The sequence below is a fragment of the Salmo salar genome, chromosome 23, assembly GCF_965601325.2.
Source record: "Salmo salar chromosome 23, fSalSal1, whole genome shotgun sequence".
NCBI lineage: Eukaryota > Metazoa > Chordata > Actinopteri > Salmoniformes > Salmonidae > Salmo > Salmo salar.
Genome location: NC_138313.1, coordinates 25,485,065 through 25,557,153, shown reverse-complemented (window position 1 = coordinate 25,557,153; position 72,089 = coordinate 25,485,065). Strand labels below are relative to the sequence as shown.

At 41.0% G+C, this 72,089-nt stretch overlaps 1 protein-coding gene across 5 annotated transcripts; it reads right to left on the bottom strand.

The window, feature by feature from the left end:
* Positions 1-11,706: 11,706 nt before the first annotated feature.
* Positions 11,707-63,169, bottom strand: LOC106584305 (F-box-like/WD repeat-containing protein TBL1XR1). Of its 5 annotated transcripts, none has more exons than XM_045706026.2 (18): positions 62,889-63,169; positions 53,314-53,361; positions 50,897-50,962; positions 47,992-48,169; positions 21,360-21,462; positions 20,950-21,095; positions 20,336-20,555; positions 20,052-20,226; positions 18,565-18,706; positions 18,221-18,284; positions 18,032-18,129; positions 17,808-17,868; positions 17,486-17,607; positions 17,282-17,356; positions 16,818-16,945; positions 16,363-16,528; positions 15,829-15,930; positions 11,707-15,684 (listed from the first exon to the last, which is right to left on the bottom strand). In XM_045706026.2, the coding sequence occupies exons 5-18, from the start codon at positions 21,415-21,417 to the stop codon at positions 15,658-15,660; spliced, it is 1,584 nt and encodes a 527-aa protein (XP_045561982.2). In that variant the 5' UTR covers positions 21,418-21,462; positions 47,992-48,169; positions 50,897-50,962; positions 53,314-53,361; positions 62,889-63,169; the 3' UTR covers positions 11,707-15,657. The 5 variants fall into 5 exon arrangements, with proteins under 5 accessions (XP_045561982.2, XP_082824130.1, XP_014024865.3 ...); XM_082968004.1 differs by lacking the exon at positions 62,889-63,169 and adding an exon at positions 62,630-62,648; XM_014169390.3 differs by lacking the exon at positions 47,992-48,169.
* Between the last annotated feature and the right edge of the window lie 8,920 nt (positions 63,170-72,089).

Genomic DNA, 72,089 nt, shown 5'->3' with positions numbered 1-72,089 from the left:
GCACAAACATTCAAATTCCCATTACACTAATGTAACAGTTTTTATTCAAACTTAAAACTCATCCATGGCCACATTTTGAGGATACTGTAACTATACAAGTCGTATTATGTAATCATAGAAAGAGTGCATGTTCAAGATAGCTTGCAAAGGTTGCAGATCTGTGGATATCTTCACAATACAAATATATGTGCAGAATCTCAAACAGTATTGATCACCTGCACCATGTACTTTTAATGTAATCTCAACTGTGATCAAGGTAATTTGGTTGTGCTATTAGATGAAGCACAGTGATAACACATTAAATACAAAATATCTGACATTGTATTCCCATTTGAACTTTGTTGTGCTTTTAAACTGTGCTTTTAAATGGATGAAAGTGCAGTGATAATTAAACCAAAAATCAGACATTGTTTTTCTATTGGAATTTGGTTGTTCTTTTAAAGATGGTTGAAAGCATAGTGATAACACTTTGGGAATTCAACAAACTTCTGGCTGTCTTTTTGAGTGAGTGAATAAATGTTGAAATCTCATTGATCAACGTCTCAACCAAAAATTACCCACATTTCCACATTGAAATTACGTGGTATGCCCAGTGGGCTGTCTTTGAACTCAGTCTGCTCAGTGTCTGGATGGCTGCTTCTAAAGATCAGTGCTGTTCCTCATTGCCCAAATACGCTTGGTGTTTAAGCATGTAATGGCATAACACAGTGTATCCCTGGAGCGAAAAGTGGCCTTTCAAATGCCACCTTCAAGTAGATGTGACCCATGAGGAAGAGTAGCTCATCTTGGCCTGCAGCCCTCTGCTCTGGCCAGGAAGCATACTACCCTGCATCCCACTGCTGGCATGCCTCTGAAGCTATGCAGGGTCAGTCCCTAGGAGACCAGATGCTGCTGGAAGTGGTGTTGGAGGGCCAGTAGGGGGAACACTTCCTTCTGCCCCAGGGCAGTGAAGGGGACATTTCCCTGCGTATTTTGCCATCTTTTGAATGGGACGTTAAATGGGTGTCCTGACTCTCTGTGGTCAATAAAAATCCCATGGCACTTGTCGCAAGATTCCCAACCTGGCCCCTATTCCAACGTGGCCACCTAATCACCCCCCTCATTACTAATTGGCTTATATCTCTCCACCCTGATAGCTGATGATGTAAAGCTGTGATGTAAAGCGCTTTTGGGGTTTTTACATTACAGGACTAGTGTGTCGCCAGTGATTATGTTAATGTGAGCTCTAGTGTTATTTTAGATAACTGTGTTTCCATAATAGCTAGACCTAACAATGAGAACTTGTGAAGAGCACAATCAACAACCTCTGCATCACCAAGACAGGTTTTTGTGAGGTGTTAACCGTAGAGGGTGTTAACTCACGTTCACAGTTAGTTATCTAAATTCCAGCTGAAAAGTACAAGTGGCCAGGGCCTTGGCTCCAAGTCAGAGCAGTTCAATTGAGGCCATGGCCCAAAAAGACACTAGGGCCAGACCGTGGAGGTGAAAACACAAAAGTCTGACGCTTTTGAGTAAAAAACTGTGGTAAGTCCTCAGTGGAAATACAGAAAAAAGGCACTATATAAATCCAATTAATTATTTGTATTGGCCCTGCATTACCCAGGGCAGGGTGAAGGAAGAGCAGACTGGCTTCAAATATTAACCTGATTCTTACTCCAGTCCATGTACCTATTGCCATGTTAAAGATAGCAGTAAGAGCTGGGAGATGTGGAGACCATCAAGCCAGATCAGAGTATAGGACAGGTAGAGGTTGAGGCCTGCACTGTAAGGTTCTTATCATAGCTCCACTTTTGAGGGTTTTGGATTAGGGTAGTATTGTCTGTGGAATCAACTTGTGATTTTGGCAATAATGAACTTACAATTTATTATTTTCAGATGTCATTTACATATCTACTCATACAGTATGTACAGTATAATAGATTTCTTCATGAAGATCTTTAGTGTCATCTAGTGGCATTTGGTTCAAATTGCATGTTGTTTTTTTCAAGTATCTTCCACGTCACAAGACTATATGCATGAGAACAAATTATACTGGTAATATATAAAGTTTAATAAACAAGGTTGAGTAAACAGAATCCTCGCCTCATCCATCTCCCCCTATTAACTGTGCATAATGTGTAACTTGACTTATGCAATATGGAAATCAAATGGATTTGCAAGGGTTGGATTTCAGGAGGTAGAATTATACTCCAGAGCCCTCTTGGTGTTAACAACATTTTGTGGATCATTGAATAGTGCTTGCTGAACAACAAATGTGTACATCACTTGTCAGGTCTAAAAATGGAAATTTGTTGTTTCTAGTCTTCCACGTACATAATTCAAAGTCTGAACTAGACTCCATTCCAGACGACAAACTCCTATGATGTTGATACATTGTGTAATAATGACAGATCATAGTTTAATTCCCTTTTTATTCTCTTTGTGTCAATAACCATCATCTGGGAAATCTGTCTTTTAGAATGGGTGATTTACTGTAGATAGATGCCTATAGGTTACAGAACACTAACCACATGTCATGTTGTCACTCTACAGATAATCAGTTTGAAGCACCATCACTTCTTGTGGGTTGCAGAGCTGATCCAAATGATTGCTGCCAGTATAACAGTGTCCTTTCTGGTGATGGGACCTGCTATGAAGCACACAAGTACAGTATGTTCCCTCTCAATAACTCCTGTTCTCTATGCATGGCAACATTCTCGGAAGAGGGGGAATGTATTTTTGAAAGTATTGGTTAGAGACGTTGATAATATACATGCAAACCTCTGGCCTAAGTCAATGGCTAACCTCATAAGATGTACTAATGTGACCAAACTCTGTTAGTCGGTTTTATCTGTTTAAAGAGGGTCATGCGTCATGGTTATAAAACTATATTTATGCATATTCATGTTAATATATATGTATCTGTTTTGATGTTTGGAGGCCTGAAAATAAGCTGACAATTTAATCTTCAGAGAGGGGGGAGTAGATAGAAGAGATAAAAATATAATTTTCCTAAATGTTAAGTTGCCTCAGGCTGAGAAACTCATTGAAATGCTTCAGCCTAACATTTATATATATATATATATGCAATAAATCATGTTTCACAGTAGCACAATTTTGCCTTTCATTGATGTGGCATCATTATCTCTCCTTTCTACAGTTAAGAGTTATCAAAATACCGGAATGATATGAATCAGGAAAAATACCAATGGCGTGTATTTACATTTACAAAAAACCCAGGGCTTTCTGAAACTGTAGATTTTGTGCATTGTAGATACTGTATATTGACTGTGTTTGTTGTTTTGTTTCAGTTGATAGCCTTGTGAACTCACACTGGAACACCAAGTTGGAATGGATGTCTAAGGTCTGGGAGAGGACATTGCCACAGAGCTTCCACAGACGCAATTCAAGAAGGCTATAAAGGCCTTCTTCTCCATCTGGTTTTGAATTTCTCCCATCACAAGATGATTTCACAGGCCATTTGCTTTCTCACTCTCTGACCATTACCACAACCATAAAAATGGAATATTTCTCTGCCCCGTAATAGAAAATGTTCTGATGCATTCAGGATGCTTACTTTGACTAATTAAGTTGATTTCATGGTATTAACCAAACAATCCATTTTGTCTTTCCTCTTTGACAGCTTTGCCAATGGGCTCATGTCTCTGCTTGAATTTGGAATCATTTGTATTGTCTCGTCCTGTGATCCAACGTGCCTCATTATTCATCCTGCTACAGCAAAAATAAAATGAGTCACCCGGTCCTATCACTTCATTTCTAACTGTATATTGGCTATGAATTTGAGCTTGATTGCAGTTTCAAACTATTCGCATGAACTATGTTAATCAAGGGTTCTATTCACTCCCTATTGCGGACGTTCAGCATTACAGTGTGATTGAAATATAAAGGCAATGTTCTCGCATTAAAGGAGACTGCTTTCAGAATAAACACTGCAAATGTCGGCTCAATCGGAAATTACCTTTACATTTCTATCGCACAATCCATAACGCTTCAGCGATACTGATTGAATAGAGCCCTAAGTATACAAACAAGATATTATGGTATGTAGAAACAAAGATAATACAGAAAGCTATATTTATGTGTACCATTTACCTAGGGATTTGTGGTGATGATGGACAGAGTGGTGTCTTGCTCCTTGAACACTGCAGTTGAGTTGTTGTTCATCTTTGTGATGCTGCGAGCCTCCGGATCAGAGGGATTTTAGTAGCTTTCTGTTTTATCAATGATACAGATAACTAGTTCCTACAGGTTCTCATTTCTTCCTCTCCTCCCAGACACCTCACTGTGCCTCTGTCCATGGGCCAGCGGGTCTTCCAACTCCACTGGATCCTGCCTATTTACTTCCTGTTTGCTGTGACCTACGATGTCATCCAGAGCATCGTGGAGATAGCTGAGAACAATTTACAGCACTCCTCCCAACCTCATGATAAGCTGTAGACCATACTATTTACCAAGAGTTTCCATCTATATTTTGCTGGCATTAACCTCTTGGGGCTATGTGGGATGCTAGCGTGCCACCTGTGGTGCACCCTATCAACAGCAGGTGCATTTCAAGAGCGGCAAATTTGAAACCAAATAAATGTCAAAATTCAAATTTTTCAAACATACAACTATCTTACACCCTTTGAAAGATAAACATCTCCTTAATCTAACCACGTTGTCCGATTTCAAAAAGGTTTTACGGCGAAAGCATAAAGTTAGATTATGTTAGGAGAGTACATTGACAATAGCTGTGTGTAATGTTTTGTCAATTCAAAGACAGGCGTCACCAAAACCATAAAACCAGCTAAAATGATGCACTAACCTTTGACAATCTCCATCAGATGACACTCCTAGGACATTATGTTAGACAATGCATGCATTTTTAGTTCTATCAAGTTCATATTTATATCCCAAAACAGCGTTTTACTATGGCGTTGATGTTCAGGAAATCGTTTCCCTTCAATAACCGGCAGTCAAGTCAGCACCACAAATTAAATAATTAAAATTAGAAAACATTGGTAAAATATTATATTGTCATTTAAAGAATTATAGATTTACATCTCTTGAACGCAATCGACTTGCCAGATTTAAAAATAACCTTACTGGGAAATCACACTTTGCAATAATCTGAGCACTGCGCCCAGAAAAATACGCTTTGCGATACAGACAAACGGCCATGTTGGAGAGATCTAAAATCGAAAATACTATGTAAATAATCCATTACCTTTGATTCTCTTCATCAGATGTCACTTCCAGGAATCCCAGGTCCATAACGAATGTAGTTTTGTTCAAAAAAGCTCATCATTTATGTCCAAAAAGCTCCGTGTTGTTAGCACATGATCTAAGCCCGCCGGACTTCACTTCATGAACGAGGGGAAAAAATATATTTACGTTCGTTCAAACATGTCAAACGTTGTATAGCATAAATCATTAGTGCCTTTTTTAACCAGAACATGAATAATATTCAAGGTGGACGAATGCATTCTCTTTTAAAACGTATTGGAACGAGGGTACCCAACATGACCTCGCGCGCCAGAGTCTAATCGGCCATCACCGTTCCAAGGCTCTTGTTCGGTCAGATCTCATAGTAGAAGACTCAAAACACTTTGTAAAGGCTGGTGACATCTAGTGGAAGCAATAGGAAGTGCCAAAACATTAATCAGCCCCTGTGTGTTTCAATGGCATAGGCTTAAAGGTAATTCAACACATCAGGTATCCACTTCCTGTCAGAAAATGTCTCAGGGTTTTGCCTGCCAAATGAGTTCTGTTATACTCACAGACACCATTCAAACAGTTTTAGAAACTTTAGGGTGTTTTCTATCCATATATAATAAGTATATGCATATTCTAGTTACTGGGTAGGATTAGTAACCAGATTAAATCGGGTACGTTTTTTTATCCAGCCGTGAAAATACTGCCCCCTAGCCCCAACAGGTTAAGAGCGCCCTCAACAAGCAGTATAGGGCCATAACAAACAAGAAAATGCTCATCCAGAGGCAGCGCTCCTAGTGACCAGTGATATTAACCTCTTACATCTAGACGTTCCGCTAGTGGAACACCTGCTCCAGTATCCAATGATAGGCGTGGCGCGAATTACAAATTCCTCAAAAATCCCAAAACTTCAATTTTTCAAACATATGACTATTTTACACCATTTTAAAGACAAGACTCTCCTTTATCTAACCATACTGTCTGATTTCAAAAAGGCTTTACAGCAAAAGCAAAACATTAGATTATGTCAGCAGAGTACCCAGCCAGAAATAATCAGACACCCATTTTTCAAGCTAGCATATAATGTCACAAAAAACAAAACCACAGCTAAACGCAGCACTAACCTTTGATGATCTTCATCAGATGACAATCCTAGGACATTATGTTATACAATACATGCATGTTTTGTTCAATCAAGTTCATATTTATATCAAAAAACAGCTTTTAACATTAGCATGTGACGTTCAGAACTAGCATTCCCACCGAACACTTCCGGTGAATTTACTAAATTACTCACGATAAACGTTCACAAAAAACATAATTATTTTAAGAATTATAGATACAGACCTCCTTTATGCAATCGAGGTGTCCGATTTTAAAATAGCTTTTCGGTGAAAGCACATTTTGCAATATTCTGAGTAGATAGCTCGCCATCACAGGCTAGCTATTTTGACACCCACCAAGGTTGACCCTCACCAAACTCAGATTTACTATAAGAAAAATGTTATTACCTTTGCTGTTCTTCGTCAGAATGCACTCCCAGGACTTCTACTTCAATAACAAATGTTGGTTTGGTTCAAAATAATCCATAGTTATATCCAAATAGCGGCGTTTTGTTCGTGCGTTCAAGACACTATCCGAAAGGGTAAAGAAGGGTGACGCGCCCGACGCGTTTCGTGACAATTTTTTTTTAAATATTCCATTACCGTACTTCGAAGCATGTCAACCGCTGTTTAAAATCCATTTTTATGCTATTTTTCTCATAAAAAAAGCGATAATATTCCGACCGGGAGTCGTTGTTTTCGTTCAAAGACGAAAGAATAAAAACATGGTGTCGCCTCGTGCACGTGCCTCCAGTCTCTGTTCTCTGATCGATCTAAATGCGCTAGTGTTTTTCAGCCAGGGCCTGCAAAGACATCATTCAGCTTTTTGCCGCCTTCTGAGAGCCTATGGGAGCCGTAGGAAGTGTCACGTTACAGCAGAGATCCTCTGTTTTGGATAGAGATGATCAAGAAGGCCAAGAAATGGTCAGAGAGGGCGCTTCCTGTTTGGAATCTTCTCAGGTTTTGGCCTGCCAAATGAGTTCTGTTATACTCACAGACACCATTCAAACAGTTTTAGAAACTTTGGAGTGTTTTCTATCCAAAGCTAATAATTATATGCATATTCTAGTTTCTGGGCAGGAGTAATAATCAGATTAAATCGGGTACGTTTTTTATCCGGCCGTGAAAATACTGCCCACTATCCATAACAGGTTAATGCAGGGAAACTGAAATCCTTCTTACCTAATTTATACCTGCATGTCACCAGTGCAACTAATTTATTTTTACCTTTATTTAACCTGTTGGTGACCCCTTCTCATTCTCATCCCGTTAACGGGATTGATTTTGACAACAGCCAGTGGAAAATCAGAGCGCCAAATTTAAAACAGCTAAAATCTCATAATTCCATTTTCTCAAACAATAAACTATTTTACACCATTTTAAAGACAAACTTCTCGTTAATCTAACCACATTGTCCGATTTCAAAAAGGCTTTACGGGAAAAGCATAAAATTAGATTATGTTAGGACATAAACTTCACAAGAAACACCACACAGCCATTTTCCAAGCAACTAGATGCATCACAAAAACCCAAAACACAGCTAAATGAAGCACTAACCTTTGACGATCTTCATCAGATGACACTCCTAGGACATTATGTTACACAATACATGTATGTTTTGCTCGATAAAGTTCATATTTATATCCAAAAACAGCATTTTACATTGGCGCGTAATGTTGAGAAATGTTTTCCCTCCAATCCTCCCGGTGAATGAGCACAATGAGCACACATAGTACGTAAATTCTCATCGTAAACATTGATCAATATAGAAGTGTTATGCACAGAATTATAGATACACTTCTAAATGCTACCGCTTTGTCAGATTTCAAAAAAGGTTCACGGCGAAAGCACAATTTGCAATAATCTGAGTACAGCCCAGATGACACTAACAACTAGCAAACAGAAACCCGCCATCTTGGAGTCAGTAAAACTAAGAAATTACATTATAAATATTCACTTACCTTTGATTATCTTCATCAGAAGGCACGTCCAGGAATCCCAGCTCCACAATAAATGTTCGATAAAGTTCATATTTATTTCCAAATAATCCATTTTGTTTGCGCGTTAGGTTCACTATCCAAATCCACTACGCGCGTGCTTACTTAGTCCAGACGAAAAGTCAAAAAAGTTATACTACAGTTTGTAGAAACATGTCAAACGATGTATAGAATGAATATTTAGGTTGTTTTTATCATATACCTTGAATAAAATTCCAACCGGACCTATCCGTTCTCTTTAGGAGTGAATATGAACTCAGCTCGCTCCCAAGTCATTGCGCTTGACTTGAGCCCATGCCTTATAACGGGACACCAGTTTACCACAGCTGGTATTCCCTTCAAATTCACCATAGAATCTTCAAACACAATTCTAAAGACTGCTGACATCTAGTGGAAGCTTTAGGACGTGCAAAATGAACCCTAAATCACTGTATACAGTCAAGGCAATCACTTGAAAAAACTACAGCAACTTTTTCTCAGGTTTTTGCCTGCCATATGAGTTCTGTTATACTCACAGACACCATTCAAACAGTTTTAGAAACTTCAGAGTGTTTTCTATCCAAATCACGACCACCCCGTGAGAGCCCTCTTTTGCCAGGAAATGGTGGGGTTATGACGAGCCAACCAGAGAAGGCCTAGTACCACGGGAAACGCAGGAGAGTCAATGAGAAAGAAACTGATTCTCTCCTCGTGACCCCCCTGCGTCTCCATGGCCAGGGAGATGGTGGCATCCCTGATTAGCCCGGACCCTAATGGTCGACTATCCAGAGCGTGAACCGGGAAAGGTCTATCCACAGGAATAATGGGGATCCCTAAACTAAGAGCTAAGGCTCTGTCGATAAAATTCCCAGCGGCACCTGAATCGACGAGCGCCTTATGCTGGGAATGCGGGGAGAACTCAGGGAAACAAACAGGTACAAACAGGTGGACAACAAAGGACTCTGGATGAGAGTGGTGCAGACTCACCTGGGGTGATGCCAGAGTGCCCTGCCTGCTGCCTCGACTCCCAGAGGGACCAACCCGGCACCGACCGGCAGTGTGCCCTCTGCGGCCACAGATGGTGCACGTGAAGGCCCCTCCTCCAGCCTCCCTACTTGCAGCCCCTCCCAACTCCATGGGCACCGGAGCGGGAGTGCTGGGAGATGGAACCGACAGAGCCCCATCAGGACGTCCACGGATGACCAGCAGGTTATCCAACCGGATGGACAGATCCACCAGTAGGTCAAAGGTGATGGTGGCATCCCTGCAGGCCAACTCCCATCGGACGTCCTCACGCAGGCTGCATCGATAGTGGTCGATGAGGGCCCTGTCGTTCCAGCCTGCTCCGGCGGCCAAGGTCCGGAACTCCAGCGCGCTCCTCGTCCCCTGCCACAAATGGAAGAGTCGTTCCCCTGCCGCTCTACCTTCGGGCGGATGGTCAAAGACGGCCCGGAAGCGGCGGGTGAACTCCTTGAAGTGGTCCAATGCTGCGTCTTCCTCTCCCCACACAGCATTTTCCCACTCCAGAGCTCTCCCCGAGAGGCATGAGACGAAGGCAGATATTCTCTCCCTTCCTGAGGGAGCTGGGTGAATGGTGGCCAGGTATAGGTCCAGTTGTAAAAGGAACCCCTGGCACTGTGCGGCCGTCCCATCATACTCCCTGGGAAGGGAGAGACGTATCCCACTGGAGCTGGATCCGGACGGGACGGGTAGAGGTAACCCCGGTTGCGCTGGTCGAGGCGCTGGAGACTGTCTCTCCCAGCGGTCCATGGTCTGGACAACGCGATCCATCATGGCACTGAGATGATGTACCTTTACCGCATGTTCCCGGACTCGCTCCTCGACTCCTCTGACCGGGGTACCTGCTCCTGCTGACTCCATGGTTGGTGTAAGATTCTGTCAGGTGTGTGCGTACTGGTAGCAAAGTCAGGTGCAGGAGAGCAGAGATTTGTGAACAGGCGCACACTTTATTTAGACAAAAGTGCAAAACGCGCAAAACAGTCACAAGAATTATGTTTAACAATAAACATCTTTGTGAAAATAACACCGAAAAAACAAGCCAGTCTTGGCGCGTCAACAATTCACACGTAACACAAACAGTCTTACACAAAGACATGATGGGGAACAAAGGAATAAATACATGTAGATTGTTTGGGGAATGAAAACCAGGTGTGCAGGGAACAAGACAAAACAAATGGATACATGAAAAATGGAGGGGCGATGGCTAGAAAGCCGGTGACGTCGACCGCCGAACGCCGCCCGAACAAGGAGAGGAGCCGACTTCGGCGAAAGTCGTGACACAGAAATACTCCTCAGTTTCATCAGCTCTCGGGGTGGCTGGTCTCAGACGATCCCAAAGGTGAAGAAGCCGGATGTGGAGGTCCTGGGCTGGCACGTTTACACGTGGTCTGCGGTTGAGGCCGGTTGGACATACTGCCAAATTCTCTAAAACAATGTTGCAGGGGGCTTATGTCACAGAAATTAACATTCAATTCTCTGTCACCAGCTCTAATGGACATTCCTGCAGTCAGCATGCCAATTGCACACTCCCTCAAAACAACTGTGGTGTTGTGTGATAAAACTGCACATTTTAGTGGCCTTTCATTGTCCCGAGCACAAGGTTCACCGGTGTAATGATCATGCTGTTTAATCAGCTTCTTGATATGCCACATCTGTCAGGTGGATGGATTATCGTGGCAAATGAGAAATGCTCACTGAAAGGGATGTAAACAAATATGTGCACAAAATTGGAGAAATAAGCATATTTATCTTCTTTTTGGGGGGTCTTTTATTTCAGCTCATGAAACATGGGACCAACCCTTTACATGTTGCATTTTTATTTTTGTTCAGTATATATAGCAAAGTTACCATTAGTCATTTTGTATTTATTACTACTTTGATTATAAAGTGTTATTACTTTTCCATTATTTCTATAGTTCCTTTCTCTCTGCATTGTTGGGAAGGGCACGTAAGTAATAATTTCACTGTTAGTCTACACCTGTCGTTTACAAAGCATGTGACAAATAAAATTTGCATCAGGGTTATTTCCTACGGCCAACCATTTCATGTACTGTTTGGTTTTCATTTAATTGTTTTCCAAGGGCTTTATTGAATTAACAGTAGTCCTGCTGTTAGGGAGTCTTTACAACTATATATTTACATTGTTTAACAGCATAACCAGAGCAGATACAATTATTTTAGTCTATACATCAAATGTAGACTGGTGCATCACCAAATCTGAAAATAACTGGTATGATGCCACAGCATGTCTGGGATCTCACTATGGAAAAGTTGCCTACGCCTTCTTTCCCTACTAAGAATGATTTCATATTTATGCATCTCACTAGCTTACACATTTGACTTTGGGTTTATAAAGAACGTTTAGAATAAACAGATAAACAACCACGGGAAAATGAAATAAAAAATTATATATATTAATATCAAAATATATTTTATTCTGGACTTTTTTCAGATCTGGTTAAAATTACAACAGATCAATGCAATGCAAGGAGAATCTGCAAAAACAAAAACAAAACTTGACTTGAGAAAACCAAGGGTGGGGTGTGGGCACTCATGATGCAATGTGGAACCAAAAAAATCATTAAACTGGAACACACAGTACTTGAGTATCCCCAATAATCAAACATTTTACTCCTTTAGGCTACAAAGAAATATGAATTACAAAAGTTTTAAAAGAGTACAAAATGTCCAGGGGACATACACATCATAAAAATATGATTAGAATTCAGGTAGTGAAAATGAAGGGCAAAGCAGACACTAAGACAGCAGATTTTTCATATAAGAAAACCTCAAATACCTTTCCTCTGTCATGGACTGTATAATAAATAGTGTCCAGATGGTGCAATCTACTTAGAGTAGACGGTTTATACAGATTTAAAAGGTCTACACTTTGTATAAAATGCAAATTTATGGGACAATTGCACAGACCCTGATTAAACCTACTCTAAGACTAAAACATCCTCAATGTTTCCACAGAAAGTGCTTTATGAGACCAGGAGTAGGCTTCATATGGGCCCATGCATCCGGCCCTATGTCTAGCGATATCCTTAAAAAATAAACGGATAAGATATAAGGCTTAAACAAGGGGGACAAGGAATCCTGGCCATCACAATTGCTTCTGGATCCTCACAGTTCCATCAAGGCAAAACCTCACTCTGCAATCATTAAAATTAGAATGGCTTGCTTTGTTTTAAAAACACTACATTTAACCAGATATCTAGAAAGTAATTGGTGAATATTCAGATTTGTCCCATTTCAAATGAAATTGTTAAAAAGTAAATCCAAAATTACTTACAGTGCCTTGCAAAAGTATTCATCCCCCTTGGCATTTTTCTTATTTGTTGCATTACAACCTGTAACTTAAATGGATTTTTATTTTTATTTCATGTAATGGACATACACAAAATAGTCCAAATTGGTGGAGTGAAATGAAAAAAAATTACTTCTTTCAAAGAATTATATATTTTTTTAAAAACGGAAAAGTGGTGCATGCATATTCATTCACCCCCTTTGCTATGAAGCCCATAAATAAGATCTGGTGCAACCAATTACCTTCAGAATTAGTTAAATAAAGTCCACCTGTGTGCAATCTAAGTGTCACATGATCTGTCACATAATCTGTGTTCTGAAAGGCCCCAGAGTCTGCAACACCACTAAGCAAGCGGCACTATGAAGACCAAGGAGCTCCCCAAACAGGTCAGGGACAAAGTTGTGGAGAAGTACAGATCAGGGTTGGGTTCTAAAAAAAATATCAGAAACTTTGAACATCCCACAGAGCACCATTAAATCCAATATTAAAAAAATGGAAAGAATATGGCACCACAACAAACCTGCCAAGAGAGGGCCGTACACCAAAACTCACAGACCAGGCAAGGAGGGCATTAATCAGAGAGGCAACAAAGAGACCAAAGATAACCCTGAAGGAGCTGCAAAGCTCCACAGCGGAGATTGGAGTATCTGTCCATAGGACCACTTTAAGCCGTACACTCCACAGAGCTAGGCTTTACAGAAGAGTGGCCAGAAAAAGAAGAGTGGCCATTGCTTAAAGAAAAAAAATAAGTGTTCGCTAAAAGGCATATGCGAGACTCCCCAAACATACGGAAGAAGGTATTCTAGTCAGATGACTAAAATTTAGCTTTTTGGCCATCAAGAAAAATGCTATGTCTGGCACAAACCCAACACCTCTCATCACCCCAAGAAAACCATCCCCACAGTGAAGCACGGTGGTGGCAGCATCATGCTGTGGGGGTGTTTTTCCATCGGCAGAGACTGGGAAACTGGTCAGAATTGAAGGAATGATGGTGGGTGCCAAATACAGAGAAATTCTTGAGGGAAACCTGTTTCAGTCTTCAAGAGATTTGAGACTGGGACGGAGGTTCACCTTCCAGCAGGACAATGACCCTAAGCATACTGCTAAAGCAACACTCGAGTGGTTTAAGGGGAAACATTTAAATGTATTGGAATGGCCTAGTCAAAGACCAGACCTCAATCCAATTGAGAATCTGTGGTATGACTTAAAGATTGCTGTACACCAGCGGAACCCTTCTAACTTGAAGGAGCTGGAGCAGTTTTGCCTTGAAAAATAGGCAAACATCCCCATGGCTAGATGTGCCAAGCTTATAGAGACATACCCCAAAATACTTGCAGCTGTAATTGCTGCAAAAGGTGGCACTACAAAGGAGGGGGGGGGGGGGGGGGGGGGGGGGTAAATGGTTATGAACGCTCATCTTTAATTTCTTTGTCTTCTTATTTGTTTGTTTCACAATAAAAAATATTTTGCATCTTCAAAGTGGTAGGCATGTTGTGTAAATCAAATGATACAACCCCCCCCCAAAAAATATATTTTAATTCCAGGTTGTAAGGCAACAAAATAGGAAAAATGCCAAGGGGGGTGAATACTTTAGCAAGCCCCTGTAACTGTTGATTGCTTACTGACCAGTAGGGGACTTCTCTGCTCACAATGATTTGAAATGATACATTTACATGAATGTACAATTATATCACACAGTGTTGCATGACTGCTTCAAATTCAGTTAACTTTTTAACTACTTTTTAAAAAAATGCAGCACAAAAATAATGTATATGGTGTATGTTACTCCATGTGATTTCTTATTCCTAGCCCAACACCCAGACTTGCTTTAAGATTACATTTTTCCACTGAAAACAGCATTGCTTGTTTGTGATCCAAATAACCACTGTCAATATCTAGTTTGGGAAATCATCTACAGGAATAAAAAAAAAACTTTGCCTTATAAACATGTAAACCATTTTGAGTAAAACCCTAATGGAAGTTTTGTTATGACACAAATATGATAAATCAGCAATATGAAATGTACTTGAAAATAATCATTGAGAGAAACACATTATCAGCTAAGTAGTCATTAGAAGAATACAAAACTTAAAGCAAGTCTTCCCTTTTTGCTATATATTGTAAAAGGGGCCTCCGTTTCCCGAGTGGTAACACTGTTGTGAAAGGTCCAGTGGGCATCACAGTTCCAATCCTTCACACTGGGGGGGGTCATTAGGTACTGATTTGTCTGCTTCTGTTCTTTAACCAATCCAATACCTGATGTTTCCACATGATAGCTACAGCAGTACAGCTTTGTCCAGGAGGGACTCATGGAATGTTTCTCTAGCTCCATCGATGGTGCAGAAACCAACCATAAACATGGTTTTAAAGGATCCAGATGTATAATGCCTCTTTTTTAATGTGTGCCCATGTTAATTTATACTCATATTATGGCCAGAAGAAACAATGTATTCTTTAGAAAAAATAAATAAAAAAACTACTGCATTTAGATGTCAACAGTAAAAACTACAACTACAAAAAATGAAATTTTTCTTCAAGTCCCGATATTGTTTTGAACCACAAAGCGTACACTACCAAATATGATTTTTTTCAAAGAACAGTTTTGTGAGTGTGTATAAAAAGATGACTCCTTAAACATTGAAATAATATAAATGATTTTGTTAAAAACCGAACTGACGGCCGCAGGATTGGAAAGCCGATATGTCTGCACACAGAGACTGAACTACCAATAAAGTTAAAACATATTTTTTTGTCTTGATGAGCATGGTTTAAAGATCAAAAAGCAAAATAGCTTCCAAATGTTGGTACATATACAGATCTGCTTTTTTTTCTTCTTCATTTACATTTTTTTGTCTGTGTCCCTTTAATGTCTCTGGTCCTAACGACTTGCTGCACAGAGCGTGTCCTTGCTCCTGAATCTGCTGTGTCGGAGTGCTTGTTTCTGGTCTGTAGTGGCCAGCCATGGTTTAAGCGGGACTAGCAGTACATGGGGCAGGGACAGTCATTTTGGCTATGTACACATTCATTGTCGGTCCATGGCTTCCAACAAGCAGTGTTATTTCCGCAGATCTAATACACAAACCTGAAAAACAAGAAATTCTAGTTTTAGTATATTATTATTTGAGATATATATCTCAGAGTGCTAAACTTTTATTTTGGCGATAACACAATAGAAAACATTTTAAAAAACTAAGTATATGAAAATGCTCAAAACATTAGTACGCACAGATCCATCTGATGCACTTGCTCCCACTTTGTCACCTGCTGCATTCCAGCAAACTTCAAAGATCCCCCCTGTCCCCCTGTAACTATGGACTAAAGCGCCAGTCTGTGGAAAGGGAAGAGAAGACGTTAGATCAACAACCACAACGACAGGCACAAGCCAAAGGTTAAACCAGCACTACAGTTTTCAGCTGTGCTAACATAATTGCAAAAGGGTTTTCTAATGATCAATTAGCCTTTTAAATTATAAACTTCGATTAGCTAACACAACGTGCCACTGGAACACAGGAGTGATTGTTGCTGATAATGGGCCTCTGTACACCTATGTAGATATTTCATTAAAAATCAGCCATAGCTTGCTTAGATTTAAATTCATTCGAAAGCCTAATTAAAGTCTCCAAAATAAGCACTACCACTGACCTAAGTAACAAAATAGCTAATAGGTACTATCACTAACAGTTCCCAGCTCCATGCAAGCTGGACAGCGGGACAGTGTCAGGGGACGGATAGCCAGGGGATTGATGGTGTCAGACTGTACCTGCGTGTTCCAGATGTGAACACACTTGTCGAAGGAGCCGCTGGCCAGATGCCTGCCGTCTGGGCTGAAGGCCACACTGTAGACAGGCTCCTGGTGTTTGGTTAACGTGTGGATGCAGATGCCTCGGTCCACATCCCACAGCCGCACCGTCGAATCAAAGGACGCGCTGCAAGGAACACAGGAAAAACTGTCATCTATCTGCCCCCCCAGAAGCAAGTACTTGGCTCATAGTCATAGCTCACTTCAAACAAAGCCCCAATACAGCAAAACACAAACTCTTGCAATTCAGAGTTTCTGCTCAGGGCACAAAGACTGTGGCTGGCCCAGAAACAGTGTGGTCATCAGTCCATTACCCTCGAACAGGGCCACACCGCTGTTATGTCAGTAATGCTGCTCGCACATCCAAGCAAATGAATGCCGACACAGAGGGCACAGCAGTGCTTCTGTTTCAGTACCTGGCAAGCATCAGATTGGCATTGGGGTTGTTGGTTCCAGGACCGGTGGGGCTCCATTTGATAGTGTAGATCTCTTTGCTGTGAGCTTGCAGATCATGAACGCACGTGTCCTGTTTCATACTCCAGATCTAGCATGGTGAAATGACAAAATAATGTTTTACATGTGATGATCATGCAAAAAAGCTGAATGTTCAGAAAGATAAGAATGTTTGGTTGGTTTTATACTTGGTTTATTTTTCAGGTCGACAATTTGTCGAGTGGTATTCATCACAATTGAAACTAAGAAAAATGATAGAGTGATATAAACAACACATAAATTATTTGAATTTCTGGTACATAATCCAGAGCACAACATTAAACAGTGCACGAGTATTTATTTATAAAATGTATTTAACAGGGACAGTAATCAAAAACTCTGACAACACTGGATGTAGCTAGACAGCTAGTTTTCATTCCTATCTTACCTTCAGCGTCATGTCATCTGAGCAAGAGGCTAGCAGGTTACCGGTTGGATCCCATTTGATTGCATTCACTTCATTCTGGAACGGAGGGGAACAGAGTTATCAGTGCAGACAGAGAAAGGGCAAAGTCTCTGACACATAGAAATAGGTACTTCTATAATGTCTGCAGGAGCAGTGTTACACTGTGGGGTGTGGGGGCTGACTCACTGTGTGTCCTTGGAATGTCTTGATAGGCCTGTCTTGGCCAAGCTTACACACATGGATGCACATGTCTGTACTGCAGGAGGCAAACGTGTTGTTGCTCTGCCAGTCCACATCCAGAGCAGGTGCTGTTGAGTCACAACAAGAGGAAGAGTGGAAGAAAATGCAATGAATAAACAACATAGAACTCTATGCCTGTGCTTGACAGAAACTAGGAATGATTCGGCACAAAAATACCCTTACTGTTTGTAGTCACGTAAGTATGTACTGATACATGTCTAATAAGGGTTAATTAAGAGGAAAGAAGCCAATGGATAATTCAGTGCACCTGAATGGAACGGGAACTGCTGCTTTGCTTCTCCTGTGTGAGCATCCCATATGATTGTAGTCTGCAGGGAGAAACACACACACACAAACAAAAACATTAAATTAGAACACGCCTAAGAATAACAAGGTTCTTTTAGTTCTGACTAACAGAAGAGGTTAATGAGTCATCATAGCATTTCAAGTCTTGAGCTCATAACACAAATATAAGCCTGTTTGGGTTCTTACCTTATCTACTCCGGCACTAAGAATAAAGTTTCCTTTCTTGTTCCATTTTAATGCAAAAATGGGACCTTTGTGTTGACCCAGGGTACTTGCAAGATTACCTAGGGTTCAAAGCATTTATATTAGAGAGGCGAGTGTTTCGGAAACTGACAAGATGGTGAGTTGAAAAAGCAGTAAAAAGTGGCAACTCACCATCCTTTGTCCATATCCTGGCAAATCCATCATATGAGCCGGTTGCTAGTAATGTACCCTCACTCTGTCAGGTGGAAAGAGATAAATTGTATAAATAAAATAAAAAGGTTTTAAAGCAAATACATATTGTTCAGCACATCAGCATAGGAACATAATTCTGCTCGATGAAATTTCCCTTGCAAGGATAAATAACATACAGAGCAAAACAGTAGCAAGGTCAAAGCTTTGAAACATTAAAGCAGTTTCAAGTGACTCCTAACATTCAAAAAAATAGAAGTGGAAATAAAGTTATGGAATTTGAGGGGTTGTGATAAGTTATGAGTGAGTGTAGACCCTTGACTCACATTCCAGTCTAATGATGTGACGTCTTTGTTGCTGGGGACGTCCTGACCTCCCTCCCGTATGCAGTGCCTCAGTACAAGCTGTGTGGAGCTGCTGGTGCTGTTCTCACTCAGGTTCCAGATCCGTGCCGTCGAGTCCCCAGACCTGCACCGTGGTGGGACAGTCAGCACAGTACAATGCAATACAGCAACAAACCAGAAACACAGAAAGCCCTAGGTCCTCGGTAAATCAGTCTATCAATCAATATATTGACATAGGATTGCAAAATTCTGTTAACTTTCCCAAAATGCCCAGGTTTTTTTCTAATCCAGGTTGGGAGATTCATGGAATAAGGAAGGAATAAGCAAGAAATCCAGAATCCTACTGGGACGTTTTCCAGAAAGAAAGAGAGAGAGAGAGAGAGAGAGAGAGCCAAAGAGAGTGAGAGAAAGAGAGAGAGAGAGAGAGAGAGAGGGAGAGAGAGAGAGAGAGAGACAGAGAGAGAGACAGAGACAGAGACAGAGAGAGAGAGAGAGAGAGAGAGAGAGAGAGAACCTATTGCTCTTTATGGTTGTGAGGTCTGGGGTCCGCTCACCAATCAAGAATTCACTAAATGGGACAAACACCAAATTCAGAGACTGCATGCGGAATTCTGCAAAAATATCCTCTGTGTACAACGTAAAACACCAAATAATGCATGCAGAGCAGAATTGGGCCGATACCCGCTAATTATCAAAATCCAGAAAAGAGACATTAAATTCCACAACCACCTAAAAGGAAGCGATTCCCAAACCTTCCATAACAAAGCCATCACCTACAGAGAGATGAACCTGGAGAAGAGTCCCCTAAGCAAGCTGGTCCTGGGGCTCCGTTCACAAACACAAACAGACCCCCAGGACAGCAACACAATTAGACCGAACCAAATAATGAGAAAACAAAATGACAATTACTTGACACATTGGAAATATATATATTTTTTAAACAGAGCAAAATAGAATGCTATTTGGCCCTAAACAGAGAGTACACAGTGGCAGAATACCTGACCAATGTGACTGAACCAAAATTAAGGAAATATTTGACTATGTACAGACTAGCCTTGCTATTGAGAAAGGCCACCAAAAGCAGACCTGGCTTTCAAGAAAGACAGTCTAATGTGCACACTGACCACAAAATGAGGTGGAAACTGAGCTGCACTTCCTAACCTCCTGCCAAGTGTATGACCATAGAGACACATATTTCCCTCAGATTACACAGACCCACCAAGAATTCTAAAACAAATCCAATTCTAAAACAAATCCAATCCAATTTTGATAAACTCCCATATCTATTGGGTGAAATACCAGTGTGTAATCACAGCAGCAATATTTGTGCCTCGTTGCCACAAGAAAAGGGCAACCAGTGAATAACAAACACCATTGTAAATACAACCTATATTTATGTTGATTTATTTGTAACTATATGCACATCATTACAACAATATATATATAGAGAGAGAGAGACAGACACTGACCCGGACGCAAGCAGGTCAGAGACAGGGTTCCAGGCGCAGATGAACACCTCTGACTCGTGACCTCGGAGCACCATGGCTTTGTTCTGGGGAATCTCCACATCCCCATCCACCTCCATCATGTCGACATGGTTGTCTGTATGGCACACAGAGAGCACCTCATCAGCATGTGCAAGATCTGAATAACAAAACATCCAGCATTGGCATTGACTCAACAATGTTACAAATATTTGTTTCCCTCCTTTCTCTCGGTGTTATAGTTAATAAACGCTAAAGCCGAGACTCACTAGCTAAGGTGTGAGCTCCGTTCTCCTCGCCGTTGGCCGTGTTCTCTCCGTTCTTGGCATTGGCCGTCAAGTTGGTGGTGGTGGCCGGGGGGGCCTGGGCCGCCTGCTGCTGGGCCAGCTTGTCTCGGTAGGCCTGCTGCCGTGTCTGCACCACATCCGGCATTACCGCGTCGATGAGCGACAGGGACTCGATCGGCCGTCCGTCGAACAGCGTGCCGTCCTGGGGACACCAGACAAGCTGGTTATACTAAAATGCAAACTGCTAAATAACTACTGTAGCTATAAGCAATGATAGGCTAAAATCATCAGTTATAACTCAAATTAAAGAATAATAAATACATTCTCAAAAATAATCACTAGAGAACCATCTATTAAAATATAATAATGCAATGCATTATAAAGCTACATTGGTTAATAACGGCATATTAACTGAAGAGCAGAAACCTAGCACCGCATGCATATTCTTTCTGATTTGTGATCAAACAATTGCTGATTTCTGCATTTGATCACACTATACCAGGCTTGCGGAAATAAAGTCCACAGATTCCCTGATAGTCAGCTGAGATGAGATGCTGTGATAATGAGTTGTGTGAATGAGGAGGAGATGAGATCACCTCATTAATGCTGACTTCGGCCTCCACGTACTGCAGGCCCTTCTGTATGATGGAGATGAGGGCAGCAGGGGGCACCAGGGCTCCATTGATGTTGGACTGGCTGATGTGGCTCTCTATGCCAAACGTGAAGGCTGAGTGGGAAAATCCTGTCGAGGGCAAGCATGAGCAGCATGTCAGTAGGCACTAGGCAGCACATTATACTGAGCAGAGCCCTCCCTTTGGTGACTCTGGAAATAGCACATTTCAAATAGCTCTGTGGTTGTTATTGTAGTGCACATTTTCTAGGCACCCTTTAATAGCACTAGAACATTACATGAGTAGGAGAATATACAGAACATTGTTTCAACAGCTGTCTGTTACCAGTGTTTACCGAATGTGAATGGACATGTGGTTTGAGCGTTGGAGCCTACCTGACTCCTGTAGGTATCTGTACACAAGAAAGTTGACCTCATCACTGCTAATGCTCATCTTTACACCTGGTTACACCATGAGGTCAGCAAACAGGACATAGGCCTGCAATGAAAGGGAGGAGGTGAGACAGTTGTTTTATCAGAACCCAGCGCAGAATATTTTCACATTAGACAAATCACACATATAAGTGCTGCTAAGTAAAAACTGAAGCCAGGGCTAGAGAGTGGAGACTTCCTCCCAGGAGATGCACTAACACATTTTGTCTGTGTGCAAAAACCATTCCACCCTGCTGCACACACAAGTTCGCACCAGGGCAGCAGGCAGGGTTCTCAGTCAGGGGTCAGGGTGTGCACAGAAACCTGCTGCTGGGGGCTAACTGTGGACAGGAGCAGTAGCACTGCTAGTGTGTCTCTCCATTATGGCAAATAACAAGGTGCAGTGCCCATTCTCGCCATCCCACTGCAGTGGTGCTGTTGCGTTAAACAGAATCTCAGCCGTTCTACTACTGACTGAATGTGTGTAATTGGGGATGGGAAGGGGATTCTCTTTCCAGAGCGGAGCTGAGCTGTTGCTCTGGGCTGTACTGTGCTCCATCAATTACAGCAGCAGTGTTTTCCGTAAGTGCATGGAGTAGCCAGCCAGATAGAAATAATTGCCAGCCAGGGAGTTCTGGGCTGGGGGGCACCGGTGGGGGCATGCCCCCGAGAAAATAAATTGCAGAATGAGCTCTATTTTGGTGGCTACTGGTACATTCTAATGCCCCTAGAAATCAGCCAAATCGCCCTCTATTGGCGAAAGTGCACAGTCAAAGAGGAGAATAATTATACCGTCAAGGAAAATTATTATTATAATTTTTTTTAGGCATACTAAGACAAAAAAAATGTGACAGTGTTTAAGTGATAACACAGTGTAGGAAATGAAGAAAATTATTAAAATGCTGGAAGTGAATGCTGGAATTAAACAATTAACTATGAAAATGATCAAAAGCTGTGTGCATTAAGGAAAAACACGCCTGGCTCAAATATAAGCCACTCTGTAATACGTGCCTCTTGTGTTCAGTGATTTAAGCAAATAGACACCCAGGCTATTAACCTGTTGGGTCTAGGGGGCAGCATTTGCACGTCTGGATAAAAAAAATGTACCCGATTTAATCTGGTTACTAATCCTACCCAGTAACTAGAATATGCATATACTTATTATATATGGATAGAAAACACTCTAAAGTTTCCAAAACTGTTTGAATGGTGTCTGTGAGTATAACAGAACTCATTTGGCAGGCAAAACCCTGAGACATTTTCTGACAGGAAGTGGATACCTGATGTGTTGTATTGACTTTAAACCTCTCCCATTGAAAAACACAGGGGTTTAGGAATATTTTGGCACTTCCTATTGCTTCCACTAGATGTCACCAGCCTTTACAAAGTGTTTTGAGTCTTCTGGAGGGAGATCTGACCGAACAAGAGCCATGGAACGGTGATGTCCCATTAGACACCTGGCGCGCTACTTCATGTTGGGTACCCTCGTTCCAATACGTTATAAAAGGCTATGCATTCGTCCACCTTGAATATTATTCATGTTCTGGTTAAAAAAGGCCCTAATGATTTATGCTATACAACGTTTGACATGTTTGAACGAACGGAAATATATTTTTTCCCCTCGTTCATGACGAGAAGTCCGGCTGGCTTACATCATGTGCTAACGAGACGGAGATTTTTGGACATAAATGATGAGCTTTTTTGAACAAAACTACATTCGTTATGGACCTGTGATACCTGGAAGTGACATCTGATGAAGAGAATCAAAGGTAATGGATTATTTACATAGTATTTTCGATTTTAGATCTCCCCAACATGACGTCTAGTCTGTATCGCAACGCGTATTTTTCTGGGCACAGTGCTCAGATTATTGCAAAGTGTGATTTCCCAGTAAGGTTATTTTTAAATCTGGCAAGTTGATTGCGTTCAAAAGATGTAAATCTATAATTCTTTAAATGACAATATAATATTTTACCAATGTTTTCTAATTTTAATTATTTAATTTGTGACGCTGACTTGACTGCCGGTTATTGGAGGGAAACGATTTCCTCAACATCAATGCCATAGTAAAACGCTGTTTTTGTATATAAATATGAACTTGATAGAACTAAAAATGCATGCATTGTCTAACATAATGTCCTAGGAGTGTCATCTGATGGAGATTGTAAAAGGTTAGTGTATCATTTTAGCTGGTTTTATGGTTTTGGTGACCCTGTCTTTGACTTGACAAAACATTACACACAACTCTTGTAAATGTACTGTCCTAACATACTCTAAATTTATGCTTTCGCCGTAAAACCTTTTTGAAATCGTAAAACGTGGTTAGATTAAGGAGATGTTTATCTTTCAAATGGTGTAACATAGTTGTATTTTTGAAAAATTTGAATTTTGACATTTATTTGGATTCAAATTTGCCGCTCTTGAAATGCACCTGCTGTTGATGGAGTGCACCACAGGTGGCACGCTAGCGTCCCACCTAGCCCCAAGAGGTTAACCAAATGTTGCAATTGCGATTTAGATCAAAACACTTAGGTGAACTTGTGGAATCATGGAAATAGAATGTTTATTATAATTCTATAGTTAGAATATAAATAATAGTGGGCACTTTGAATACAGTGTTTGACATGACAACGAATGAAAATGCCATGAACGAGTTATTGTGACAGGGTAGGAACCAAAGTGATGTTCAGTGTTTCCTCGGGGACCCTATAATCTTTGGCTACATTAAATCTTTATTCATATAGCCAACATATTCATGCTTCATCTATTCCTCTTTGATTTAGAAGATACTGTTTCACAAACAACATGCTGATTTAACCTGTTAGGGCTAGGGGGCAGTATTGACACGGCCGGATAAAAAACGTACCCGATTTAATCTGGTTACTACTCCTGCCCAGAAACTAGAATATGCATATAATTATTAGCTTTGGATAGAAAACACTCCAAAGTTTCTAAAACTGTTTGAATGGTGTCTGTGAGTATAACAGAACTCATTTGGCAGGCCAAAACCTGAGAAGATTCCATGCAGGAAGTGCCCTGTCTGACAATTTCTTGCCCTTCTTGATTATCTCTATCCATTACAGAGGATCTCTGCTGTTACGTGACACTTCCTACGGCTCCCATGGGCTCTCAGAAGGCTGGTTTGCTAGTTCTGAACGTCACATGCTAATGTAAAAAGCTGGTTTTTGATATAAATATGAACTTGATTGAACAAAACATGCATGTATTGTATAACATAATGTCCTAGGTGTGTCATCTGATGAAGATCATCAAAGGTTAGTGCTGCATTTAGCTGTGGTTTTGTTTTTTGTGTCATTATATGCTAGCTTGAAAAATGGGTGTCTGATTATTTCTGGTTGGGTACTCTGCTGACATAATCTAATGTTTTGCTTTCGCTGTAAAGCCTTTTTGAAATGGGACAGTGTGGTTAGATAAAGGAGAGTCTTGTCTTTAAAATGCTGTGAAATAGTCATATGTTTGAAAAATTGAAGTTTTTGTATTTTTGAGGAATTTGTAATTCGCGCCACGCCCATCATTGGATATTGGAGCAGGTGTTCCGTCATCGTTACCACTTACATTACATGGGACGTGTAAATTAACTCACAGGAAACGATAACGCATCATGCTCTCCCTCCTCTGTGAAAATACATTTTATTGCAGCCAACCAGAGCACAAAAATAAACAGACAGAAGACTGACAAACTAGCAGTGTGTCCCCGTCATCACTCGCTTTGTGACTGACAGGCGCCTGTCCTATCAATAGAAGATCCATGTAGTTCATTCTAGCAGGAGAAGGCAATATTAACTTTTCTGACTAGCGAATTTAAACTTTTAAATGAAAAGAAGCCTAGGTTGAATTAATGAAGTGGAAAAAGTAGCCGGCTGACAATGAGTCCTATTTAGCCGACGACACTGCAGCAGTGGTGTTTATCTCAGCCAGGTCTGAATCGGAGCAGAAGAGGGCTAGTCAGAGACCTTGTAGAATCAAGGAAGTGACAACCAAGCAAGCATGACCACAGCATGGACAGTCTGTCTGCTACTCTCAACTGGGTTCATTCATTCAACAGAAAGATATTGAATAGGAGCACAAACATCCCTCTCTCTGGAAAAACTACTGCAGGACCGGTGCTACTGGTGTTTCACAGAAGTATTTTATATACACACCTGAAATAACAAATCAATGCATAGCCAAAATGTATTTCTAGATCGAGCACAAAACACAAACCTTAAGGTTCCATGTGATTATAATATGGGCCCCTTTCTCTAACTACTGCTGAGCAATCCCAATTAAGGAGCAATCTCTGCCAGCCTGACATGCAGAATTGTACATTCACCCAAAGATACATCAGATCTGAAGAGGCATATTGCCATTAGATTACTAGAGCACATTCTCATTTCCATGTCAAAACATTGCATAACCATAACAGTACTCTACAGGGGAGGTGCAATCTTAGTAGTCCCAGCTACTGAAGATAGTATTATTGAAGTTTTACTGCCTTGTCGACCATCATTAATTCTCTTCAGAGAAGTGTAGGCCTATTGGATAGATGCACATAATAACTGACAAAAACTGTCATGGGATGTGGTTTGTTTGCAATTTTGTCAGCTGCTTTTATACTTGAACACACCACTAGAGACGTAGTTCATTTCCTTTTCATCGCCATATCTAAGTGATGAGGTTTTGGTCTATTTTGAGAGAGCGAGAGCGCACCGCTGTAGAGATGGAGCACTTCACATCTTTGCTCTCAGGAGTCACATTGTTTACAACTCACACACACAACCCAAAGTGATTGTAATAGGCATTTCATATGGTAGGTGTCCGTGGTCTTCTATACTTTTAACCATTGATATGAATATTGCTCAACACTGTTTCACAGCCTCTCTCCTGCATGATGTTCGATTATGCCACCTTTACATCCATTGGTCTAGAATAGAACACAACATGCACATTGCCTATGGAGCCAAGTTGACTCACTTTGTAGACACAACTAGGCCTTTTGTTCTAGCCAAGGTAGAACAAAACACAATGTTTTTTTCCCACGTCCATAATATCTCCCATAAAATAAATGTATAGTTGTTGAAAAATATTTTACAGCAAAAGTTGTTACATTTATATATATTGTGGCAAACCCCCTAAACTCCAAAAGTGAAACATAATACCTGGCTGGAGGGTGGATGGGCCTCAAACTCATGTAACACAATATTGCAAGCTCTGATATTGCTACAATTTGGAATACAAGTAGTCAGCTGTCTGCCCTACATACACAGACAAACAGCATTAGGATATGTAATGCATCTTGGGAATATAGACCTGTAAACAGAGATACAATAGGCAGAAATGTCAACTATGAATATTTATGATGGATTGTATGCTTTAAATTTAGATCGATGATTAATAGAGAACTTTCCAAGTCAAATTTGCTCTCATTCAGTGCTGTATCGTCCTGCCTGACAAAAATACATACAGTTACACATGTTTTTTTATGTTGTGGCTAGTGTAATCTGCTCTATGGAAAACAAATGAGCTCCAACATTGGAATTAGATCTTTTGGAGTCCAAGGTTCCTTGAAGGATTTTGTATCTTTAGCCCCTACTCTCGGAATTAAGTCAGAGGTCACCACAGAGCCAACATGGGCTTTGCCTCAAATCCAATATGGCGTTGAAAATCAAATATGGCTGCCATAATTCCATTTGATGTTTAGATCACATGTAAATATGCATTTTGTAGATTAGGCATTTTTCAGAAGTGTGTATAACACTCATACCCTTAAAGACTGTTTTAGTGTAAATACATTTTATTCTTAATCCAACATGGCCAACATGATTTCACTCAAACGCTTTTGCCTGCATATAAGTTGCCATTGTTTGTTATGTATTGAATGTGTATTATGTTTTCAAAAGTGCTTCATAAGGCTCTAGGTATATCTAGAAAGATGTGTGGCACTGCCATGCCTCTTGCGTTTGAATACCTGAAGCCAAATATAGCTTTACAATGAGTGTTCGCTTTTCATGTTTAAATCTCATTCACACACTTACAGCATATCAACAATGGGCAATTCCGCAAAATATAATAACAAGCCTTTCGCACACATTACACTGGCATAACGCAGTTTCTCTGGTCCAGGTTGCAGGCCCGACTATTTTCCATACTGAGTATTGCCAACCCAGACAGTCTTTCCTAAGACCTACACTATATATATAAAAAAGTTTTTGGACCCCCTTCAAATTAGTGGATTCGGTTACTTCAGACACACCTGTTGCGGACAGGTGTAAAAAAGTAAATAAAAAATAAATAAAAAAAATAAAAATCCAGCACACAGCAATGCAATTTCCACAGACAAACATTGGCAGTAGAATGGCCTTACTGAAGAGCTCTGTGACTTTCGTGGCACCGTCATAAGATGCCAGCTTTCCAACAAGCTGATGCCACCTTTCTGCCCTGCTAGAGCTGCCCTGGTCAACTGTAAGTGCTGTTATTGTGAAGTGGAAACGTCTAGGAGCAACAACTGCTCAGCCGCAAAGTGGTAGGCCACACAAGCTCAAAGAACGTGATTGCCGAGTGCTTAAGCATTAAAAAATTGTCTGTCCACGGTTGCAACACTCATTACCGAAAAAGTGCCCCTGGAAGCAACGTCAGCACAAGAACTGTTCATCGGGAGCTTCTTGAAATGGGTTTCCATGGCCGTGCAGCCGCACACAAGCCTAAGATCACCATGCGCAATGCCAAACGTCGGCTGGAGTGGTGTAAAGTTCCCACCATTGGACTCAATGGAGCAGTGGAAATGCATTCTCTGGAGTGATGAATCATGCTTTACCATCAGGCAGTCAGACGGAATAATCTGGTTTTGGCGGATGCCAGGAGAACACTACCTGCCCCAATGCATAGTGCCAACTATAAAGTTTGATGGAGGAATAATGGTCTGGGGCTGTTTTTCATGGTTCGGGCTAGGCACCTTAGTTCCAGTGAAGGGAATTGTTAACGCTGCAGCATACAATGACATTCTAGACAATGTTGTGCTTCCAACTTTGTGGCAAAAGTTTGGGGAAAGCCCTTTCCTATTTCAGCATGACAATGACCCTGTGTACAAAGCGAAGTCCATACAGAATTGGTTTGTTGAGATCGGTGTGGAAGAACTTGACTGGCCTGCACAAAGCCCTGACCTCAACCCCATCTTACACATTTGGGATGAATTGGAACACCAACTGCGAGCCAGGCCTAATCGCCCAACCTCACTAATGCCCGTGGCTGAATGGAAGCAAGTCCCCGCAGCAATGTTCCAAAATCTAGTGTAAAGCCTTCCCAGAAGAGTGAAGGCTGTTATAGCAGCAAAGGGGGGACCAACTCCACATTAATGCCCATGATTTTGGAATGAGATGTTCGACAAGCAGGTGTCCACATACTTTTGGTCATGTAGCGTACCAGAGATAAGGGACTGTTGATAATGCAATCACACAACTCAAATGCCAGTTCACCAGTATGAAAGAAATTGCAAACAGCTTTTTTTTTGTCAAGTACTGTTGTCTGCTAAAGATGATAATCTGTTTATATCTGCCAATTTATTGGCTGTCCAGTACCCAGATGACCTGTCCCCAGAGCTTCCTATACAGTTAATCTCTTTCCGTAACGTGTTAAGGCCGGCAATTAAAATGAGAGGCTCAATTAAAGATGTTGCAGAACTGATGTATTTGAAACAACTCCCTTCTGCCCAGTTTCCCTGATGTTGCTACGGCAATCAAGCAGTTTTTACCATCCCTGTAACTGTCGCTTCTGCCAAGACATAGTTTTCTTAACTAAAACTCAAAGAACTACATAAGAAGCATTAGGCTCTCGGTCTGATATGAGCTTTTGAACACCTGAGTAAGCTCTACTCATTGCACTGGCACTGCCGTAGCCTTGACAACGGCATTTATTCACTGATATCCCCTCATACTTTCAATCTTTTTTTTTTTTTTCAGCCACATTTCTGAAGCCCAAGAAACAAACACTTAGCTTCCTAGAACATATGGAAAATAAAAAGGTTTATGAATGGCTTATTGGAGGATTAATGTCAAAATGATTTATAAAAATGAATACAAATTGACATCGATGACAGGCTCGTGGGCACCCCCGACTTGCGGGGGCTGCGGGAATGTCCGGTACGCCAGTGACATAGTAGCATAACCAAGTTACAGGAAAGCAATCTGTCAGCTCTAACCACTTCCCTATTTTCCCCACTGAAACAAAGTGTGCAAGGTTGATTCAAAGTCTTTGAGGTGACCAGGACATGAGTGTGTCTAAACAGGGTGGGGAGAGAAAGTAGCTAGTGGTGGATGTAGTTATGGAGCCTGACCAGATTGTACAGCTTAACGGTTATCCTGTATGACTGGCGGGGTATTGGGGCTGTGTGTTGATCCATTTCCAATTCTACAACAGTTGGGTTTGTTATTTATTAAGGTGCAGGCACTCAGGAGATACTGCTTGCATGCCAGCAAGACCCATTGACTCATTTGAATGTTATCTTAGCCTGAATGATGCTGGGGATACTTCGGTAGTGTATTGGTTAGGCCTAGTTGTCTGGTTGTGAAGAAGAGTGTGAAAAGGCTGTCATAAACACCCCTGCCCTTAGATCTTTCCATCGCCTAATTGACCTGTGGGTAGAGTTTATGTTGAATGTGGCAAAAATCCTGCAGGTCACATCTTACATATTCCTTCACATTCCTTTGGAAGTCGGCTAAGATGATTATTTGGCTGATATTAACTGGCTGTGATTATGGTCTGGGGCAGGCCCAGCTGGAGATGAGGAGAGTGACAGAACCGGTGAGGGCAACCTCAGGTCAACTAGAGGTTACTTACGAGTGTAGGTCATAGACGACTAAGAAGCGTTACGAGGGACGTAGCACAGCGCTACACACATATACATTTGAAGATGATCCCTGGGCTTTGATGGACAGTAAACGGGTTGCAGAGGAGGTGGAGTTGATCAAGCATGGTGCACAAAGGCCATTATCACACAGTCAATCCCCAGCCACCATACACAATGACATACAGCATCTTTGTTGTTTAAGTTTGACCATCCTCAGGGTGCTTTTGTTTGCCATAGACGTGTCTGTGCCCACCATTTTCCCAGATTGGATTACAATAGCCACAACATAAACATTTTAACTATGTATTTTGGGCAGGCTGGACCATACAGCACTGAATTTTTCTTGGAAAGTTGTCTATTTATCAGCTAGCAGAAACATTAAAATATATCATAAATATTCATAGTTTATATTCCCACCTATTGTAGCTCTGTGTTTACAGGTCTATATTTCCAAGTTGCATTGAGATATCCCAATGCTGTTAGTTTGTGTATGTAGGTGCAGACATCTGACTACTTGTATTCCACATTTTTGCAATATCAGAGCTTGCAATATTGGGTTACATGAGCTTATGTGGCCCATCCCCCCCACCAGCCAGGCATATTCTGCACATTTGGAGTTTAGGGGGGGTGTCACAATATTAATTTACCGTAAAACTTTAATAGCCTGGGCGTTTATTTGTTAAATCACAACAGGCGCTTTTTAGAGAAAGGCTTCTATTTGAGCCAGGTGTCTATTTCCTTAATGCACACAGCTTTTGCTAATTTGCATAGTTAATTGTTTAACTCCTGCATTCACTTCCAACATTTTAATACATTTCATTTCCTCCACTGTGTTATCATTAACACACTGTGTCATGTTTCTTTGTCTAAGTATCCCTCTATTTCAGAATTGTTTTACTTTTCCTTAACTGAATAACTATTCTTCTCTGACTGTGCATTTTCGGCAGTTCTTACTTTCGCAACTAAAGGGCGATCAGACGATTTCTGGGGGTCTGCACTGCTAAAGTTGTTGACTGTTTTTTGCTTGCCAGTTAGCTAGCAGTTCTCAACTGTTAGAAACTGCTATAAAATCAGATGATTTTCAAGTCATTATTGAATTATTTAATGTAACAAATCAAACAAACCTTGTAAACAATTCATTTAGACCCTGTGTTTATTTGAAACAGGTGTTAATTTGCTGAAATGTGTGCCGTTGTTCTGCTATTAAAAGAGACAGGCGGCTATTTGAGACGGTGTTTAATTAAAAGTTTTATAGTAACCACTTTTGCAGTAAAATATTTTTACAACCATCCATTTCAGAAATGGGAGACATAAGAGATGTGAAAAAACATGTTTGTTTTTTGTTCTACCTCGGATAGGGGTATCTCAACAAATGAAAGACCTTTTTGAGGGTTGGCCACTAGCCTATATTGTTTCCCCCACTGAGACAGACAGGCTTATCTCAGAATGCTTTAAAAGGAGCTAAAAAGTACACATACAGCCACAAAGACAGACGCAGACACACACAAACATGCACTTGGCTGGGAAAACAGATTAACTCTTGTCCTCTTGAGATGGCTGATAAGTCATGTCAAAGACTTGTTTGGCAACATTACTAAGGCAAGGGCTTTTCAGGAACCTCCCTAATTAACCATGAACTTCTCTCTGAAGTGAGCCACTCAGTCCTATTCACACCAGCAGGGCTCTAAATTAACATTTTCCATTGGGAGCACTGGTGATCCCAACTTAAAGTTAGAAAATATTTTTCAATTGATTTGGGATACAGACTTTTTGGGCCTGTATGAATTCTAGCTACTCTTACAACACCCACCTCTTGCATACGTGTGCCTCAAAAGATCTGCCTCTTTCCTTTCTCTTAAAGCAATACAAGTTTTGCAACAAAGACAGTAAGAGCATTTAGGGCTGATCGGTATACCGTATTTTACTTTATACCGGTATTGATGTGCAGACCGGTTAGGGTTTTACTTTACCTTCTATAATGGTATTTCAATGTTTGGTTTGTTAAATGTAATACGCCAGTGTGTAACGTCCGCTACTTGAGTCGTTGCTATCCCTCTCTCACCAAGTCCTGCCCCTTGTCACTCAAGGAGAGCAGTTGTTGTTGCTCGACCACGAGATCACTTGCCGTTCACTCTTCAGTCTGCATGGTCAATACAGCAGATGCAACAAGATGTTGATGACAATGCTGCTTTCCATTTTGCTTCTTAATATAAATCCACAAGCATTCTATAATTACACTATTTGTTTAGTTTTTCTTTTCTAACAAGTTGTGGCTAAAATAAATAATGTTAGCCGCTAATGCTACTCGCTAGCTAGCTAATAAAAGTACTGAGTCAGACATAGCTAGCTAATACAGCTAAGCTACATGAAGAGAAAATATTTAATGTAGCCAAAGATTACAGAGTCCCCTTGGAAACACTGGCTATCACTTTGTTTCCTACTCTGACACAATAACTCCTCTCTGGCTTTTTAATTTGTTGTCATGTCAAACACTATTTAAAGTGCCCACTATTATATTCCAACTACAGAATTTGAATTACTTTTACATTTTCATGATTCAAACAGCTCACCCAAGTGTTTATCTAAATTGCAAGTATTTGGTTAAAAATAAGACCTCGATTTTTTGCCCATATCATGCAGCCCTATGTGGCAGTGGAAGTGATCTCAAATCAGTGCAGGAAATGCAGAAATTTATGAAAATGCAGAAAATTATTCCATTTGATTGAACAGTATAAAACAATCAAAATGGAGAAAGCCCGATTGAAATCCCTCAGAATGTATTTGTTGCCACCATAGGGTAATGCACTACTAAATTTTGAACTTTTATTATAAAAAACAAAATACTATCAATACCGTGAAATATATTGTGATACGATAATCTGGCCATATCATCCAGCCCAAAGGGCACTATACGGTTAACATCCCCTAGATCAGGGAAACTGGATCAAGTTCCAATTTCCAAACTGCTGAGAGTTAGAATAGTAGAATACACTAGGTGCAATTTCAAAATTTGGTTGTGCATCAGCAATGTTTCTGTTATGTTAATCACTGAAAGTTACTCAATTACCCCATGTCAGCTAACATTTTTTAGATTGGTAAATTAGTCAAGCCAGCTATTTAAACTTGTAGCAATCATGGTTCAATTATTGACAGGGGGGCCGATTTATTTTGTGAGTCGCTCAGATATCATATTAAAAACAGCAAAAATGTCTCTCCACACTATAGCAACGTGTAGAATTGCAGAAAATCTGCTGTAAAACCGCACATTGTTCTCTCCTCCTCATGGAAAAACAAGTAGAATTACGTGAAATTTGTTATAAAATGTACAAATCTTCACTCCACAGCAAAATGTGTCGAAATTTAGCAACGGGGAATCGATAGTTACATATTTGGGATATTATTTGACGTATATCATATCGCTTTGACAATATCGCAATATTATTTTTGCGCTAGATGGTTGTACCTGCACCAAAACGCCAGTGTTTCCTTCATAGCTTATTCTCCATCTTTTTAAATAGAGAGGCTATTTGTTTTCAGCACTTTTATTTCCATGACTGATCAAAACATAATTATCTCATGGCTCTCTTGTCCCTCTGCAGCAGAGACTGTATGGTAAGCAATATGTTTGGACCATGGAATGGTCATGAGAATCGCAATACATATCATATTGGCACCTATAACATCAACTTGTGATAATATCATTGTGCGATCTCGTGAGGTCTCTGAAAATTCCCAGCCCAAGTAGAATTGCAACAAACTTTCTTAAAACGGCAAAATTTTCTCTATGCCCAATGGCAAAATGTGTAGAATTGAAGGAAATTATAACTCCTCTCCGCTGTCAAGAGGAGGGCCACTAAATTGTTTTGCTCGCAAGGTGGGGTTGTGGGGTGTATGAATGTGGGTACGCAGACCAGTGTGCCACTGCAGACCCGTGAGCCACTTGCGGGCCCTCATGATGAGTTCGGATTTTTGTGGCCCCCACCCCCATCAAAGTTGCCCCTAGATATTACTGTATGGCCATCTGACAATTCTAACAGACTGAAGGAACTTCTCCCTGATCATTCCAGGAGGGCTACCAATGAGTTGTGATTATTAGGCGTACATGCCACATGCTAGCAGACAGTGTCACAGCAGATTAACCTTGGTTGACCTACTTTTACAGTTTAGTACACATCCCTCACAATGTTGTGAATAAGGGGAATATGTTAGTATGGGGGAGTACAAATGGGGTTAAATGAACTTCCTCTGTTATTGATACATTATAAGAGTCCTCTAGCTATGTGTTGTCAATGGCTAGGCTATAAAGTATATTGGCAGAGCACACATCTGCTCGCACAGTAGGACCTGCATCATTTCCATTTTCCCCTAGACTCACTAAGTCAGAACCAAAGTCGCAGGCAACTTATCTTTCAGGGTGTAAAAAAGTGATAATCAGATTAGTTAGACCTATTAAATATGTATTTTACATAATAAAAACACGAAATATTTGCTGCACTGCATTTTGTGTCACATGAACGTGTCACTCAGCTAAACCTCCTCCAATGTACAGACATCACAGGAAGTTGCTGAGAGGTGCATGGCTCATAATAGTGGCTGGAACGGAGTGAATGGAATCAAATGCATAGAAACCGTGCGTTTGATGTATTTGATACCATTCCACTCAATCTGCTCCAGCCATTATCACGAGCCCATCCTCCCCAATTAAGGTGCCACCAACCTCCTGTGACAGACATGCTATAAACAACCTTCACTAAGTGCAACCTGATCTAAAAGCTGAACCAATGAAGTCCTGGCTGGACAATATTTTCAAGGAAATGTATAAACACAGCTTGAGCCTGTATTGAAAATGACCTTGCAAGAGCAATATAAAGAGATAAATAGGGCCTACTACAGCAGGTTTGTATCAAAAAGTATTGAGGTAATGTCAACTTGTGGTATTACTGTAGGTTCAAGATCCCATCCCCAATCAATTTGGAGGGCATTCTCGTGCTCGGAGGTGACAGATTGTAGTGGCATGCCTGTCTGCTGCGTTTGTGGTTAACTTGGACATGGGTAAACGAGCAAAAGCAACATGAGCTGTTACAATCCCACTCTCTGGGTAGCTACTCATAATCTCAGTGTGCACTCATTTTTCACATGAACACTGCTGGAGCTCCTTTGTCCACATTTTTCACACACACACTCACTGATTCATCACTGCTGCAGTGATTTATCATATAGTCTGTATAAATGCATGGCTAAACAGACAAATACAATAATGTTGCTTAAGTCAGCAAACAAATAAGGCTAAATCAAACAAAGGCAGAAGTGTTGCCATGCTGACCTAATAATAGACTGTGGTATAGCCTAGGACTTGCAAATAGCAATGGCTTCAGTGTAAAACCTAGTTGACACAACTCAATTGAAAGCGAGTGGGAAATGGAAGCGCTATCGCGTGTCTTGGCAAGGGCATTTCTCTGTCAGTGAGTCCTACTAGTGTGGTGCGAGCACTGACTCAGATGCTAGCCTATTTTAATCTCTGGCACACAGATAGCATTGGGATCAAAGAAAATGCCGTCACAAGGCTTCTCCGCAGAGGTTTGCTCTAAGGTCAGAAAAATAGGGTCATCCTGGGACGTCCTCCTATGTGGAGGTGTGAAATGTCTGCATTCCTTGAGGGCCGAGTGGAGCGAATGCACATCGGAGTTTGACCTTGTTTTCTCAGACACATTCAGTATTGCGCAGCCTACCTCAGACATTCTATGCAAGCTCACGCAGCAATAATGTGCATTCCACACCAATAACCTAGTCTAAATAAGGTTTGATTCTATCAACAACATAACTTAGCATGCAGTCCACATGTTGTAGTTTCACAGGAAGGAAATGGTAGCACCCGTGTTCACAAAGGAACACATCCTCCCTAAGAAATGACACATTTTTGAAAATGAAGGTGATTTGTTAAATGATTATAAAGCGGAGAGAGTGTCGCGCCTCACCTCAACCGCAGCAACCAAGATAATCATTGTCAAGGCACTAAACCTCGCTGAATGAGCTTAAAACCTATGCATGTGGATTCTGGACCTGTATAGACTTGGTCACAATTATGTTGTTTTCCATCTTACAGGTCCCATCTCTCCACCAGACTATTTTCCTGGATCAGTGGTCATGCCAACATTCATCTGATACTGCTGGACTCACCAGACCATCGGTAGCCTGGTTCACACAAAGCAACCTCTGGAAATATGATCAAAATACGATCCCTAATTTTGAACTTCTAAACAGCCAAATACAAATCCCCGTGTTGAACCCAATACGACATGTAAACACGTTCTGTCAGCCGCCAGTCAACTGTGTAACGACGGTGCTGTATCCTGAATAGGTACGCAAAGGTAGAAAAATGTAATGTCCTCTTTTGAATGTTTGGGTATTATTCTACACACTGGTTATTATTTTAATGAGTTTCGCCGCCAAACAAGACCAAATTTGGTTTGTCCAGACCAGACCAAATCTGTACCAATCACAGATGTCTATGCTTCACAAGTTTGGACATCACAGTACAGCACAGTAGAGCATAGTCTAGTAGAGTACAGCAAAGTAGAGTTCAGTACAGTACAGAACAGTACAGAAAAGTAAAGTATAGTTCCTTACAATAAATAAAAGTAGAGTACAGCACAGCAGAGTAAGTACAGGTCAGTAAAGTAAAGAAAAGTACAGTATAGTTCACTACAGTACAGGACAGTAAAGTAAAGCACATTACATTACATTATACTGTACTCTACTGGACTGTAGTGTTATCACGATATCAGAATTTTTACTTCAATACCGATACCAGGTTTAGTTTCACGATACTTGATACCATCACGATTCTCAATACAAAAAAGATACCACAACAAAAAAAAGAAGGCATATTAGCCAAAGCCACAGAATGGCTCCTGCTCTGTTCAATCGTTGGGCAACTTTTGACTTCAATAACATTACATTTGAAATGTTTTATGTGTGCATTAATGTATGCATTAACCTCTCTAGGGTAGGGGGCAGTATTTGCACGGCCGGATAAAAAACGTACCCGATTTAATCTGGTTATTACTACTGCCCAGAAACTAGAATATGCATATAATTGTTTGATTTGGATAGAAAACACCCTAAAGTTTCTAAAACTGTTTGAATGGTGTCTGTGAGTATAACAGAACTCATATGGCAGGCAAAAACCTGAGAAGATTCCAAACAGGAAGTGCCCTCTCTGACCATTTCTTGGCCTTCTACACTCTCTTTATTGAAAACTGAGGATCTCTGCTGTAACGTGACACTTCCTACGGCTCCCATAAGCTCTCAGAAGGCGGCAGAACGTTGAATGATGACTTTGCAGGCCATGGCTGAAAAACAGTAGCGCATTTGGTAAGTGATCGATCTGAGAACAATGAGACGGGGGCGCGCGTGCACGTGAAGAGTCCATTTTAGATTTTCAGTCTTTGAACGAAAACAGGGTTTCCCGGTCGGAATATTATCGCTTTTTTACGAGAAAAATCGCATAAAAATTGATTTTAAACAGCGGTTGACATGCTTCGAAGTACGGTAATGGAATATTTAGAATTTTTTTGTCACGATATGCGCCGGGCGCGTCACCCTTCGGATAGTGTCTTGAACGCACGAACAAAACAGAGGATATTTGAACATAACTATGGATTATTTTGAACCAAACCAACATTTGTTATTGAAGTAGAAGTCCTGGGAGTGCATTCTGACGAAGAACAGCAAAGGTAATCCAATTTTTCTTATAGTAAATCTGAGTTTGGTGAGTCCCAAACTTGGTGGGTGTCAAAATAGCTAGCCTGTGATGGCGATCTATCTACTCAGAATATTGCAAAATGTGCTTTTGCCGAAAAGCTATTTTAAAATCGGACATAGCGATTGCATAAAGGAGTTCTGTATCTATAATTCTTAAAATAATTATTATGTTTTTTGTGAACGTTTATCGTGAGTAATTTAGTAAATTCACCGGAAGTTTGCGGTGGGTATGCTAGTTCTGAACGTCACAAGCTAATGTAAAAAGCTGTTTTTTGATATAAATATGAACTTGATTGAACAAAACATGCATGTATTGTATAACATAATGTCCTAGGAGTGTCATCTGATGAAGATCAAAGGTTAGTGCTGCATTTAGCTGTGGTTTGGGTTTATGTGACATTATATGCTAGCTTGAAAAATGGGTGTCTGATTATTTCTGGCTGGGTACTCTGCTGACATAATCTAATGTTTTGCTTTCGTTGTAAAGCCTTTTTGAAATCGGACAGTGTGGTTAGATTAACGAGAGTCTTGTCTTTAAAATGGTGTAAAATAGTCATATGTTTGAGAAATTGAAGTAATAGCATTTCTAAGGTATTTGAATATCGCGCCACGGGATTCCACTGGCTGTTGAGTAGGTGGGACGATTTCGTCCCACATACCCTAGAGAGGTTAATGAATCAATTATACAATCATACAATCAATTTGACCAATCTAACTACATGACAACATAACGGTAAGCATTTATTTGAATGGTAAATCTCTATTGACAAACTGGGTAAATCAAGAAGCAGCCTAGGCCTATTCATAATACAGGTTAATGCATATTCAATAGGAGTGTGTGCATTCATTGAGTTATTGAACTTGCTTTGGATAATTTGATGGGGCTACAGATGTCAAACAATCTGCTTCCCTTTCATTTGGGACTTATTTGATTGTACTGACTAAGAACATTAGCATATAAGTAGCTAATTTTATAAAAGTGTGCTCTGTCTCTATAACCAGTAATGACGTCATTCACCAGGCAAGAGGGGGGCAGCCACAGTTCGCTGAAACAATAGATAATCCTTGGGAGATACACGAGAGAGAGAGACCAATTAGGTGAATTCATCAAGTTTTGGTGGCAACCAGCTTTGAAATCAGCATAATTTGCATTATGGTTTGCAAATCTTGCATTGCAAATTGTTCTAGCCTGTATGAACATTGTTTTGCGGACAGTAATTAACAATTTAAACATTTCTACATGCCACGTCACATTATTCAAGTATGTTACTTCTGTGCAGCATGAGTGGGGCGCTAACATGATGCAGCCCAGACTCCCAGTTCAGGCTATGTGGAGCAGGCACAGTGCGCTCGCGCTATAAGAGGGACATCAGCTGAGTTGATACAGACATGATCCGTGAGACACATTTGGCATAAGTACCGAAAGTAACAAAAACTTTTGTATCAAATAGGGCTGTTACGGTGACCATATTACCGTCACACCAGCAGTCACGAGTCATGACCGCAGTCAAATTCCACATGACCACAGTCAAATTCCACATGACCACAGTCAAATTCCACATGACCACAGTCAAATTCCACATGACCACAGTCAAATTCCACATGACCACAGTCAAATTCCACATGACCACAGTCAAATTCCAAATGACCACAGTCAAATTCCAAATGACCACAGTCAAATTCCAAATGACTGTTAATTAGGCTTCTCCAAGCTCTGATGCTGCTGATGGTCATTAGTAGCCTACCAAACTTGTTAACTGCCTGGTACTCAGCACTCTATTGCCCCACTAATCACTCTGACATCAATGCAAATGTCATCAAAAATCGAATCAAACACTTCATGAGAGCCCACGAGCTTATGTAGCACCACATTTCTATAGGCTACACGATTGTGTAAGAAAACAGAGTTTTGATGGCCTCTATTAAAAAGAGGTTCCCATCAGCTTTCTATAGGCTAGACCTACTATATTTATCTATCAACTTTCCTAATATTAAGCACATTGCTTCGCTTTCAACGGGAGTATAGCCTACCTGGCCGGCATGAAAATTAACCGCAGGAAAAGCATCCTCCATTCGCTATTTTTCCATGCCCCTGTTCTGAGACAGGTGCAAGATTATGGTCCATTCCAAATCAAAACAAATTTCACACATATTATTTAGTATATGTAAAGACAACAACAAATTAAGAATAGTCTGATGGGTCACAATATTAGCCCATAATGTATATGATGTATTATCAAGTGTGAATGATGCCCAGCTTGTGCAGTAAGGCAACAAACAGCGCATACCTTTTTTTCCCCCTGACTTTTTCAAATCATAGTCGAACACCTAATGTAGCCTAGCCCAAAGCCCCACATGTTTTGATAAGGTTCGTATCACAACTAAAGTGGCCAAATAACTTCTTCAAATTAAGCACATTAATCCGCTTTATAACTGGTGTAGAGTCTAACTGGCATACAAAGGCTGCGCGTAAGTTTCAAGTTCGGGAAAGATAATTTAACCATAAAAATGCACCTTTATAATAAAGCATTACATGCATAATCGCATTTGCCGTCACTTTCGAGAACAGTGCTTTTAAATGTTTTTTTTGGACGTGAGTGGTTGTATTAATTTGGGATCTATCGCATCCCACAACTGTCCCAGAGTATGTTTGGAAAATGTATTTCTCGCATAGGACAAGTTGACCAATAAAATAGGTCAACTTTTGTACGATGGGAGACATAGGCTATTGCTTTTGCTGTTCATTAGGCCTACTCATCTTGTTGGCTGAATGTGGACAGTTCTAACATCTTCAATACGCGCCTCGGAAGTCGATAAGAGGGGCACGTGCAGTTGCGTCGCCGATGTGTCGGTCTTCATTCACTTGTGGCCTACTTCTTAGCCAAAATGCCTGTGAGAAGGATCCAATCACGTGACGGGCATTGGCTACATCTGAGAGAGCCATGTGAGTGAGAGGTGCTTCGGAGCACGGCAGCCGGGAGAAGGGAATTATAATTATTATATTCAGCCCAAGTGCACAACGGCCACTTACTTTGGCCGCAAAAGGCATTATTTTTTTAGGGGGCATTACGGCCACACAAGGGGGATGCCGCCGGGAAATTCAAGGCTTGGTGAGAATATTATCAAGCACTTGTCAAATTTTGAATGAGAGACTGATGGTGTGTGCAGCTTGCAACTTTTTTCAAATGATCAAGAGTCCCATTATGCAGCCTTAGAATGTATTAAAAATCAAAACATATAGCCCAACGTTTGTATCACAACTGAAGTTGCATAAATTACTCTAAATTAAGCATACAGAAGGAACAGTTTCTTTGTTAACGGCTAAACACAGAATAGCCGCATTGTAATCGTTTGGAGAAAATATCCTTTCCATTTTATTAAGATATGTTCAATTGTATTTTTCATACTATAAAATAAGGACAACTCAGAGTATGCTATTATGTTCTTCTGAAATAGACTACATTTTCTTCATAACATGTTTCTTTAGACCGGTCTAAAACAAATAATGGATTTATTGTGATAGTGTAGTTATTTTAAAGTTGATTAATTAGGCTTTTTAAAACATAGATGTTCCAAAAGGTCTGCATCAGTGTCCTTCAGGCAAAGCATGGAAGCCACGAGATGCGGAACGTGTTAATGTTAATTAGCAGTCAAGTACCGTGAGACCGGCAGTTATTTGCTTGACAATCACCGGCTGACAAAATGTAATGACTGCCACAGCCCTAGTACCGAACCCTTTTTCATACCGAAGTATTGGTATACCGTGCAACACTACTGTACTGAACTATACTCTACTTTTCTTTACTCTACTGTACTAAGGTTGGGCGGTACCAAGATTTTCATACCGTTACTGTACCATATGGTATTACCAGCAGTGCACACAAGGGGCACTATTTCTTTCCAAATGCTATTTATTTTTTGCACAAAACAAATGTAGGCAGCAGGGACCTTGTTCCAGGAGGGGATTGATTGTCTCTGCTGTAACCAATAAGCTTTATCTTGCAAGCTAGCTAGCTAAGTGACAAGTGAGCAAACCAAATGCATAGCTAGACCCTTGATATGGAGATAATTTATTTTGGCACATCTTCAGACCCCCTCCCCAAATGTGTATTTTATTATAATATAATGTTTTACAGTTTTGAAAACCAAACCATCCATATTTCAAAATACCCCAGTATATGGTATATTTGGTACACCGACAAAGACTATTCTGTACTCTAATGTGCTCTACTGATTTTTCACTCACTGTTACCTATTTGATAACAAAGTCCAAGTTTTAATCACTTAATAAGTCAAACAAAATTGTCATCAGTAAAAACACTAACTAATTGGTAGGTCTACCTTTATTTGTTACTACTTTGAACTTTCCTAATCCTCCCTCCTCATGAGGGAGAGAAATTACAAAATATCTTTAAGCTATGTGAGTTTGTGGTAAGAGAATCACAAGACACTAGGCAATATTTCTTAAACTTGCAGAAGGCAAATTCCTGCTAAACTAAATATAAATGTTGATATTAGATGGCAGGTGCCTGATGTATTTCCAATACCGTAAGACTTTTTGTATTAGATGTTTTTTAAAGACCCTTTTTCCATCTGTGTGACCAGAATTAAAAGCCTTTGCTTATTCCTTATTTTTAGTATGGAAATTGGTTGAACAATGTATCTATGCCTTAATATGCCAAAAATATTGAGACTCTTACCTTTCATTTGTAGCCATATTTGATATGTTCCTATAAACTTCACATGTTGCTCATGGGTCATTTTACATGGAAATTACATTATTCACTCCAACGTGCCATGCAAATGTTATTTTCATCTTCTCCTCACTAATCACTTTATCTTAGCGCTCTGCAAAGTTTAATGAATACACACTTCCTGTTACATCAGGAAACAGTGGTTATTATCCATACATGTGTAGCCTACAGGCTACTTCCTCATAAATGCATACTGATAAATGGAGCCTGTAGCACTTCGTTCACAGCAGATATGGCCTTTTTGTTGGAGTGAATCAACAGGCCTAACAAACTATAATAAACCCAATCACAAAATGTTCCACCTTTTGATCCAGAGCTTATTCATCAACTACAGTGTTTCATCTTGCTTCCAATTGTAAAGTCAACAATTGTAGACCAACAATATACTGCCCTACCAAGCAAAAAGGCAGTAAGTGCTCATTTGGTCAAAAATGAGTTCATGTCATACATTTTTTATACATTAAATACATACTTAATCATGTGGACGTATCGTGCCTCTATTGTATTGTGTTTTGGAGAAAATGGGGGTCATGTTAGCAGTAACTGCATAAAGTTACTGTGAAACCAAGGTAAATAAAAGCAATTTTTCTCAGTTCCATGCTATGAGTAGTTACTGCCTTTTTGCTTGGTAGGGCAGTATACTAGTATAAATGTTATTTATTTATTTATTTCACCTTTATTTAACCAGGTAGGCACGTTGAGAACAAGTTCTCATTTACAATTGCGACCTGGCCAAGATAAAGCAAAACAGTTTGACACATACAACAACAGAGTTACACATGGAGTAAAACAAACATACAGTCAATAATATAGTAGAAAAATAAGTCTATATACAAAGTGAGCAAATGAGGTGAGATAAGGGAGGTAAAGGCAAAAAAGGCCATGGTGGTGAGGTAAATACAATATAGCAAGTAAAACACTGGAATAGTAGATTTGCAGTGGAAGAAAGTGCAAAGTAGAAATAGAAATAATGGGGTGCAAAGGAGCAAAATAAATAAATAAATAAATACAGTAGGGGAAGAGGTAGTTGATTGGGCTAAATTATAGATGGGCTATGTACAGGTGCAGTAATCTGTAAGCTGCTCTGACAGCTGGTGCTTAAAGTTAGTGAGGGAGATAAGTGTTTCCAGTTTTAGAGATTTTTGTAGTTCGTTCCAGTCATCAGCAGCAGAGAACTGGAAGGAGAGGCGGCCGAAGGAGGAATTGGCTTTGGGGGTGACCAGAGAGATATACCTGCTGGAGCGCGTGCTACAGGTGGGTGCTGATATGGTGACCAGCGAGCTGAGATAAGGGGGAACTTTACCTAGCAGGGTCTTGTAGATGACCTTGAGCCAGTGGGTTTGGCGACGAGTATGAAGCGAGGGCCAGCCAACGAGAGCGTACAGGCCGCAGTGGTGGGTAGTATATGGGGCTTTGGTGACAAAACGGATTGCACTGTGATAGACTGCATCCAATTTATTGAGTAGGGTATTGGAGGCTATTTTGTAAATGACATCGCCGAAGTCGAGGATCGGTAGGATGGTCAGTTTTACGAGGGTATGTTTGGCAGCATGAGTGAAAGATGCTTTGTTGCGAAATAGGAAGCCAATTCTAGATTTAACTTTGGATTGGAGATGTTTGATGTGAGTCTAGAAGGAGAGTTTACAGTCCAACCAGACACCTAGGTACAGTATCTCACAAAAGTGAGTACACCCCTCACTTTTTCTAAATATTTGAGTATATCTTTTCATGTGACAACACTGAAGAAATGACACTTTGCTACAATGTAAAGTAGTGAGTGTACAGCTTGTATAACAGTGTAAATTTGCTGTCCCCTCAAAATAACACAACACACAGCCATTAATGTCTAAACCGCTGGCAACAAAAGTGAGTACACCCCTAAGTGAAAATATCCTATTGGGCCCAAAGTGTCAATATTTTGTGTGGCCACCATCATTTTCCAGCACTGCCTTAACCCTCTTGGGCATGGAGTTCACCAGAGCTTCACAGGTTGCCACTGGAGTCCTCTTCCACTCCTCCATGACGACATCACGGAGCTGGTGGATGTTAGAGACCTTGCACTCCTCCACCTTCCGTTTGAGGATGCCCCACAGATGCTCAATAGGGTTTAGGTCTGGAGACATGCTTGGCCAGTCCATCACCTTTACCCTCAGCTTCTTTAGCAAGGCAGTGGTCGTCTTGGAGGTGTGTTTGGGGTCGTTATCATGTTGGAATACTGCCCTGCGGCCCAGTCTCCTACGGGAGGGGGATCATGCTCTGCTTCAGTATGTCACAGTACATGTTGGCATTCATGGTTCCCTCAATGAACTGTAGCTCCCCAGTGCCGGCAGCACTCACGCAGCCACAGACCATGACACTCCCACCACCATGCTTGACTGTAGGCAAGACACACTTGTCTTTGTACTCCTCACCTGGTTGCCGCCACACACGCTTGACATCATCTGAACCAAATAAGTTTATCTTGGTCTCATCAGACCACAGGACATGGTTCCAGTAATTCATGTCCTTAGTCTGCTTGTCTCCAGCAAACTGTTTGCGGTCTTTCTTGTGCATAATTTTTAGAAGAGGCTTCCTTCTGGGACGACAGCCATGCAGACCAATTTGATGCAGTGTGTGGCGTATGGTCTGAGCACTGACAGGCTGACCCCCCCACCCCTTCAACCTCTGCAGCAATGCTGGCAGCACTCATACGTCTATTTCCCAAAGAAAACCTCTGGATATGACGCTGAGCACGTGCACTCAACTTCTTTGGTCGACCATGGCGAGGCCTGTTCTGAGTGGAACCTGTCCTGTTAAACCGCTGTATGGTCTTGGCCACCGTGCTGCAGCTCAGTTTCAGGGTCTTGGCAATCTTCTTATAGCCCAGGCCATCTTTATGTAGAGCAACAGTTATTTTTTCAGATCCTCAGAGAGTTCTTTGCCATGAGGTGCCATGTTGAACTTCCAGTGACCAGTGAATATGAGGGAGTGTGAGAGCGATGACACCAAATTTAACACATCTGCTCCCCATTCACACCTGAGACCTTGTAACACTAACGAGTCACATGACACCGGGGAGGGAAAATGGCTAATTGGGACCAATTTGGACATTTTCACTTAGTGGTGTACTCACTTTTGTTGCAACCAGTTTAGACATTAATGGCTGTGTGTTGAGTTATTTTGAGGGGACAGCAAATTTACACTGTTATACAAGCTGTACACTCACTACTTTACATTGTAGCAAAGTGTCATTTCTTCAGTGCTGTCACATGAAAAGTTATACTCAAATATTTACAAAAATGTGAGGGGTGTACTCACTTTTATAATATACTGTATTTGTAGTTGTCAGAACCGTCCAGAGTAGTGATGCTGGACGGGCGGGCAGGTGCAGGCAGCGATCGGTTGAAGAGCATGCATTTAGTTTTACTTGTATTTAAGAGCAGTTGGAGGACACGGAAGGAGAGTTGTATGGCATTGAAGCTCGTCTGGAGGGTAGTTAACACAGTGTCCAAAGAAGGGCCAGAAGTATACAGAATGGTGTCGTCTGCGTAGAGGTGGATCAGAGAATCAGCAGCAGCGAGAGCGACATCATTGATGTATACAGAGAAAAGAGTCGGCCCAAGAATTGAACCCTGTGGCACCTCCATAGAGACTGCCTGAGGCCCGGACAACAGGCCCTCCGAATTGACACACTGAACTCTATCAGAGAAGTAGTTGGTGAACCAGGCAAGGCAATCATTTGAGAAACCAAGGCTGTTGAGTCTGCCGATGAGGATGTGGTGATTGACAGAGTCGAAAGCCTTGGCCAGGGCAATGAATACGGCTGCACAGTACTGTTTCTTATCGATGGCGGTTAAGATATCGTTTAGGACCTTGAGCGTGGCTGAGGTGCACCCATGACCAGCTCTGAAACCAGATTGCATAGCGGAGAAGGTGCGGTGGGATTCGAAATGGTCGGTAATCTGTTTGTTGACTTGGCTTTCGAAGACTTTAGAGCGGCAGGGTAGGATAGATATAGGTCTGTAGCAGTTTGGGTCAAGAGTGTCCCCCCCTTTGAAGAGGGGGATGACCGCAGCTGCTTTCCAATCTTTGGGAATCTCAGGCGACACGAAAGAGAGGTTGAACAGGCTAGTAATAGGGGTTGCAACAATTTCGGCAGATCATTTTAGAAAGAAATTGTCCAGATTGTCTAGCCCGGTTGATTTGTAGGTGTCCAGATTTTGCAGCTCTTTCAGAACATCAGCTGACTGGATTTGGGAGAAGGAGAAATGGGGAAGGGTTGGGTGAGTTGCTGTGGGGGGTGAAGTGCTGTTGACCGGGGTAGGGGGAGCCAGGTGGAAAGCATGGCCAGCCGTAGAAAAATGCTTATTGAAATTCTCAATTATAGTGGATTTATCGGTGGTGACAGAGTTTCCTATCCTCAGTGCAGTGGGCAGCTGGGAGGAGGTGCTCTTATTCTCCAAGGACTTTAGAAGCAAATTTCTGCTTGAAAAAGCTAGCCTTGGCTTTTCTAACTGCCTGTGTATATTGGTTTCTAACTTCCCTGAAAAGTTGCATATCACGGGGGCTGTTCGATGCTCATGCAGAACGCCACAGGAAGTTTTTGTGTTGGTTAAGGGCAGTCAGGTCTGGAGAGAACCAAGGGCTATATCTGTTCCTGGTTCTAAATTTCTTGAATGGGGCATGCTTATTTAAGATGGTGAGGAAGGCATTTAAAAAAAAAAAAAAACAGGCATCCTCTACTGAAGGGATGAGGTCAATATCCTTCCAGGATACCCGGGCCAGGTCGATTAGAAAGGCCTGCTTGCTGAAGTGTTTCAGGGAGCGTTTGACAGTGATGAGTGGAGGTTGTTTGACCGCTGACCCATTACGGATGCAGGCAATGAGGCAGTGATCACTGAGATCTTGGTTGAAAACAGCAGAGGTGTATTTGGAGGGCAAGTTGGTTAGGATGATATCTATGAGGGTGCCCATGTTTACGGCTTTGGGGTGGTACCTGGTAGGTTCATTGATAATTTGTGTGAGATTGAGGGCATCAAGCTTAGATTATAGGATGGCTGGGATGTTAAACATGTCCCAGTTTAGGTCACCTAGCAGCGCGAGCTCTGAAGATAGATGGGGGGCAATCAGTTCACATATGGTGTCCAGAGCACAGCTGGGGGCAGAGGGTGATCTATAGCAGGCGGCAACGGTGAGAGAATTGTTTTTAGAGAGGTGAATTTTTAAAAGTAGAAGTTCAAATTGTTTGGGTACAGACCTGGATAGTAGGACAGAACTCTGCAGGCTTTCTCTGCAGTAGATTGCAGCACCGCCCCCTTTGGCCGTTCTATGTTGTCTGAAAATGTTGTAGTTAGGGATGGAGATTTCCGAGTTTTTGGTGGACTTCCTAAGCCAGGATTCAGACACGGCTAGGACATCCGGGTTGGCAGAGTGTGCTAAAGCAGTGAATAAAACAAACTTAGGGAGGAGGCTTCTAATGTTAACATGCATGAAACCAAGGCTATTACGGTTACAGAAGTCATCAAAAGAGAGCGCCTGGGGAATAGGAGTGGAGCTAGGCACTGCAGGGCCTGGATTCACCTCTACATTGCCAGAGGAACAGAGGAGGAGTGGGATAAGGATACGGCTAAAAGCTATGAGAATTGATAATCTAGGACGTCCGGAACAGAGAGTAAAAGGAGCAGGTTTCTGGGGGCGATAAAATAGCTTCAAGGTATAATGTACAGACAAAGATGTGAATACAGTGGAAGTAAACCTAGGCATTGAGTGATGATGAGAGAGATATTGTCTCTAGAAACATCATTGAAACCAGGTGATGTCATCGCATGTGTGGGTGGTGGAACTGAGAGGTTGGATAAGGTATAATGAGCAGGGCTAGAGGCTCTACAGTGAAATAAGCCAATAAACACTAACCAGAACAGCAATGGACAAGGCATATTGACATTAAGGAGAGGCATGCTTAGCCAAGTGATCAAATGGGTCCAGTGAGTAGTGAGGTCGGTTGCGGTCACGGCTAGTCGGGCCATGGGTAGCAAGTTGGCAGAAGATGGTCTGTTATTAGCCACCTCGTGCGTTTCCGTCGGTAGATTAGTGGGGTTCTGTGTGGTAGAGGGGACCAATCCAATTGGCAAAATAGTTAGTTATATTGGCCGATAGACCTATTCAGATAGCAGCCGATGAGACAGCTAACGATTAGCTGGCCGCAGATGGGCGTTCAGGTTACGTCGCGACGGAGGGGCCAGTTGGATAACTCCCTCGGGCAGATAATGTCGGTAGTCCAGTCGTGAAGGCCCGATGGGGCTCCGCATCGGCAGTAAAACGGGTCCGGATAGGTGATTGTAGCCCTGGAGTGGCTGATGGAACTCTTCAGCTGGCTAGCTCGGCAATAATTGATGTTAGCTCCGGGACCGACGTTAGCCAATAGTTACTCGGATAGCAGCTAGCTAGCTGTAAGATCCAGGTGTAAATGTCCAGAGCTTGCGGTAGAAATCCGGGGATATGGAGAGAAAATAGGTCCGGTATGCTCTGGTCTGAGTCGCGTTGTACAAAACTGGCAATAGCTTTTCGAGCTAAGCGATAGCTGATGACCGCTAACCGTGGTTAGCTGAATTCTAACGTTAGCTAGTGAACTGGCTAACTTCTGGCTAGCTTCTGTTGTGGATTTCAGATTTGAGGTAAATAATACTTTTTTTTTTTTTTAATTGGTGATGCGGGTTGCAGGAGAGTGTTTTGAAGTTGAGTTTTTAGAAAGAAATATATAAAAAGATATGTGAAGAAAATATGTAAATATATATATACACGGGACACGACAAAACGAGGACAAAGGATGTCTGACTGCTATGCCATCTTGGATTTGAGGACATTGGATAAATCCCAATGTCAGGAGCACATTCAAGGTCCATTTAGTAAAGGCAAAGAAGTCGTCACTACCACAACATACAAATAGCCAGTGTAGACCTGTGAGATTTTTTATTCAATCTATAATGTTCTCAAAATAGAGAATATTCTTAATTCAATGCTACCAAGCTATTAGGCTTATCACAAGACAGTGTTCTGCAGAGGATCCCTGCCACTTCAGTGCAGAGGTCTGAAACCTGATCTGCCTGAGTGAGTTATGCAAGAGTCACCAAGGCTCTACACTGACCTTTTTTGCAAGGAGCACATGTGCACCCTTGTTGAAAAATATATAGTGCCTTCAAAAAGAGCTTTCCACACCTGGAATGTGAATCATTTTCCCATTATTATTAAAAAAAATATTCAAGCTGTCAAATTGGTTGTTGATCATTCCTAGACAACCATTTTCAGGTCTTGCCATAACATTTTCCAGTAGATTTAAGTCAAAAAATGTAAGTCGGGCACTCAGATCTCACCTCATTTGCTCACATTGTATATAGATTTATTTTTCTACTGTATTATTGACTGTATGTTTGTTTTACTCCATCTGTGTTGTTATATGTTGTCGAACTGCTTTGCTTTATCTTGGCCAGGTCGCAATTGTAAATGACAAAATTTGACTTGAATGAATTTATTTAGGCTTGCCATAACAAAGGGGTTGAATACTTATTGACTCAAGACATTTCAGCTTTTCATTTTTAATTAATCTATAAAAATGTAGAAAAACAATTCCACTTTCAAATTATGGGTTATTGTGTGTAGACCAGTGACAAAAAAAATCTAAATATAATCAATTTTAAATTCAGGCTGTAACAACAAAAATTTGGGAAAAGTCAAGGGGTGTGAATACTTTCTGAAGGTACACACAAAGAAATGTAGGTATTATTTGAGATATTAAAACTAAAATGCTTAATTTTTCTAGATGCACTGGTGCTCCTAAATAAAAATGTCAGGTCGCACAGCAGAATAATTAGGCGCATATGCAAGTAAAATGGCTCCACTCTACCCTGGTGACCTTACAGCACTCTCTATCTTCACTGTGCCTACTATCCACTCACTACAGTAAATCAGAGCCATAGCGGAGCAGCACTGCCTGCTGCCGTGAGAGCTTTTCCTCCCCCAGTAACTAGGCTATACTACAATAATGATTGTCACATTATGCTCACAGAGCTGAGAATTAAAGAGACATCCAATAAAAAGAGCAAATCAATTACACAGCATTTAGCCAAAAACACAATAGAGAAACTAATATGTAGGACCCTACTTACCACAGTAGTAAGTCTGTTTTCACAACAAATATGCTTTGAAAGGGTACAGTCCACCAGTCTCAGCACCTGCAAGACAAGCAAGAGGGTTAAAACTAAGCAGTTTTTAGGAAACTGACACTGCAGCACTACAAAATGCCTCTTTTGTATGTGAAAGGGTTACGAGACATGCTCCATGGTCTGTCTGGCATACACTTGCCGATCTTTACTATATTTAGAGTAGAGTATCGTTAGACCTGTTTAGCAAGCAGCATGCTTGATGCATTGATTCCAGGCCCAAGATTGTAAGTAAACAATGTTAACAACGCAATAGCATAGATGGTAATGAGTTCCCCTTTAATCAAAGCTTTAAAAAAGATCAGCCCAACATCACATTCAGCCCATCCCTTTGTAATTTAGCCCATATTCAATCCACCTCTCATTGATGCCCCTAAAGTAAGAGACAATGGCAGCAGTAAGCAAATGTCATTGTGTTGTCTTACTTGGTCGATAGTAATCTACACATAAGCCTAGCAGCAACATTGTCATAAAAAAAAAATCATTATTTTGGGTGTGAACTCACACACACACACACACACACACACACACACACACACACACACACACACACACACACACACACACACACACACACACACACACACACACACACACACACACACACCACACACTTCCCCTTGACTGTACTTATATCAACGTACATCTGACTTCAGGTTGACATTTAGAAACCACTGAAGAGTAGTAGACAATCCTTTTCCCCTGACGTGTGAAAGCATGAGAGGTATGTAGCCTAAAGCTTTCTGTTGAATGCTACATAATAAAATCTTCTGTAGTTCAAAGACAATGTTCGAAAAAGCACTTCTGATATTGTAAGACCAGAGTTTTTTCTGGATCAAAATGGGGCTTAGGTGGTGGGTGTGGCAGGGGATTTGGAAATGGGTGCGGCTGGCCCGTTGGCGCAGCTGAATTTCTGAGAAAAAATTATAGCCCCCACATCTTGGCGAAATAGAGAACTTGTTACATTTTAAGCTCATTTGCTGCAATTCTAGAAATGTCTCCATGCTGCAGTTTTAAACCTAATTCTATGCATTTTGCCATGATTGATGCAATGTCATTTTTCTCAAACATAACGAGAATTAATACTGCTAGATTCATTTTTTTTATTATTATTATTCTCCCTGCCTCCCTTTATTTTGGTGAATGATAGTTTTCAAAGATTTAAAAAAAATATATAGGTCCATTATCTTTTACTCATACCATATATCTGGTTTTAGTTTATAAGTTTTTATCCCATCCAGAAAATGTTTTTTTTTTTTTCTTATTGAAAAAGTCCACTGATTGGACATCCTCAGGCATCCTGAGGATTTCAACGGCAGAAAAATCCCTGAAGACCTTAACAAACCCAAGTTACACTAATCACCTTGTTTCAACGGTAGCAAACAACAGTAACCAGGCCTAAACAAAAGTTTTTTGCACATTGTGCCATGGCATTACAGATACTTTGATAGTAGGGCTGGGTATTGCCAGGCACCTCACAATACGATATTATCACGATACGTTGATCAGTCACAGAGAAATAAAAGTGCTGAAAACATGTTGGCTCACTATTTAAAAAGAAAATGGAGAACAGACTATAGGATAAAAAAAAATTGCTGAGTTTTGTCGCAGGTACAGCAGACTAGCGCTATCTAATGCTATCCACAGTAGCAAAAAAATAGAATTCTATACTTGGGAGTCAAATATCAATATATTATTGTCCCAAAATAATATTGCGATATGTAACTTTTAATTTTTCCCCCATCACTACTTGATGGCTATGACAAAAAGCCAATACTAGGATAGCAGCCTATCACTTATTAAACTAAACTCCTGATAGTGTGGTTCCAATCTAGTAGATTATATATTTTACAACCAGCACTGCTTTAAAGGGAAAATCCACATAAAAAATATATTGGGTATTTTTTTCATTAGTTGCATCATCATGATGATGTGACCAGTGACACTTTGCTTTTTAAAAGTCCAATATCTTGAAAACTTGACTGCTGGCATGCAAAACATTTTAGGACTGTATCAAAAGTGGACTAATGGAAAAAATACCAAAAGATAGTGTTTGAGTGGAGTTTCCCTTTAATCTACAGCATTTAGAGGCAGGTTTTTCAAGCAGCACATTTAGCCCACTAATGACCTAAAGTTACAATGATCATTGTGTGGGTGCAACAAGTCTGCCTTTTGCTATGAGGCACGCAGTTCATCACCAATAGCCTATAGCCCCCTTCATTCCTCACTCACAATAAAACAACCTGCAACAGCTTTGATAGTACAAGCAGGCATTTATGAAAATGTTTGTTAACGCAAAGACTCAACATTAGAGATTTACCTCAGACATCAGCTAGTTTATAGAGGGAGGTTAGTGTGCTTACCATGTGCCCGAGTGTCATTCAGATATCTGACAGTAATCCCTCTTCAGCCTGAGGAAAAAGAAGAAAAGAGATGCTGATTAAAATCAATGAATACGCGTTACAAAACAAATGCGATGGATCATTGGCACAGTGGTGGAAAAAGTACCCAATTCATACTTGAGTAAAAGTACAGATACCTTAATAGAAAGTTACTCAAGTAAAAGTGAAAGTCACCCAGTAAAATGCTACTTGAGTAAAAGTCAAAGTATTCGGTTTCTAAATATACTTAAGTATCAAAAGTAAATGGAATTGGTTAAATATACTTAAGTACCAAAAGGAAAAGTATGAATCATTTCAAATTCCCAATATTAAGCAAAGTGGACGGCACCATTTTCTTGTTTTTAAAATGTACAGATAGCCAGGGGTACACTCCAACACTCAGACATCATTTACATTTGTGTTTAGTGAGTCTGCCAGATCAGAGGCAGTAGGGATGACCATGGATGAATTCCAAACACTTTAAATACACACCCTGTCCCCTCAGCCCTCAAATTAAGTGGACACTTCTGATGACGTCTGACGAGTATACACTTGCAGGGCATGGGCGAGGGATTGCATGTCTACTTAAATTAACTATATCATTATTAATATACGCCTACTGTATGATAGCTAGCAAATTAATTAACTAGCTACTTCTGAAGAAGGAAAATGTTTTATTTCTACAATTTCCAAAAGCTAACCAAACAAAAACATAATTTCTTTTATAAGACGTGTTTGTGCATTAGTAGCACAATTTCTAACTTATTTACATTCGTTTTTACTTACACTTGTATGTTGACTCCATATTGACATTGAGGTTTTAAGTTTTGGCGGATATTTCTTAGCGGATGTAGAATCTTCGCGAATTGAATTATGGGGTGTTTCAGGTCCCGAAGTGAACATAATTGTACACTCGCAAACTCCATTAAAAAACGAGGGCTGAGGGGCTTACGCTGCAAACTTCCCTTGCTATGCTAATCACTTGGACCGACCACAAATAAAATAAAATACTGTAAATAATTACTTAACCTGTTGGGGCTAGGGAGCAGCATTTTCACGGCCGAATAAAAAACGTACCCGATTTAAACTGGTTACTACTCTTACCCAGAAACGAGAATATGCATATAATTAGTAGATTTGGATAGAAAACACTCTAAAGTTTCTAAAACTGTTTGAATGGTGTCTGTGAGTATAACAGAACTCATATGGCAGGCCAAAACCTGAGAAGATTCCATGCAGGAAGTGCCCTGTCTGACAATTTGTTGTCCTTCTAGGGCATCTCTATCAAAAATACAGCATCTCTGCTGTAACGTGACATTTTCTAAGGCTTCCATTGGCTCTAAGAAGGCGCCAGAAAGTGGAATGAGAGCTCTGCAGTCTCTGGGCGAAAAACAGCGGGAGTGTATGTGAGTGGTCAGGCAGGGAACACTGACACTAGAGCAGGCGTGCACGAGAGGACTCCATTTTTTTCTTTCTTTCTTTGAACGAATACAACGTCGCCCAGTTGGAATATTAGCGCTATTTTACGAGAAAAATAGCATAAAAATTGATTTTAAACAGCGTTTGACATGCTTCTAAGTACGGTAATGGAATATTTTGAATTTTTTTGTCACGAAATGCGCCCGCGCGTCACACTTCGGATACTGACCTCAACGCACGCTATTTCAATATAACTATGGATTATTTAGAACCAAAACAACATTTGTTGTTGAAGTAGAAGTCCTGGGAGTGCATTCTGATGAAGAACAGCAAAGGTAATCCAATTTTTCTAATAATAAATCTGAGTTTGGTGAGGGCCAAACTTGGTGGGTGTCAAATTAGCTAGCCGTGATGGCCGGGCTATCTACTCAGAATATTGCAAAATGTGCTTTCGCCAAAAAGCTATTTTAAAATCTGATACCGCGATTGCATAAAGGAGTTCTGTATCTATAATTCTTAAAATAATTGTTATGCATTTTGTGAACGTTAATCGTGAGTAATTTAGTAAATTCACCGGAAGTTTGCGGTGGGTATGCTAGTTCTGAACATCACATGCTAATGTAAAAAGCTGTTTTTTGATATAAATATGAACTTGATTGAACAAAACATGCATGTATTGTATAACATAATGTCCTAGGAGTGTCATCTGATGAAGATCATCAAAGGTTAGTGCTGCATTTAGCTGTGGTGTTGGTTTTTGTGACATATATGCATGCTTTGAAAATGGCTGTGTGATTCTTTTTGGCAGGGTAATCTCCTGACATAATCTAGTGTTTTGCTTTCATTGTAAAGCCTTTTTGAAATCGGACAGTGTGGTTAGATTAACGAGAGTCTTGTCTTTAACCTGTTAGGGCTAGGGGGCAGCATTTGCACGTCTGGATAAAAAAATGTACCCGATTTAATCTGGTTACTAATCCTACCCAGTAACTAGAATATGCATATACTTATTATATATGGATAGAAAACACTCTAAAGTTTCTAAAACTGTTTGAATGGTGTCTGTGAGTATAACAGAACTCATTTGGCAGGCAAAACCCTGAGACATTTTCTGACAGGAAGTGGATACCTGATGTGTTGTATTACCTTTAAACCTATCCCATTGAAAAACACAGGGGCTGAGGAATATTTTGGCACTTCCTATTGCTTCCACTAGATGTCACCAGCCTTTACAAAGTGTTTTGAGTCTTCTGGAGGGAGATCTGACCGAACAAGAGCCATGGAACGATGATGTCCCATTAGACACCTGGCGCGCGAGTTCATGTTGGGTACCCTCGTTCCAATACGTTATAAAAGAGAATGCATTCGTCCACCTTGAATATTATTCATGTTCTGGTTAAAAAAGGCCCTAATGATTTATGCTATACAACGTTTGACATGTTTGAACGAACGTAAATATATTTTTTCCCCTCGTTCATGACGAGAAGTCCGGCTGGCTTAGATCATGTGCTAACAAGACGGAGATTTTTGGACATAAATGATGAGCTTTTTTGAACAAAACTACATTCGTTATGGACCTGTGATACCTGGAAGTGACATCTGATGAAGAGAATCAAAGGTAATGGATTATTTACATAGTATTTTCGATTTTAGATCTCCCCAACATGACGTCTAGTCTGTATCGCAACGCGTATTTTTCTGGGCGCAGTGCTCAGATTATTGCAAAGTGTGATTTCCCAGTAAGGTTATTTTTAAATCTGGCAAGTTGATTGCGTTCAAGAGATGTAAATCTATAATTCTTTAAATGACAATATAATATTTTACCAATGTTTTCTAATTTTAATTATTTAATTTGTGACGCTGACTTGACTGCCGGTTATTGGAGGGAAACGATTTCCTCAACATCAATGCCATAGTAAAACGCTGTTTTTGGATATAAATATGAACTTGATAGAACTAAAAATGCATGCATTGTCTAACATAATGTCCTAGGAGTGTCATCTGATGGAGATTGTAAAAGGTTAGTGCATCATTTTAGCTGGTTTTATGGTTTTGGTGACCCTGTCTTTGACTTGACAAAACATTACACACAACTCTTGTAAATGTACTGTCCTAACATACTCTAAATTTATGCTTTCGCCGTAAAACCTTTTTGAAATCGTAAAACGTGGTTAGATTAAGGAGATGTTTATCTTTCAAAGGGTGTAAAATAGTTGTATGTTTGAAAAATTTGAATTTTGACATTTATTTGGATTCAAATTTGCCGCTCTTGAAATGCACCTGCTGTTGATGGAGTGCACCACGGGTGGCACGCTAGCGTCCCACCTAGCCCATAGAGGTTAAAATGGTGTAAAATAGTCATATGTTTGAGAAATTGAAGTTATAGCATTTATGAGGTATTTGTATTTCGCGCCACACGATTCCACTGGCTGTTGACTAGGGTGGGACTGCCCAGGGAGGTTAAGTACTTTAAACCACTGCATTGGCATCATACGCAACCTTTAGTGTAAGGCTAGCCTAACCCACAAACAGTCAGGGTGGGACAACCAATTATAATCTTCAAGTCTGCTTCTCCATACTACTTCTGCAGACAACATCATAGCAAAACATTTGTTTTGCTAAATTAGAGCCGTCAGATTTGTCTTTAACTATTAAGCCGTAGCAGGATGGTCCTTGATACCCAAATCAGCAAATAGCCTAGCCAAAGTAACACAGTTTCAGATTGAAAGGTGGTAAGAGAAGAGAGCCTCTTGCCCATTTGATGAGAGTCAACACAGTAGCCTATACACCAGGGATCACTTTTCATTAAAGATTTAAGAGACGTCGTAAGCCAGCGGTTGTCAAACTTTTTGACCCGCGACCCCCAAAAAACAGTGGTTCGAAGCTTGCGACCCCCGCGCACGTACATGCACGCACAATCGTTGCGCAAATGTACTCACTTCTCTGGAGTACAGAGCAAGCAGAATGATATGGCCTACATGTATGCAGAGGTGGTTGCAGGATCGGAGGGAAAGCATGGTCTGTCTGCACTGCACGCTATCACTTTGAAGGGCTGCCTGCCCGCATAATGCTTGTTGCCAACTGGGTAGCCCTTTTCTTCCTCACAAATACAATAATTAATTCGCCAGAATGTTACATCTTCATCCCATAATATTGAAGGCAGCGATGTTGCAGCTATCTTTTAGACGTACAGCCAGTAGCCACCCAAACTAGGCCTATCTGACATATGAACATGATCAATGAAATTGGGACGTAGCCTATTACTGTTCTGGCAAATATGCCTCCGTATTAGATTTTTTTTAAATATTTTATATGGATAATATAAACGTAGACCTATTCTGTTTTTGTGAGGCAAAACCACAGAAACTTAAGCAAGTCCTTTCTGGTCACTAATCTGATATATGTGCCCACCTTTGAGCGCCTATGCTAATGACTGGTCATTAGTCAACAATCAACAGTTTTTTTTTTGTTGACAATTTTGTGCAATACTCTAGGCCAGGGGTAGGCAACTAGATTTAGCCGCTGTACTTGTGGACAGATTTCCTAAATTAGCTCCCAAAAAGTTTTTGCTGAATTCCTGTTGATTAAAAAATATATATAAATCACTCATGGGCCGTACGCCTATATTAGAAACCAGATTAAATAGGCAAAGGTATATAACATGCAAACGGCAGGCTACATGTAGCCTATTAAAATATGGATGATAATTATATACTTTTCCTATTCAGTTTCACACTAGCGATGCCCCAAAACCACGACCCCCACTTTGACAACCACTGTTGTAAGCGAAGGCCTATATGAGAAAGACCTAAGAGCAAAGGAACTCCTCATCCTTTCCTTCCCCCACTGTTATTGCAGCACATATCACATTCCATAGTAGAGTTTCTAAGATGGGGAAAGATAGGCTAGGATTACACTGGGAGTACAGATCCTGTAAATGCTTAGCCAGGCTACTTGGCTCAGCGCTGGAAGAACGAGATCCCACAGACCCAGCATGTCATTAAAATGGCAGTTTAACATGTTTGCTAGCTTGCTGTATTTTCAAATGTTTTATTGTAGCCTACATTCTGCAATGAAGGCAATATACAATATGTGGGAATAATTGTATTGACCTAGGCCTATAGCCTAATTCCCTCATTCTAGAATCTAGACCTTTACTCATCATTCACACTGTTTCTATCACAATGTACATTCGACAATCATTAGGCAATTTAATGCAAAAACTACATTTAGTAATACTAACAATGGACATGAACGATTCATTAGGTCACTGTTAAACTTGTGCAGCACATTTTTGATACACATGGGCCAACAATCTAGTCGCCGTCAAAGGATTGGTCAATAACCACCCTCCACTTCCCTCCCAAGTCCCAACTCCTTTTCACAGTCTTCCTCGTAACCAAGGGTGAGACAGAGCTGTTTTCACAGCCCCAGCAAAACATGCAGTGAAGAGTTTAATTAGGCCATCCAAGACCAGAGAATGGTCCATGCCAAATCCCTGATAACTTTAGTTAGATTTAATAGATAGCCGTGCATGGAAAGCGAGTCATTCTGCTCAGGTTTAGGCCTAAATCAAACAAATAAAGGTTATAAGGAACTTCCTTATTCCATTCCACTAGCACTTCATTAGCCAACCTTATTTTAATATTGTGAAAAAGAAAACCCAGTTAATATAGGCCTACTCCTAATTTATAACAGTCCTAAACTCAGTAACACACAAATCGGTTTCACATGTTTTCTCATATTAGATCAGACTTCTCAGGAAGTTATGTACACCATCTAAAAGACCAGCCAATGTAAACACAGCCTTTATCCCCAAGCAGGTCACTCTTAGCTTACTGCTACTTAAAAAGAGTAAATCTGCCTTTATCCTATTTGGCTGCAAACAAATGTTTTGAACATTGGCCTACATTTTATGTGCTCCCAAAAAAACTGCCTCCTCCTCCATTGATCGCTCTGCTTGACCAACACAATCATTCTTCGCAGCATGTTTAACTATTTCCGTGAAAATCTTTAGAACCCATTAAGGGAAATGTAAGTGGAGTATTCACGTGACAGATGTATTTGGAATGTTACTCTTCCCTTAGCCAACACCCTAGTAATAGGCTTACCCATTTGCACTGTTCAAACCTGTCTCAGTGATTCACGTATTGGCTAAATCCCTGCTTTGTGTGACTCTTCAAACGTAGTGCACTGTAATGTAGGCCTAGTCATTAATCTCAAATGTATGTTATACAAATAGTTTAGGCTACAGTTTGGGCAAACGGAGTGAAATATCAGTTGTGTCCATATGTTATGTGTCCAATATTTTCTGATACAACCAATGAATAAATGAACTTTCACAAATATCTACAGACCACTTATATGGCACCAGGCCAATTCATAACAAATCAAGTCTGGGCGTTTCTTAGTGTAAAAATCATACTTAACATCTGGAAGTAAAAATATATATTTTTCACAAAATTGTTTAATTAAAACCTGTAATTTGCCTAGATTAATTTCAGCAAATGTATTCTGCATGTGTAGGCTGTAAACTGTGTCAGAAAACGTCTTACAGCACAGGAAAGATATGCCTTGGGACTTAAGGCATCTGCATGCTTCTCAGCCAAAACAGTTCGAAAGAGTTTGTGCGTATATTATGACGACAATTTTATGACGTTTTTGTCCATTTTGGACTTCAGTGAGAGTTTTTTCAGCTGTTCGGACACAAACATTTTTCTAGAGGCAAACTGATGTCCGGAGCCAAAGTCTACGCCCCTTCGCCAGTGATCGGTCAACAGTAGGGATTCTTCAATAAAGTCTGTTGTCATTCAACGAGAGATGACTCATTTTCATGCACATTTTTCATTGTGAAATACTGCACCAAACATCTTAGTTAGATATAAAATTGTGAGACTAAGATCTCCTCTGCAAAAATGTCAAAATTAATAACAGATTTCTTGAGTTATGTTAGACAAATTCTGACTATTTTGAGGAAGTGTATAGTGGCTACGGCATCTCAAGAAAATGGACAAACGGCACTATTGCCGCTTTTTCCTCATTTTTCAAGCAAATGTCTTTTAGGGAGTATGTGAGCACACTCGTTCGGTTTGTCTTGCCGACTTCGGCAAGCCGCCAGCCGAACTGAAGCATGCTGATGCCTTTAGAGGCACTACTCTAAAAGTGGTTGGGTGCTCTAGGCTCCGGGGCATTCAGAATGATGAACTTGACTCTGAGGTCACAATACACACCATGTGACTAGTGTCAACAGGGAGAGGAGAGGGGCTGCTGTTTGTATCCTTGGGCTCCCCAGAGGAAAAACAAACTGTAGAGCAATGGAAAGGTCCATAACACACAGCCTGGCACTGATTTATATTAGCCAGAGAAGAAGAGTTAACTTCACATCTCTCTGTGTGTACACATTAGACCTTTTTGATTTATCCTAACCCCCAACAAGGCTTCATCATTCCTTCCAAGCTGAATCCCCTTCAAATTATTGTGGAGAGGCCAGCATTATTACTATTAGGCCTAGGCTAAGCCTCACTCCTTCAGATATGTCACTTGATTTCCCTCAATGGCTCAATAAATTATTTTGGCTAAATAAGGCCAACCAACTGTCAGATAGCCTATTGGTGTAATCTTATGTTCATGTGCTCCTTGCAAGAAGAAATTTAGAAAACTGTCTAGCCTAACTGTAAAACACAGGGCACAACTATCCAGGTTTCCCACAAGTTTTTCCAACTTGGAAGCTCACATGAATTGTTTTGGACATTGTAAATGCGTAGTTATGATGATTCCAGGAGCTTGGAGTATGAGGGAGTTCCATCAGTAGTCCCAAGTTTCCAATAGCACATGAACACACAATAAGACCAAGCCTGAAGATCATAATTCTGACAATCATTTACAAATTGAAATACAATCTCTGACAATATGTGCCATTTAAATTAAATATGGGTTGGTATGGGAACTAATAACAGATGATTTAATATTGATGTCTTGTTCTGTCATTGTCCTGGCAATCTAGCTATGAAACAAAGAACTGCTGCTGGAGAACTGAAATCCACTCATCCTTCCCATCCCCCACATGTTCCTTCAGTCTACTGTCAAGCACCAGTTACATAACTGTGCTACTCCACCACTAGCTACATAAGAGTGGGTGAGACATTGAATAAGCAAATGTTTCCATAGCAAATACAATAAACTTCATGTCTATGTGAAATATGAATATAGACATCTTGTGTGTAAATTAGATAATTAACTTGGCTAGTATTGGGTTATAACCTTTGTTCTATTGTTATTATCATAGATAATTTCACTTATTGAATATTCCCATAATATAATACAGCAGTGGTCAGACTGCACTATTCAGGTCAATATGTTTTTAAACAGGCTTAACCTACAAAATGTCAATTAAAGACTAATTCTTAGGTTAAGCAATACAGCAGGAAAATCATATGTATAGCCTATGTAGTTGGCTAGATAACTACATAACCTCACTAATGATTTCCTGGATTTCAACTAGGCTATACTGTAAGGAAGTTGAGCTAGAGTAGTCTGGCTTTGACTCTGGGTTCCCCTCCCCCACACTCATGGGTTACATTACTGAATTGTCAATAAGCTCTGATTTTGTTCCTTTATTACATAGAAGTTAACATATGGCTAAATACATCCTTCCACATCCCTTTTATGTAGTTAGCAACAGTTAATGGTTGTTAACGTTAGCATGTTTATGGGTCTAGCTATGTATCACAACAAACCTTGCACATCACACCTAGATTTGTGGCCACAAATCTGCGTTTTCAACCGCTCAGATGGTCAAAGTGTTATAATGGTTTATCTAAAATACTTGGCAGTGATTATCATACATGTAAAAACTGGCTAGTAAACAAGCAACCTTACAAACCCTGTGAAGTTGTAGGTAGGAACAGGAAACAAGCTGCTAGTCACCACACGCGCGCACACACACACACACACACATACACACATTCTTTCGCGCGCACACACGCTGCCCATCCCCCACCTTGTTGAAATTACAAAAATAAACATTGGTGACAGTGAAATAATTGACGATAACGACCAACAAACAATAGTGTACAATGAATGCGCCTCGTAGTATATTTTATACTACATATAATCACGAGAAAAGCCAAGAAAACACTTACTTAAACTGTCCAGATCACACAACGGGTGCCTTCTCTGCTGTGCTCCTTATATGGAATCTCTTCCTCCACCGCTATTTTCTAAAATATAGTCACAATAAAGCGTTATAAATCTACTCCGAGATTGCGGCTTGGTAGTTAAAATCCCAAATGAGCGATGTGTTTTGATTACATAAGTGTAGCATTTGATAAATCCTTAAAAAAATGAGATTGAAAAGCAATTGGGGTACATTGTAAGGTTGCTTGCTTGTGGAGAAAGAGCCAAACCGTTCAGAACCAGCCAACGGCTTCAGATACAGAAACACTGAGGAGGTGACTCTCCAGGCAAAAATGAGGCAGGCCTAGGCAATTCTCTGCAGTTATGTAGAAACTGTATGAAGGACACAAAAATATTGAAATGGGTGTCGCAGTATAAAATAGTGTTTCATGTACCTATATAACCTAGCTAGTGTTGTTGAAATAGTATTTATATAAAATACACATGTAGAGCAGTACACACATGTTTATGTGTCTCAAGTCTCAAGATGCAGAAATCCAAATAAAAAATATTCAAATATCTAAATCATAACTTATCACATAATAATACTAGCCTGAAGTGAGTGATGTTGCACATATGGAATGTTCAAACTTCTGGGGTGAGTTCAGTTTGATTCAACGTTTGGTACGTTGCGTGACGGTTTGTATTGAATGATACATTTCCTCAAAACGGTGTGCGCTGTTCTTCAACAGCCTTTGGGGTACTTTTTCTCCCGTTTGGTGGGTGTGGCGAGGTGTGGCCTGACCAATATGGGTGTGACATTTGAAATCGCAAAACTTGTGCAGCACCCCATATGGCAATCTCCCACCTGGGCCACCATAATCACAATGTTTTTCAACTGGTCATTCAGTACTGTACCGTTTTCGTTGAATTCAACGTTGCACACCGTTCTGTTGTACTGAACGCAACCCAAATGTTTCGTCAGGCTAAACAGCTAGCTAGTTAAGCTAGCTACTAAGTCTAGTTGTTTTCACATGTCAAAATAAACATTTGGATCGTGTTGTTCACTGGTGGCATGGTTCCTACGACTGGGAACAAACCTATTTTTGGAAATTAAAGATGACAGATTTCCCAAAGAAGCAGCCCAGCAGAAGGCATTGTCTGCATGGATAGGCCTAAACTGCAGTAAAAATCGGTGGCATGTGACTGCCAGGATGATGTAGCACACTGGTAAGTTGTTTAGTTAGCTAGCTATCACGTTAACCATCTATTCTAGGTAGCTAGATGGCTGTCTATAATATTCCCATCTATCTAAAATGTTTTTTTTAATGAGTTTGACCTGTTACAAACAAGATGTTTCAGCCCTAGCCCCACAGAGAAAAACACATTAGCAATGAAATATCCAATGTTGAGAATAATGAAGCCTGTCCTTGTCTAATTAATCTGGTTGTAATAACGTATAAATAACAATCAATAGTCCTAACCATTGGTCATAGTAATGCTGTGAGAGCAGGATTTCTGTTAGATTGTGACATTGGTGGGTCCATACTTGCGAACATTAAAAATGTTTTACTTAATCCGATGCTCCGCCACTTCTCAGAATGGTGCTTGTATAATAAAGTAAGGTCACTTAATGATTCATTAATTTTCTATATAGGCCTAACACACTGAATATAATAGCATATTATAAGGACTGTTAGACCAAAAACACCACTTCATGTATTATGTAGTCTACATTTACAGTACATGTACAATGTTTTATACACATTATTATAATCATACAGTGGGCACGCTCATTTTGCACACCCGGGGGATACAGGACTACAAGGTGTTGCAGAGTTTTCTGTTGTTTGTACTGTAAAGCCGGAAGCAGCGAATGCTGTCACCAACTAAAACATGACAGGTAAGGAAAAATGGCAGACCAATAAAAACGTCAATTGTTTCTCTAACAAATGACAGGCAACACCATGACATTGTTAAATTTTTTCCTCTGATGCAAATGGCTGTTGAATCAAACAACAAACGGGTGACCGTTGCTAAACGAATTTGCCCAGAACTTTAGGTTTCAGGGCAGGTGACGTCACTTGCACGATCCACACTACTAGTGCACACACAGCTAACTAGCTAACGATACCACATTGGCTATACTCAACCCCAGCAGTAGCCTGACCGAATAGATCCCATCCCTAGCTTGAGCCCAGGATCCCGTCCCTAGTCTGAGCCCAGGTCGGGATAGTGAAAGGATACTTGTTAAAAAAAAAGGATGTTTATAAAAAAATAAAAAAATAAAAGGATACTCTGTTAAACCTGTACAAACAACAGTGTCTTCCTGTTTCACAATTGGCTCTCATAATTCTCATTGGTTGAAAAAATGAATAATATTACACTACTTCACATCCCTGCCACCAATGCTTTTGTTTTGTATTATAATACTGCAAGGTAAGAGAATAGGCCTAATACTAAGCATGAGGAAAATCAACATCTTTAAATGATTAGCCCAATTAAGCTAAATTGTAATTATTTCGCCACTATGGCTTATTTATTGCCTTACCTCCCTAATCTTACTACATTTGCACACACTGTATATAGATTTTTCTATTGTGTTATTGACTGTATGTTTGTTTATCCCATGTGTAACTCTGTGTTGTTTGTGTCACACTGCTTTGCTTTATTTTGGCCAGGTCACAGTTGTAAATGAGAACTTGTTCTCAACGGGCCTACCTGGTTAAATAAAGGTGAAATAAAAATTTTAAAATTAAATAAATGAAGCTTTCATGTCACACATGAAACCCTACAGGTTTATGTAAGGGGGATATTCAAATGTATTTTTTGCTTTGTAGGTTGGAATTACAAAGACACATTTTATCATTGGGTGAATAGGCCAGTGAGGAGAGGATAACTGAGGGTAGAGAGTAGAGACAGGATAAGAGAGTCTCTGGAAACAAAGCGGGGGAGTGATGAGAGGCAGAGTAGAGTCTGAAGCTCCTCTGGGCAGAGGGCTGCCAGTGTAATGGCCATTACTGAACACACCAGGGAAAGACAAGTGAACAGTGGAGGGGGGAAGAGGGGCAGGAGGAAGGCTGTTATTTTCAGGTATCTTACCCCTTGCTGCGATCTCAGGAGAAGACTATAGCAATAGTCTTCAGGAATCCATGGCCATATCGTGATGTGTGAAATACTGTATGATAGTACCTGTTATGTTGCATAAAGTATAATAAACGAAGACACAATTTATAGTCCAATACTTACACCTGTTTGGGGAAGGGGGGATTGATGGGCAAATGTTTAATTTGTGCAGTATTTAGCAATCATACTAAGAGTCTGGTAGCAGCCGTTGTTGTAATCTGTGTGTAGCATGAACGGATTTGCATGTGTGTGTGTGTGTGTGTGTGTGTGTGTGTGTGTGTGTGTGTGTGTGTGTGTGTGTGTGTGTGTGTGTGTGAGAGAGAGAGAGAGAGAGAGACCAATGTATAGTGTCAGTGAGAGGAAGAGAGAGAAAGACTTCCACTTTCCTCTTTCTACTAATGAGGTTTCAGTGCCCAGCTCAATAGATATATCCCCTAGGAGGTCTCCACACCGTTGCGTGACACTGGCCATCTGAACAGCATAGCTAGTAGAGATACCCATTGCCGTTAAACCCTGACAATGCCAGCCATTGATGACATTGCAACTTCAAGCCTCCTCCCCCACTGCCAGGGAGACATTGCTTCCTTTTCAAATGAGGTTATCTCTGCCTATCAATTCTGTGTGATGGTACAGAATTTGAATTTGAAATGTCTGTGGTGTCTAGATCTGTCTGTACATAGCGGAAGGAAATTATCTTTATAGGGCAAGGACATTTCATTTTCTGCATCAGAAACAGGGATGTGAGCATTACTGGGTTCTAGCAAATCATTGTTTTTTGTGATATTTCTTTATAAAGGCTCAGTAATGCAGATACTGCAATATGGTATAATTTGAGTGTTAGCTAAATCATTAAAGATTGAAACTCCTGCTGTAGGTAAGTGAATAAATTATTCAGGAGCACAACCAAGTACTGCTTGAGATGGTATACTTTGCTTCCAGTCAATATGTGTGGAGCCTGGGCCGTTCTGGTTCTGAATCGATCCAAAACTCTGCTCATTAACATTTACAAATGAGAAATCTAACTCAGACAATGAACTGTCCTCCAGAGAGAAGACACAATAAACAACATGTTAGTGTAGAAGGGAGAAGCTGCCCTTTATTTGAAACCAAAATATTACAAGTTGGTAATCATTTATACAATTTGCAACTAAACTGTCCTGTGAGATCCATATTTATCTATAATCATTTATGTTCATTATACATGAACAAATTGGTTGTGTTTTTAACGAAAACCATTTTTTTTTTTTGCAGGTTGTTAAATGTTTGTAGGTATGTTGTTTGGTAGTTTAATACAGTTTTATCATACAACTCACCATCAGTGTAAGGGAGTTAGAAATATCTCAATTTAAATGTGTATATGTACATCTCATTTAGACTATGAATACAATCCCAAATCAGATAAGGGATTTATAAAAGGCACCACAACAATGTAAATCAAATATTGTACACAGAATATTTTTTCCTGTGTGCTGAGGGGTGGTGGGAGAGAGAAGTGTGTGTTATCGTCCAACTCCTCCCTCGCTCTTACTCCCCCATGCAGTCTGTCTCAGGAGTCAGGACTGTGGTTTTGGCAGCAATGGAGAGGCATTTATTTTAGAGCATGTTACATAATGTGTAATTTAGTATTTTCCCCATTTTAATACATCTGCACCTTTGCATTCAGCAACATTTTTGTTAATTCTACTCTCTGTTCTACTGGAGGTTGTAATGTGGTATCCATTTCAGCATTACTCTCAATTGTCTTTGTCATGACGTTCCACTTTGTCCATAATGGCAGCCTCTGCTCCTAGCTATTCTAATTTAGTTCTCATCAGAATACAGGGAAGAGATTATTGTAAACTATTGAAAAGCTGTGCAGTTACTTGGAGATTATGTCTGTGGAAAGGAGACTGCAAGATCCCACCCATCCCCCACATTCGCTTGTAAACCCACTTTTGCCTGGCTGGTCACTGACTGCAATAGATAGATTCCACTCCACCCCCTATCCTTTGCTCAGTCATTCAGACTTGGAGAGTCAATAACAAGCTGACATCATCATTGGTTTGTACATTACACTGCTACTTTCATTCTACCCACAATATCCTAAGATAGGAGCATTAAGGTTTGAGATTTATGCCAAATAAGAGGATGTTATGGAAAATGGTGGAACTAGATCAGAAAGGCACTGTTGGGGGTAGGGTAATGTTACATTGGGCCTCAGCCCTCTGTCACATTGAGCTAACTATATGTGGAAATATTACATAGTAGCCTACAGAGAGTGTCTCTAGGATGGATGCTATTTCTGGGGCAAGAGTGTTTCACACATGAAAGCAAGCCTTGGCAATCAATACTGATTTCTAGAAAAATAAGAATATGCTTGGAACGTAATTGGACATAGTGAATAGCGCCAGTCCTTGAGGCAGAACAGTTTATCATACAAAAAGGCTGTTCTTGACTTGAGCAGGAGCTCATTGGAGCTGAGTACCGGCACTAAAATGTTCTACTGCTTGAGCTCCTGTTCATCCTATAGAATAATTAGCTTAAAACTATTATGGAGTTCCTGCTCCAATATAAACAGTACCAGCACCGGTACCTATTTCAGTCCAAGTCAAGCACTGCAGAAAGGTGACTATGCCACACAGAAACCACCGCTACATTTTAGTTTGAAGATGCTCTATTTTAAGTATTTCAATCCACTGTCACTTAACAGGGCTGAAAGACATCCACTCTCATAGAATGTGGTCCATGTTAAACCCCCAATGCAGTGCAAGGTAGAGGAGACACATGGTCAACAGAATTCAAATCAATTAGCCACAGTGGGGCTCAGCATTCCATCCCTCCCCATTGTTTTTTTTATCCAACTGCACACGGAGGAATCTCATCCCTTCAGCTCTAGTGGAGCTGGAAAAGCTATATAAAGGGGCCCCAGCAAAGACTCTCTAGAACACCTGTTTAAGGGTATGCTTAATCCCTGTCTATTGGAGGGAGTAGAGGGATTATTAATCTCTCAAAATGGCACCATTAAATTGGAGATACTGTGGTCTTCCGCATCTCTTTGATCTCTCTTTATAAATGCACTTTGGCAAGTATTGTGCAAGTATTCAGCTTTTATTTCTTTCATCACAATCCCAGTTCGTCAGAAGTTTACATACACTCAATTAGTATTTGGTAGCAAGGCCTTTAAATTGTTTAACTTGGGTCAAACGTTTTGGGTAGCCTTCCACAACCTTCCCACAATAAGTTGGGTGAATTTTGGCCCATTCCTCCTGACAGAGCTGGTGGAACTGAGTCAGGTTTGTATGCCTCCTTGCTCCCACACGCTTTTTCAGTTCTGCCCACAAATGTACTATGGATTGAAGTGAGGGTTTATGATGGCCACTCCAATACCTTGATTTTGTTGTTCTTAAGACATTTTGCCACAACTTTGGAAGTATGCTTGGGGTCATTGTGCATTTGGAAGACCCATTTGCGACCAAGCTTTAACTTCTTGACTGATGTCTTGAGATGTTGCTTCAATATCTCCACATCATTTTCCTCCCTCATGATGCCATCTATTTTGTGAAGTGCATCAGTCCCTCCAGCAGCAAAGCACCCCCACAACATGATGCTGCCACCCCCGTGCTTCACAGTTGGGATGGTGTTTTTCAGCTTGCAAGCCTCCCACTTTTTCCTCCAAACATAACGATGGTCATTATGGCCAAACAGTTTTTGTTTCATCAGACCAGAGGACATTTCTCCAAAAGTACAATCTTTGTCCCCATGTGCAGTTGGAAACCGTTGTCTGGATTTTTATGACGGTTTTGGAGCAGTGGCTTCTTCCTTGCTGAGCGGCCTTTCAGGTTATGTCGATATAGGACTAATTTTACTGTGGATATAGATACTTTTGTACCTGTTTCCTCCAGCATCTTCACAAGGTCCTTTGCTGTTGTTCTGGGATTGATTTGCACTTTTCCCACCAAAGTATGTTCATCTCTAGGAGACAGAATGTGTCTCCTTCCTGAGCGGTATGATGGCTGCGTGGTCCCATGGTGTTTATACTTGCATACTATTGTTTTTACAGATGAATGTGGTACCTTCAGGCGTTTGGAAATTGCTCCCAAGGATGAACCAGACTTGTGGAGGTCTACAATTATTTTTCTGAGGTCTTGGCTGATTTCTTTTGATTTTCCCATGATGTCAAGCAAAGAGGCACTGAATTTGAAGGTAGGCCTTGAAATACATCCACAGGTACACCTCCAATTGACTCAAATGATGTCAATTAGCCTATCAGAACTTCTAAAGCCATAACATCATTTTCTGGAATTTTCCAAGCTGTTTAAAGGCACAGTCAACTTAGTGTATGTAAACTTCTGACCCACTAGAATTGTGATAGTCTGTAAACAATTGTTGGAAAAATTACTTGTGTCATGCACAAAGTAGATGTCCTAACCGACTTGCCAAAACTATTGTTTGTTAACAAGAAATGTGCGGAGTGGTGGAAAAACGAGTTTTTCCAACCTAAGTGTATGTAAACTTCCGACTTCTACTGTGTATGTGTGATAAGGGTGAGAGGTTGATAATTGCCATGACTGGGAAGAGGGAGGTTTTTTACAGGTTTTTGTCCAGGAGTAATGTAATCAGGTAGTCTGCTTAGAAAATAACAGTGCTTGTCACGTCCTGACCAGTTAAGGGTTATTTGTTGTTGGAGTTTGGTCAGGACGTGGCAGAGGGTATTTGTTTTATATGGTTTGGGGTGGTGGTGTAGGTAGTAGGTCGTTTTATTTATGTATTCCGGGGGTTTTGGGCACTGCTCGGTGTTTATGTATTTCTATGTTTAGTTAGTTAGTTGTGGGTATAGGTTCTAGGTTCGTTTTCTATGTATAGTTAATTGGGATGGGACTCCCAATTGAAGGCAGGTGTGTTGAGTTGCCTTTGATTGGGAGTCCTATATAATAGGGTGTGTTTGTCTTTGTGTTTCTGTTCAGTGTTTTATGCTGTCAGTACTGTTGAGCTGTCAGTATTTTCTTGTCTTGTAGTGTTCCAGTGATCTTTTTTTTATTTTTATTAAATGATGCTGAACACTAACTCTGCTGCATTTTGGTCCCTTTCTGAAGACAGCTGTGACAGAACTACCCACCAAACCAGGACCAAGCAGCAGAGGAACGAGGAGGAAGGATGCACGTGGGCAGAGCTAAGGAGGAGCGTTTCCAGGGCGAAGGAAGAGTTTAGTAAACTCGAGAGGCAGCCCCAATATTTTTTTTGGGGGGGGCACAAGGGCAGTTTTGCGGGGCAAGAATGGAGCCCCAGGCCAGCTCCCCGCACTAGCATGGAGGTGCGTGTCTCCAGGCTGGCACGTCCAGTACCAGCCCCACGCATCAGGCGTCTAGTGTGTCAGCCCAGCCTTGCCAGTTAGGAGTCGCCAGAGCTGCCTGCCAGTCAGGAGTCGCCAGAGCTGCCTGCCAGTCAGGAGTCGCCAGAGCTGCCTGCCAGTCAGGAGTCGCCAGAGCTGCCTGCCAGTCAGGAGTCGCCAGAGCTGCCTGCCAGTCAGGAGTCGCCAGAGCTGCCCGACTGCCCGGAGATGCCAGAGTGGCCCGATTGCCCGGATCAGCCAGAGTGGCCCGACTGCCCGGGTCTGCCAGAGTGTGGCCCGACTGCCCGGGTCTGCCAGAGTGGCCCGACTGCCCGGGTCTGCCAGAGTGGCCCGACTGCCCGGGTCTGCCAGAGTGGCCCGACTGCCCTCCGAGTCTACCAGAGTGGCCCGCCTGCCCTCCGGGTCTACCAGAGTGGCCCGCCTGCCCTCCGGGTCTACCAGAGTGGCCCGACTGCCCTCCGGGTCTACCAGAGTGGCCCGCCTGTCCTCCGGGTCTACCAGAGTGGCCCGCCTGCCCTCCGGGTCTACCAGAGTGGCCCGCCTGTCCTCCGGGTCTACCAGAGTGGCCCGCCTGTCCTCCGGGTCTACCAGAGTGGCCCGCCTGTCCTCCGGGTCTACCAGAGTGGCCCGCCTGTCCTCCGGGTCTACCAGAGTGGCCCGCCTGTCCTCCGGCCCAGCCAGAGTGGTCCGTCTGCCAGGGTCAGCCCGAGTGGCCCGTCTGCCCGGCGCAGCTATCGGCGCCACCAAAGTGGGCGACGCTGAAGGTGGAGCG

What these genes read in the sequence shown, in the direction of transcription:
- LOC106584305 (XM_045706026.2), bottom strand. Translation starts at nt 21,417, where the DNA reads ATGAGCATTAGCAGTGATGAGGTCAACTTTCTTGTGTACAGATACCTA. An exon ending in TCTGACCTGCTTGCGTCCGG is followed by an intron (nt 18,707 to 20,051) that starts GTCAGTGTCTGT and finishes ACCACGGTGCAG; the next exon opens with GTCTGGGGACTCGACGGCAC. An exon ending in CAAGTGCATCAGATGGATCT is followed by an intron (nt 15,685 to 15,828) that starts GTGCGTACTAAT and finishes CTTGTTTTTCAG; the next exon opens with GTTTGTGTATTAGATCTGCG.